The sequence below is a fragment of the Alnus glutinosa genome, chromosome 8, assembly GCF_958979055.1.
Source record: "Alnus glutinosa chromosome 8, dhAlnGlut1.1, whole genome shotgun sequence".
NCBI lineage: Eukaryota > Viridiplantae > Streptophyta > Magnoliopsida > Fagales > Betulaceae > Alnus > Alnus glutinosa.
The window spans coordinates 13479874-13551962 of NC_084893.1; the positions used below are offsets into that span (position 1 = coordinate 13479874).

Below are 72089 nucleotides of genomic sequence, written 5' to 3' on the forward strand. Positions count from 1 at the left end.
GTTAAACCTCTCACAAACTACTAATCAAACACAAATCTAGAATTAAAACAAAAAACTAAGTTCAGACACCAAAATCATAAGCTAGGTCATAAAAACTAACTAAGCAGCATAAGAATAACTTAAGAAATGAGTTAGGTTAAGGATGTTACCTCTCTTGAAGATCAAAAACTAAGAGAGCCCCTTCTCTCTCTCCAAAACACTCTCCCACACTCCCTCTAGAATTATACTTGTTAGAATTTTATGTTGGCTACATTCTGGATGACAAAAACACTTTATATAATGGTTGCAAATTAACAAGATGTTCGGTTCTTATTTAGAGTCTTCATATATTCGGACAGTGTTCATTTCAAAACATGTGACTGATCACCAGTTTCTAGAAGATGTCCATGAAGATTCCTTGCAAATACCAAAACAGAAAAACCGGTCCCTGTGCAACCATCCGAACGCCTCGCAGTGTCTAGCAGATTGAGTTGAAGACGTCCGGACGTCAGAGCAACACCGTCCGGATGATAGGTCAAGCTTTTCCAATTTCTACATGGAGTTGGATTTCAGAAGTCGACACTGTTTGGGAAGTTTATGCAAGATGTCTGGACGACGTGGCAACACGTTCGGACGCTGTCCAGCATTTCAGAATATTCCAGTGTTCCGTTTGAATACGGAAAGGAGTTATAGCGAAGACCGTCCGGACGCTCGGCCAAGCTGTCCAGACGTATACCTGTTAAGGAAAGATTTGCGCTATTCTGGAAGGCGATCGCAGAAGACCGTCCGGACGGGGCAAACTTCCGTTCGGATGCTCGACAGCCATAGTCCGAATTTGTCCAAATTTAGGATTTCTGTAAGTTTATAAATAGAGGGCTCTTGGCTTGTAAATTGTATGAATTCTATAACGAATTCCACAGTGCTTAGAGATGGTGTTTAGGAAGAATCGAAGATCCGCTAGCTCTCAAGCCGTTGCCGGTGTGTGCTCCTTGTTCGTGTGAAGTCTATCTTAGGGGTCGGCCCTAAGGTAAAGGAATCCATCAAAGACCCCTTCAAGTAGGAGACTTGGTTGGGAAGCTTTCACGATAGGCTTCGTGTTATAGTTAAAGGTATGACTACTACAATAGGTTTTGTGAGTACGAGTGCTTTGTAACTTGCTTTGTTTTTGGATAGTGGAGTTCCTGGGTTTGGCTGCCTCGGAGTGGTTTTTCTCTTCACAGAGTTTACACTTCGTCAACAAATATCTTGTCTCTTTTAAATTCCGCATTTAAGATATTTTGTTGCACACAAATACACACTTGGTTATTTAGAAGTCAATATTTATTTTTAATACTGACGAAATGGGCGGAAACGGGGTGAAAGAGTGAGGGTTGGGAGGTATTTATAGGAGAAGAAATTGGAGTGGATAAGAATCAATTGATCTGGTCTTTGGCGAACGTTTACCAAGCGAATTGCAAACGTTCATGTAATTTTTATGGTTAAGCGATCATTTGGGGTATGACCGCAATCATTTGGGGTATGGTCTGACACACATGTTGAAGGCGTGGGGTGTACCTTCCAACACACAGTACAACACGTCAACGATTGTTTGTGGTGGGGACAACGAACGTTCCTCGTTCGGTCAACTCTTAAAGTCAAAAAATCCTAAATTCCTAATTAAGGCCTAATTAACCCTTGACAATAATTTGGGGCAATACATTATGGTTATGTTAAATCATAAAGCATATGATATTTTACATGCTTAATAATGATTATGAATATTTTGCTTGTGAAAGTCCATTGGATTACATTGAATATGGTCTATGGTGCGAGTAACAGGGTTATCACACAAGGTCTTAGTCCATAATCCTTGTAGTCTTAAACTTTGTGTAGTTCACAGTCGGTAATGGAATTAGGCATTTCATTTACAAAGACTATTACACATCAAATCTTTGTGATTTATCTTGATCAGACGAAGTTGGAGGTTTCAGGTTGATGTATAGGTGTTATGCACTGAACGGATCACGAGAGTTATTTTTCCATTAAAATACTGTCAATGAGAAAAACTCATACTCCCAAGGCTTCTTATGATATTGATTCTAAATCCTGAGAGGATTTTGTACTCAGATATAAAGTGTAGATCACTTTAACGCATTTATGGATGAGACCAAAATTATGGTCAACATTCTCGGCGCACTGGGTGATTGCAATTAACATTGTGAGAAAACTTTTCTCAAGAAGGAATCAAAGTCCTTTATTAAAAGGATATGACATTTCCCCTTGAGATAGATTTTATGGATTGGATTATTCTCACTCTTTGGTCGGAGCATTTTCGTATTAGATACCAAAATATAACATACATATGATAAGACCTTCACGAGTACGAGAATAATGGATAAAATCAGTGAATCAGGGATAAAGAGGTAGAGAATTAAATAGCAGTATCTTGGCTTTAATTCTACTACGTAAGATTTCATGTAGAAATCAAAGTCAATATTAAGTAAGTTTAAATGATTAATTGTTTTAATAAAAAATATAAACTAGAGTGCAATTACAATTGTTTAATAAAATCAATTGTAATTAAATAGTTGACTTGATGAGTCCAAACTATCTTGGCTAGTTTTTATTTTTCCTTTAGGTCTCTCACCAAGCTGATTTAATTTAACCAGATCATGATTTTTATTTCTTGGGCTGCTTGTTTTTATTTATTAAAAGCATGGCCTAGAGATAAACTATGCATAAGATGCAAGAGGGAGTTTAGTGTAATGTAGGTAGACGATCCGTGCTAACCGAAGATGAGTTATACTTCTTTTTTGATGATGGTATTTTCTTGACGACATTGTTGGGTGTTTGACAAACACACACAAGTCATATCATGTATAAAATGAGTTTCCCTTGTTAAAATGCGATAGCCATTGTTACAAAGTTAGTGGTGAAATCAATTCTCTATCATCTACTCTCATTTATTTGCATTCCCATTTATGTTTCAGTACTTAGTTTCAAAACAAAAACAACAAATCATTTTTCTGTGGAGCTAAGTTAGAGTAAATTTTTTTAAGACTTCATAATAAAACCAACTTGATCCTTGAGGATTGACACCCTTTCTATAGTCGTATTCTACAATGATTCATACTATTGTGAGTGGTATTTATTATTGACGTTACACAAACGACCACATGATGCATGTGCGTGGGTTTACGAAACCTAAAAGAAAAGAATGATCTCTTTAAAAAAGGAGCAGGTCTTGGAGTGCAAAAGGGGTGAAAAGAATATTCTGGACAGTGAGCGCAAAAGAGATTAGTAAGATAGAGAGTTCAGAATTTTTTAGAGCATCACGTACTACAGAGAAGATAGCAACTGTTTGGGATTTCTATTATTTCTTTTGGTGCAATATTTTTGTAAGCTTCTCAAACTCAATGGATTTAATTATGTCATTATAATGATCCGTTTTGCAAAAAAAAAAAAAAAAAAGGGTTGTCACAACCTCATATTAAAATGGTGGAATGCAGCTAGCAGCCTTTAAGATTAAGGATGTCAATTCGTGTCGGGTTCGTGGGTCATGTTAAAAATTGTCTGTCATTTTATCGTATGTCGGGTTCGGCTTGTGTCAAGCATGGCTATAAGACTATATAGATCAACCCTAGCCCGATTCATTTAATTAAACGGGTCAAACTCTTCAACTCTAACTCTTTAATTTCGTATTAGGTTCGGGTCGAGTTCGTGAGTCGTATAAAAAATTACCAGCCCTAATTAAGATGGGCGTGCATTTTTTGTGCTAAGCTTCTGTGTTTTGATGTTAGTTTGTTAGATGAATTAGTTAAATGGGTCAAGTTTTATTTTTTATTTTTAATTGATTTAAATGGGTCAAGTTTTAAGGGCTTTCTGTTGAAGTAGTTAGTGATCCATAATGCTTTAAAAGGAAGCCATATGTATCAAAAAGGCAAGTACTGAGTTGGTATTTAGTTTGTAAGAAATGATTATTGTACAATTCTTACATTTTTTTTTAATTTTTTTTTTTGTTTTTATTTTTATGATCAACTACTGAATCTGTTTTTCTACATGTAGGTCATACATATTGTTGGTACAGTTTCCGGTACGGTGACGTGATGCCTTGTGATTCGTTGCCTTCCTTGATCTTCGCTCTCCTCGTAATCTGCAAAATAATAAACGGCTCGTCGGTTCGTGGGGGTGCCGACCATACCCCCACTATGATGCCTAAATCAGTTCAAACTATTTATTTTCTGGAGAGTATCAATAATCTCAGAGCTTAGAGAATCTGCTTGTAAAAAATACCTGTCGTAGTAATCTTATTTATAGACTCACAGTTCACAGTTATGAAACTAATGGAGTGCTTGGAACATAATCTAATTAGGAGTCTGAGTCCTAGATCACATAGTCTTTAATCTTATCTTTATAGAATTCAAATTGGGTAGTAGAGTCCAAACTGGATATGACACTCTCTTTAGCTAATGTCATTCTATTAGGTACCTTATCCCATATTTGATGGGATAGAAGTCTATCTTGATATATTTGGGATATGCGGCTTTTTGGAGATAATGGATGGTCTTGTACTTAAGTCTAATCTGGCCGGGTCAACCCGATGGGCTCAGCCCCCGATACTACCTTAGGCCCACGTGTCTTTGGAGCTGATTATTTCTCCAACAGTTACCCCCCTAATTCTCTTATTTGAATTTAGAATGTAAGAGAATTAAATGCCTCAATTTCTGAATTTGGATCTTCCATAATCTGTATCTGACAATTGCCGCCTCTTTCAAAGTAATTACGACGAATAATGCCTCGAATCTCTGGATTGGAGTGGCGTCTGACCTGATGGATGTCAATTCAATTCTTGGACATTTGTGATCTGTCAGAGTACTAATAGCAACTTCCCATAGATATCTTCTACATAAGTGCCTCTACATAATATTGTCGGTCGGGCCAAAGTTGTGAAGATGATCCTCCACTCTTGATAGGAGATGGATCGGATTAATGTAGTTGATTTCACCAAGATTGTGGTGAAATGCCACTCTGAGAGAACACTTTGCGTACAACTTTCCTGAGATCAAGGTTCTGTCTGATAAAAAAGGGTAAACCGTTGAAGAAAAAGGCTTAACATACCCGAAGCTTCTTCATCGGTAGTGCTTTGTAGACCGCTTCCACAAAAATCTCTCTTGGCGGCTTTAGGGGCTTAGACTAGCGCTGAGGCTTTGGTTGTCTGAGACTTACAACGACTAGGGGCTTCCGGTGGCCCGAGGTTTTGTGCTTGGCATACCGAATCTTCTAATCTAAACACCATCTAGCTTGGTCTCACTTGGTTATTTTTTTTTTTTTTTTGTAGAGGTGGTATCCCCTTATGGTTTGTTATAGGGGTTGTCTCCCCGTATCTTTGTCCGAGTTGCTCTTGAGAGAACTTAATTTAAGAGCTTGGTGCAGCTTCAGTGATTTTCCCTTTGCAGAAGCTTTAACTTTGTTGAGCTACCCCCCATAACTTTAGTCTGCGACTGCGGGCTAAGTCGTTCGAGGCGGATAGTCAAGTCCTCTTGGTATCCTGGACAATGTTGTAAAAGAGATCTTGGAGTTTGGAGTGAGTCTCGGGGCTTCAACCTATAAATACTTGAACTTTCCTTTTCAAATGTATCTTTTCTTTTTCATGTACAAATTTTTTTTTGTAATGAACAAAATTTCAATGTTAATGAATGGAAGTCTCGGTTTCTTATAAATCTTACTTTTTATACTAGAGTTACCCCCAAAACTTGAACAAACAATCGGTTTGTGTCAGTTTTTCCGAGGGAAGAATTGGTCTAATTTTTTGAAATTTAAGCTACCCCAAAAATTTTTGAACAAACAATCGATTTGTTGAAAAAATTTACAGAGGAGAATAGAAAAAACTATTTGCATCAAAGTGTTGAGTCTTACTTGATGATTTTTAAAGAGGTTTTATCATCATACCTTCCTGAAGCTTTACTTTCCTGAAGCTTTATCTTCTTGAAGCTTTATCATTCTGAAGCTTTGTCATACTGAAGCTTTTTCTCCTTGAAACTTTGTCTTCCTGGATCTTTCCTAAAGCTTTTCATCCTGAAGCCTTATCTCCCTAAACCTTTACCTTCATAGAGATCTGTCTTCCTGAATCTTTATCTTCCTGGATCTTTCCTGAAGCTTTATCTTCCTGAAGCTTTGTCATCCTAAAGCTTTGTCATCTTGAAGCTTTATCATCCTGAAGCTTTATCATTCTGAAGTTTTATCTTCTTGAAACTTTGTCATCCTAAAGCTTTGTCATCCTGAAGCTCTGTCATCCTGAAGCTCTACCTTCCTGTTTACTTTCCTGAAGCTTTATCATCCTGAAGCCTTATCTCCCTAAACCTTTATCTTTGTAGAGATCTGTCTTCCTGAATCTTTATCTTCCTAGATCTTTCCTGAAGCTTTATCTTCCTGAAGCTTTGTCATACTAAAGCTTTACCTTGTGAGCTACCCCCCATAACTTTAGTCTGCAACCGCAGGCTAAGTTGTTCGAGGTGGGTAGTCAGGTCGTTGAGCTTTACCTTCCTTTGCAGGAGCTTTATCTTCCTGAAGCTTTGTCATCCTGAAGCTTTGTCATCCTAAAGCTTTATCATCCTGAAGCTTTGTCTTCCTAAATCTTTGCCTTCTTGAATCTTTATCTCCCTGAAGCTTTGTCATCCAGAAGCTTTGTCATCCTAAATCTTTATCTTGCTGGATCTTTCCTGAAGCTCTGTCATACTGAAGCCTTTTCTTCCTGTTTACCTTAATGAGCTACCCCCCATAACTTTAGTCTGCGACCGCAAGTTAAGTCGTTCGAGGTGGGTAGTCAGGTCCTCTTGGCTTTTCCTTCCTTTCTGAAATCTTTGTAACCTGTAAAAGACTTTATATGTTACTGAAATGAAATTACTGAATTGAAGTCTTAACCTTTCAATTTCCTCATTTCTAAATTTAAATGATCCATGTTCATAGCATTTGGAGACCTCCAACCGAGAGGTTTCTTGTCATGGGCTGAACTATCCTGAAGGTTCTTGTCCTTCCGGAAACTTTCAATCTTGCCGTGGTTTCCTAACCATAACCCTTTCGGGTCGTCCGAGGAAAGGATTTGGGCCAATTCTTAATCTTATATCCCTTCGAAAACCCCCAACCGAGGGGTTTCTTCCCATCGAATCCTTTCCATGACCCTTTTGGGTTGTTTGAGGAAAGGATTCGGGCGGATTCTAATCGGGATATCCATAACCTTATCCTTCGAAAATCCCCAACCGGGAGGCTTCAACCCTTTGTATCCTTTCCATGACCCTTTCGGGTTATCCGAGGAAAGGATTCGGGCGGATTCTTTTCTGGATATCCTTAGTCTTATCCTTTGGAAACCCCCAACCGAGGGGTTTCAACCCTTTGTATCCTTTCCATGACCCTTTCGGGTTGTTCGAGGAAAGGAATCGGGCAGATTCTAGTCCTCATCCTTCGGAAACCCCCAATCGAGGGGTTTCAACCCTTTGTATCCTTTCCATGACCCTTTCGGGTTGCTCGAGGAAAGGATTCGAGCGGATTCTTTCCTGAGCATCTCCACCATAACTCTTTCGAGTCGTTCGAGGGGAGGAGTCAGATGGACGTTGATGTAGCTTGATCATCTTTGGAGAAGTTTGATGAAGAAGTGCTTCCATTCTACCTCGGATTGTTGCTTTATTCTTAGCAGAGATCAATCGATACCAGAGGACTGTCTGCTCTTCTTTCCTCTCAGTGTTGGACTAACTGAGAAGTTTCCCTTGTTTTCTCTGCAGGGTTGTCTCCCTGGCTCTCGGTGTTGGACTAACCGAGAGGCTTTCCTTGTTTTCTCTGCAGGGTTGTCTCCCTGGCTCTCAGTGTTGGACTAACCGAGAGACTTTCCTTGTATAATTTGTTGTAGGGATTGTCTCCCCGTATCTTTTCTGCAAAAGGGGTTAACGAAGCACTGCATATACTAAAACAAAATAGCTGAATGCACAGTAGCACCATATATTCTTTTAATCCGTCGGGATGATTTTGTGGTCCTTTCACTCACGACAGGAGTGAAGCCTCAACACATGAGTCTATTTTATCAAAATATATATACATTTCGGCAAAGCGTACAAGTGCATGCATATATATATTTTTTCCTGGTTGATAAAAACCAACATTTATCCTTACTTTAACATGAATCATGTTTGTAAAAGAAGAGTATGAACTTATCTGGTGAATTCGATGAAGATGAACTGTCTTACTTGGAATTCCTTATCTTGCACGCCCCTCGATATGGGGCTCTTTGGGAGAGTTCTTTAAGCTAGACCCTCGGTTTGGATTGGTCCCTCGGCATGTGACTATGCACTTCGGAGGATGGCAAATCTGGAGGGGTCTTCGGACTATGCTATTTGGAACTAGAAGCTCGGGCATAGGGTCTTCGGGATAGTACCCTCGGAATAATACTTTCGGTATGTGTCGTCTCGGTACGTACTTTTCGTCTCGGTAGAACACCCTTGCGTCTGGCTTTTCTCCTTGGTAGAATGCCCTCGGATCAAACTTCTCGGAATATACTTTCTTCTCGGTATGACACCCTCGGGTCTAACTTTTGTTCTCGGTAAAACACCCTCGGATCTATCTTTTCACCTTGGTAGAACACCTCTGATCTAACTTTCCTCCTTGGTAGAACACCTCGGATCTATCTTTTCACTTCGGTAGAACACCCTCGGATCTATCTTTTCACCTCGGTATCACCCTCGGATCTATCTCTTCTCCTCGGTAGAACACTCTTGGATCTAACTTTCTTCATTGGTAAAACACCTCGGATCTAACTTTCCTCCTTGGTAAAACACCTCGGACTTTTACTTTCTTGCTTTTATCCCCTGGACCGAAAATATTGTGCTCTTCTTATTAGCTAATCAATAATATAACATATGAAAGATATCCCACCAGCATAGGCCCACTTCACGTAGCTAGGACAAAATCCTTTGTACAGACCCTGGAGCCCTTCGGATTTAGATATGCTCACAAAAGCACGAAGCATTATTGCTTTCCAGTAATATCTCCCACGTGCTTTGTCTCTTTCTTCTTTTCAGGACTTTTTTTTCTTTTCTTTTTTTTTTTTTTTTAAAAAAAACCAAAATTCTGAGGATCTTGTTTTGGGCTTCGGTGGAAAGCTTCTCTGTTCTGCCAGCTACTAGATTCATGGAAAATCTTCCAAAGTCTGCCCTCCAACTGATTTTTCAAGAATTTCCCTTTATACAATTCCTTCTACACATTAACTCTAAGCACATCAATTTTTCTCGCAGGACCAATTTATAGACGATACATGAGTAGGCACTTCTCGGGCGGAGCTCTGGAACGGTATGGACGAGCCGGCCTCTCATCATGTGAATGTAAGGGTTGTCACCGAGGGAAGACCCACAGACACTGGGTGAGTCTCAAGGGTTCACAGTTTCTGAGCCGTAAAAACTAGACCACGGGGGTCCTGACTGCGTCCCACTCTCTGTTCCGGGCGGTGGTCGAACCACCGAGATGAAGCTTGGGCGATGGACTAGCCCCTTTCAATTCCTCTGATGTTCACCTATGGAAACCACAACTCAGTAATTGGTGGTCACTGGGTCGGAGGAGAGGATCTGAATTCACTGGGTTGGGCCTCTTTACTTTTAGCTTTTCTGCACACCGGTCTTCCTTTCTCCGACGTCTTTTTATCCTTGAAGTGTCTCGGGCCTAAGGTCTATCGGCTCTACTCGGTGGATTCTAGGTGGAGTCTCTTTGTTGCCGCTGCTTCAGAAGCCCAGAATCTTCTAGCCAGCACTGTTCTGTGGATCACGGTCGGGATTGGGCTCTCCGTGACAACGCGCCAATTCTTCATCCGCCCCACTGGAATTCATTAGAAAGGGTTCTAATTCATAACCCCGTGGATGGAGGATCTGAACGTGACCCGAGATGAGCCAGCGTGAATCTTCCTCTGGAGCTCGGACTGAAACGAACAACATGCTTTAGACAACCATCTGGGCGGCTGGGGAGACCAAATCTCCGAGACAACAACCCGATTCGCACCCAATCGGAAGGCTGATCCGAGGTGGAGACATTTTGGGTTTTGTCAAACTCAGACCTCTGGGTTCAGCGCCGCGTCAAAGACTTCGAGATCGAGCAGATTCTGGTTTCGCTCTCCTCCAATTTTGACTCCTGTTGGATCTCCTATTGATGAGGGTCTCTTCTGAACTTTGGTGGAAATCTAGATACTCTTTGGAGAAGAAGTCAGGAACCGGACCGGGTTGGCTTATCCTTCTTTTTGGGCCAACTCCTCTTTTCCTCTCTTTGTATTTTTTGTTTGTCTGGGCCAACTCATTGGAATGAATTGGACTAGGCCCAATTCCCCAAGCCTAAGCCAATCGACCTGAAGCTTTCTTTTTTCACTGAGGTGTTTCAGCCGGATTTATATGCGTTAAAACACGCCCGATATAGATGGATGCGGATCAATTCTATGTGAATATAGATCTGACTAGACTCGTGAAGATCTTGAAGAAAGAAACCATCGGCTGGAAACTGAAGATCTTGTTGTACATCCGTTTAGCCAGTAAAGGCCATCGTCAATCCTGCGTGGTGGCAGACCCTCTGTCGACTGACTCAGAATCACCGGTAGTAAAGCCAGATCGGGATGTTCTCCAGCGTCAAAAGAGGAAAATCCTATGGGTTCTTCGAAGAAAAAACCGAGAACCAGATCGGGTTAGGATTTAGGCATACCTGTGGTTTTTTCTTTTTTGGACTGACCCGTTTGGGCCTTCTGAACCAGGCCTGCTAGACCCCAAAATCTCCTTTCTTTTTGATTTGTTTTTTAGAAACAAATTGACCCATCATCACCGAACAAATTGTTGAGTTTGTAGGAACATGAATTTGAGACTGTACACCCTTGTAAAATTGTTACCTATGAGCTTTTGGGCGTAGATCTGGATGATACCACGTCTGTATATTGCCAGCACCGATTTGGTGCGATTAGATTCCGATTTGAGATTTCAAACTTGATTTGATCGTGCAGTCACCGTTTCGGATTTTTTTTTTAAGGAACAATGTCGTTCCCACAGACGGCGCCAAACTGTTGGTACAGTTTCCGGTAAGGTGACGTGTTGCCTTGTGATTCGTTGCCTTCCTCGATCTTCGCTCTCCTCGTAATCTGCAAAATAATAAACGGCTCGTCGGCTCGTGGGGGTGCTGACCATACCCCCACTCCGATGCCTAAATCAGTTCAAACTATTTATTTTCTGGAGAGTATCAATAATCTCAGAGCTTAGAGAATCTGCCTGTAAAAAATACTTGTCGTAGTAGTTTTATTTATAGACTCACAGTTCACAGTTATAAAACTACTGGAGTGCTTGGAGCATAATCTAATTAGGAGTCTGAGTCTTAGATCACATAGTCTTTAATCTTATCTTTATAGAATTCAAATTGGGTAGTAGAGTCCAAACTGGATATGACACTCTCTTTAGCTAATGTCTATTAGGTACCTTATCCCATATTTGATGGGATAGAAGTCTATTTTGATATATTTGGGATATGCGGCTTTTTGGAGATAATTGATGGTCTTATACTTAAGTCTAATCTGGCCGGGTCAACCCGATGGGCTCAGCTCTCGATACTACCTTAGGCCCACGTGTCTTTGGAGCTGATTATTTCTCCAACACATATTAAATGGTTAATTTTAAAAAAAGTTATTAAAATTGTACAAAAAAAAATTTATGTAAGAGATACTACTAAGTAGTTTGTAAAGAAAGCCTGAGCAATCCTCGAAATTGCTTATCTTTCAATATAGTCCAATTAGCCACATTTTCAATCCATCTAAAACAACCCAATTACTCCATTTGTCTTTTATATAATATCTATACCGAATCCATATAATACAATCATCCGATTACACGGTCAATAACTCGAGGGCTGGGTTGGTAGGGTTGGTGGTCAAAGTCATACCCTATTGCTTAGACGCCCTCATAAATACATGTATCTGTAACCAATAACTGCGAAGCAACTCAAATTCCAAAGACTTCTGCTATTTCATTACAGGAAAAATATTTTTTTGAATGGATAATTCATGTATAATATCGATATGTGTTATTTAACATGTGAAAATCACAAATTATTTTAACAATATAAACTTTTCATATACTTTTTTAATAGTATTAATAAAAAATATTAACTTCTCACATATTCAAAAAATATATATTATTTTTATGTGAAATATTATTTTTATATGTGTATTATATGAAATTTTCGGATATGTACTTCTATTAATAAGTAAAGAAAATGTTGTATAGTCAAGAAGAAGAAAATAACGGTTCAAGGAAGCTGTACGAATCTCCCTCTATTCTCTATTGCTCAAAAATAAAATAAAAATCTGTGGACACCCATGGGGTGGTTCTTGTTGGGATTAGGGTCCACCTGAAAAAACTAAGCAAAGATTGTACAAACTTAAACCAAATATGGAGATTTTTCTTTTTAGGCGGCGCCGGACCTTCAGGTCACCGTCACTGTGGGGTTCATATATAATTTGTGCGTCTCTATTGGCTGGATATAAGCTACAGGCAATGTCAGGCAGTATGGCTTTGCAGTTTCTACCTGTGGATTTCTGAGTGAAACGTCACATCCTTATAGCTTTCTTCTGTTTCATTTTGTATCTGGATTCTATGCTCTCTCTATCACTGGCCTTGTTAATATTGCTCAAGCCCAAAATCAAACACAAGCTGCCACGGATCCTAATGAAGGTGCGCCTCCTCTCTCTCTCTCGTGTCAATAACTCTTATGCATAACAAATATAGGCAATTTCTCTCAGAACAGTCATACATTCATCAACCAACACTTTCTTCTCTTCAATTTTGAACCAACTCTGTTCTCTCCGATTAATACCGAGAGTCTCTGATTTTTGAAAGTTAAATGGAATGTTCACATGGGGAAGCCAAAATTGAACAAACTGTTCATGAAACTTCAAAGGAGTGATCCCTATTTTTTTTTTTTTTTTTTAAAAAGTTCGAAAGTGAGAACCTAATGAAAATTAAAGAAGGGTGTGGTGCTTTGACTTTTATAGCCAAGCTGTGAATAGTGTAAATAGTTTTAAAAACGAGGAACTGGTTGTTGATTTGTTTTTACAGTATAAATTAAACTAGAGTCAAATTAAGCTAATTTTTTTTATTTGTTTAAAGAACCTAAGTGGTTTTCATTCTAGTTTCACGAAAATGTATAAACATCCAATCTAGTTCAAAGATGAGTTTATTACTTTTCACAATTGACTTAAAAACCAAACAAAACTATATCCTTCATTTACATTAACATCATAATTTTATATGTGACTCTGGGTTACAGAAATTTTTTACAAATCGGTTTGTAGGAAATTTCCTACAACTTACATATAAAAATGACACGTGTCCCTTAAGCATGTGAGAAGTACATGTTTTTTTTTATTAATGCTATTAAAAAAGCTTGTAAGAAACACATGCTATTAAAATAACATGTGCTTCTCACATGCCAATGGACACATGTCAATCTTAGTTATGGGTTGTAGGAAATTTCTTACAAACCGGTTTGTAGGAAATTTCTGTCCATTATTTAATATTTTCTAGGCTTTGTGGAGTGAATGCATTGATTAACCATTAAAAAGTTAAAAAAAAAAAATATAGCTTTTTCATAGAGATCATAGCTTTATCCCATTTCTCAACTTTATCCATAACTTTCAAATTATTTTTTGCAGTGAGAGCTTTAAATTCGATATTTCAACGGTGGAAGATATCAGCACAACCCAATCAATGGAATATAAGCGAGGAGCCATGTAGTGGTGCTGCTATTGACAACACCAGCTTTACTAATGGGGAGTACAACCCCTTTATTAAATGTAAATGTTCGTACAAGAGTGGTACCATTTGCCATATCACCGAGCTGTAAGTTTTTGCTCAACATGAATTTCTCATGTTTACACTTGGGTTATTTCCTATAATGCTCATAATAGCTATAATAAATCGCTCTCCCTCTACCTTTTTCATGTTAACTTTGAGTAGTCATTACAAAAGTAGCCTTAAAAGTTCTCTTGTTGTGCAAATTGTTTGCAACCATTAAGTGAGTCTTCTTTTGGGCTGTTAGACTGTTACCATGGTGGATTGGTCTCTTTTTAGATATGGAAGGCAACCAACATTACTTAGTTAGTTCCCCATCCCAGCCTTTATCATAACATATACATAAATATAATATATGTTATATAATAAATTATGACTGGGCACCCTCCCATCAATATTGAAAGAATAGATGATGCGATGGATTTGGCAAGTTACCAAACCCATATGCAGACTATTGTATTTATAAGACAATTGGTTATAAGTGTTATCCCTACTAGAGAGTTTAAACTAAGATAAATACATTTGAATTTCAAACTATTAATCTATACTAATTGAATACGAACATAAGAGATATCATCTATCTTTATCTAGAGTTTGTATATTTGAATGTGTATCCTTGTCAATCTTGCAAACCATAAGATCTCTTGATAATCTTTGAACCTTTGAATTCAAATCCGTTGTTACGTTTGGATATGGTAGAGTTGCAACTGCATTGATGTATGTAGTCGCGCCTTATCTGGAGGATCGTGATCTCCAGTTGGTGATGACACGACTGGTGTGTCACTTAGGTTAATGGCCCCCCTCATGGTGATAGGTGGTGCAACAACCATCAACTTGGACTTGAGAGTGAGGAATCTAGCAGAAGACAAGCCTTTGGTGAAAATACCAGAGATCTGATCGTGGGTAGAAATGAACCGAATTGTAATGTCTCGATTGCGGACTTTTTCTCGGGCAAAATGATAGTCAACCTCAATATGTTTGGTACGCGCATGGTTCATGGGATTACTCCAAGGAAAGTGCACCAACATTGTCACACCATAGAACTGGTTCTAGGGGAAGAGGAACATGAATATCTTTGAAGAGCATTCGTAGCCAGTATAATTAAGTAGTTGCAATGGTTAAGGAGCGGTATTCACCTCAGTGTTGGACCGTGAGACAACCAGTTTCTTCTTCGTGCTCCAAGAGATCAAGTAGGAACGTAAGATCATAGCAAATCCAGAAGTAGAGCGACGATCATCTAGGTCACCAGTCCAGTCGAAATCACAAAAAGCATTCAGTTGTAGAGAGCTCTTAGTATACCAGATACCGTGATTAATAGATCCCTTCAAATAACGTAATACACATTTAGCTGTTGATAGATGAACATCTGTGGGAGAATGTAGGTGTTGGTAGAGTAGGTTCACAGAGAACGCAATTTCTGGGCGAGTTAAAGTGCAGTACTGCAGAGCGCCTACAACATGTTGATAAATGGAAGGATCATCTAAAGCTGTTCCATCAAAGCAGGAGACTTGGCTGGTTTTGCTCCATCCATATGAGTACGTTTGAGTATATTAGTTATATACTTCATTTGACAGAGATGGGGACCATAGGAGCTACGACTGACTTGAATCCCCATGAAGAAACTAAGAGGACCCAAGTCTTTAAGAGGGAATTCTTGCTGCCTTTGACAAATCAGGGAGCCAAGTACCGATGAATGAGTACTTGTTAGGATAATGTCATCCACATAAACTAGCATATAAATTTGAACTGCACCAGAAATTAAAACAAACAGAGAGTTGTCAATGAATGAGGCTTTAAAACCAATATCAAGAAGAAAGGTAGATAACCGTGTGAACCAAGCTCGGGGAGCCTGTTTCAAACCATAAATTGCTTTGTGAAGATGACAAACAGAATCAGATTGGCTCTTGTCATTAAAACCTTGAGGTTGTTACATATAGACTTCTTCAGCTAGGTAGCCATGGCGAAAGGCATTCGACACATCTAACTGTCGAATGCTCTAGGAAAAATGAACTGCCAGGGATAAGATAATGCGGATGGTGGAAGGTTTGATCACGGGACTAAAAGTTTCCGTATAATCCACACCACATTGTTGATCAAAGCTTTTAGTAACCAATCGGGCCTTAAATCTTTAAACATTGCCACTAGGTACCATTGGAAATCAACGGATCAAACTCAAGTTTCATAGCCTCTTTCCATCAAGGATCACATACAACTTTGCTATAGCATGTTGGTTCAATCTCCTGCAGGATGCTATGATGGCTAATGAGAGGATACTTGGTGGAGTGAAATAGTTGATAGTCAAGAAAGGTTTTGTGGCGGACAGAATCTGTTCTAGATCTTGTGATCATAGGGTGATAGGAAGAGTTGGATATAGAAGTTTGCTCAGTGGAAGCAGGAGTAGGCACTAGAAGGACAAGGTCTAAAGAAGAAGTAGTAGTGGTTGGAGAAGGAATTGGAGGAATAGCATCAAGAGGACTATCTATGGTATCAGTAGACACAGAGGCAGTAGGGGCACGAATAGGTGCTGAGCTAGAATTATTAGGTGGAGAAGTAGCAGTAATAGGTGGAATAGGAAGAGATATAGAGAAAGGAGAATCACCTGAAGCATTGAGCTTGGATGGAAGTTGAGAAGTGGCTGTATCCTTTGCGGGAAAAGAAGTTTCATCAAAGATGACATACCTTGAAAAATATACCTTGTTAGTAATAGGGTCCAAGCATTTGTAGCCTGCAAAATTGTAACCAAGAAACACACATGGTTTGAAACGATACTCAAGTTTGTGAGCATTATAGGGATGAAGTAGAGGAAAACATTGGCAACCAAAGACTCTTAAAGATTGGTAATTAGGTTCAGTAGAATGAAGTTTGAAGAATGGGGACTTATGAGCAAGGATGGGTGTTGGCAATCGGTTAATGATGTGCACGACAGTGACAAAGGCATCAGCCCAATACCTATTGGAAAGAGATTAATGTGCTAAGAGAGTTAAGCTTGTTTCTAGGACAACATCTAAAAGATGATGATTCTTACGCTCTGCGACGCCATTCTATTGAGGAGTGTAAGGACACGAACGCTGAGAGAGAATACCCTTCTGTTGAAGAAAAGATTGAAAAGCATACGACTTGTATTCTCCCCCAGAATCGGAGTGTAAGATCTTAAGACAGGTAGAAAATTGGGTTTCTACATAGGCAACAAAAGTTTGGAAGATTGAGAAGGCATCGGCTTTAGAACGAAGAAAATAGGCCCACGTGAAACGACTGTAATCATCAATAAATGTCACAAAATACCTGTAGTGAGCATCAGAAATAACAGGACTTATACCCTAAACATCAGAATGAATAATTTCAAAACAGGTAGAAGCACGACTACCCTGCAGAGGAAAATGTAAAGATTTTCTTTTGCCAAGTTTACAAGGAGCACAATCAAATGACAATGAAGAAAACTCATTTGTACTATTCAAATAACCATGTTTCATAAGATGTGTCAAGATTACAGAGTTGGGATGACCCAATTTCTTATGCAACAATTGGCTATTATTATTAACAATAGTAGAATAACCAACAGAAAGTGAAGAGGAATAGAGAATGACTGAAGAGGAAAAAGACGCCCCACTTTAGGCCCCTTCACTATCTCTTGTCCCAACACCTGATCCTGCACACAACAACCAGAATGATCAAAATGAATAGAACAATTTTCTTCGACTCATTGTCCAACCGAAATGATATTAGCAGATAAATCAGAAGACACAAAAACATTAGTAACGGAAGATCCAAGACTTCCAACTGCTGTAATAGGAAGAGTGCTACCATTGGCGATCTGAATATGCTGCTTATCATCATACTTACAAACATCATGTAAAGCTGTCGGACTGCCAGTCATGTGATTGGAAGCCGCAGAGTCAATTAACCACGGAGAAGTAAGAAGATGTGTCTTACCTTGGAGACCAAGAGCAGAAAGGGCTGAAATAATCATCTGTTCAACGTACTCGGGAGTAATGTTGGAAGAAGAACCCTGAACAACGTTCTGTGCGGAAGATGGAGGCATAAAAGTGGCTTGAACAGCAGTATGAAAAGCAGGAGCGGATCAATTATGAGGACGGACAGGACAATCCCTGATGATATGACCCATCTTTTTGCAATAATTGCTGAATTTCTTCATACTATGTTTTGAAATATGCCCAAATTCCTTTTATAACATTGTGGCAAAGATTTGGATCGTCCTCTGCCTTGAGCCGCGTAGGCCATATTAACCATCTTAGAATCACCAGCATCTTGAGCAAACCAAGCTGTGAGGCAAGACGTTCTTCTTCACGCAAGAGTTCACCCAAACAAACCTCCAAAGATGGGACAGGTGTGGGATTAATTAACCCAGTACGTGTACTTTCAAACTTAGGTTGGAGCTTCATCAAGAATTGATTCCACTAGCTCTCAGAGTGAACCGCTTGTAGGGCTGCTAAGGCTGCTTTGGGAACTTGAGAATGCACCAATCCAGAATAATCATTCCATCAATTAATAAAGCCGGAATAAAATTGCTCAATAGAAAGATTCCCCTGGCGATAGTTGCCGATTTCGAGCTCCAATTGAAACTTTCAGGCATAATTATTTTGATAATAAATGCGCCGAAGGTAATCCCACATCGCCTTAGCAATAGTGAACCCATGAAGATTGTTGATCATATGAGGTTCAACAGAACTGAGTAGCTAGGAAGTAATTTTGGCATCCCAACCTTCCCAAGAACTAAGTTCCTTGGAATCAGTTGGAGCCGTAGAAGACCCATCCAAATGACCCCATAATTTCTTCCCTTTCACAAACATCCGGAACTGGAATTCTCAACTGGCATAACTCTTGCCAGTAAGGCAAACAATAGAATTTTCTCCTGACATAATAATAACCACAAAAAAGGAAATGGACAGAAGAAACACTGACCCAAGTCACCACAGCCCAAATCACTTATAGGTGCAAAATAAAACCCAGCAGCAATAAACCCAATAGCCAATAAAACCCAGTAGCAATAAAATCCAATAAACAGCACCCACTCTAGAGCAAATAGCCAATAAAACCCAGCAACAATAAAACCCAATAAACATAGCCCAACAGCACCCACGCAAGACCAAATTGCCAAAGTCAACATGACCCAAAAAAATATTACAGCACCAAAAGTATAAGCTGGAAAAATAGAACCTGAGACCGAAAAAAAACTCCAAGATTGCACAAGACCGAAAGTGTACCAATATGACAATCAAACAGAGAAAACTTGATTCACCCCTACCACATTTCTGCTGAGAATCAGACCGTGAAGTGAATACCACGGTCAGATGCTTGCAGACCATACCCACGCACAAGACTTCATGCCGACCAGAACGCACCATACCACCGAACGTCGACAGCCAAATCAAACCAGAAACGGTTGAGTAACCAAGAGAATCACTAGAAACAGTCGACCAAACACCACCGGAAAAAAATTCCAAGAAACACTTTGGCCAATACCCAGAAAAAAAAAACAGAAAAAAAATCATCCAAGCCGAGAAAATTAGGGCTCCGATACCATGTCAAAATAGTGATTTGGTTTGAATCCTCTCCTTGTGAGAGTAACTTTCATTATATAGAGACTGTCGACCATTACAAGGCTGGAAATCAGCCATTGCAAAGGAAAGAATAAATATATACAAGGTAAGAATAAGCCCTACCAAATTATACAATATATACTTCTAAATATAGTTTGGACTAAATATGGTAGCACAAATCTAGCACATATCAAGCCATCAAATCTACTAACACGAATAACATGGGATGGAGAGAGTATAATATTACATCTATTGGGGACAGGGGCGTAGCTAGGTGAAGGCTTGGGGGGTCCATGGCCCCCCCAAGTCCCAAGCTTTTCCTCCAAAAAAAAGAAAAATAAAAAAAAAGAAAAAAGTTTTACCCTTTATTTTTTAGTTTTAGCTCCCTCAAATTTTTTCTTTTCAATTTGGCCCCCCCAAAGTCTAAAAATTGGCTCCGTCCTAATTGGGGATACTACAAGCTATGATGCCTTCTTGACACTATGATTCATCTCTGCTGTGCTTTTTTGTTGAAAAGTCATGGGTACCAAATGCTAGAAATCACATATGCTAGTTTTTGAAGATTTAATAGTCGTAGTTAGCTACAAAAACACCTGGGACAAAAGAAGATAATTTTGCACTAGGAGAGATGAGTTACAAATGTAGACGTGCACCAAAATATTGGCATCTGATCATATTTCTCTCTTTTGCCCTATTTTGCTTTTTGGTTAATGATTCTTCTAAAAATAAAAAGCAAATTAAAATGCAACAGAATGAGGCTGTAGTTTTCAACATAAAAATTGCAAGGTGAAATTGAAGGTTAATTCAAGTGAATACTTTGACCTCTAAGTGGCTTATCTCAGTTTATTTTAAAACCTTGGGTTATACATCTATGTGGAAGTTGAACTTCATTGAATTTCTTTGGTACACCCTTACTCTTATAGCTTATTCAATTGGTCTGTTTGAAACTTTTTTCCTTGCAAAAAATTGGATAGTTGTGTCATTCTAGCTATGCTTTATCTGGAAACATGGAGAAATAGGGGTTTTGGATTTGAATTAGTGCAGTGCCTATATAATCAAAAGTTTAGATGGGTTGACTAGACTTTAAATGATTCTGACCATGGTGTTTATGTTTACTGGAACATGTACTTATCATTTTCACAATGATATGCTTGCAGAGATTTGTCATACAATAATTTAGGTGGGAGCTTTCCTTCTTGGGTCAACGAACAAAGTTTACAACTCTATGTTTTTTTTGCCAGTTATATTTAGTTATCTTCTAGTTTTCACTTGCCTACTTTAGTATTCTATGTACGTACTTTTCTGAAATGGTATGATCTGCTAGCTCTACATTAACTTGTTTCTTTTTAAAATCATACAAAAACTTTCATTTTATACATGGTCTCATATTAGGTGTACATTTAATAAAAAAACTAACGTTGAGCTTTCATGGGGTACATTATGCAGTAATTTAGTTGCCAACAACTTCACATTAGGAAGTTCAAACAGCAGGTAATTCTCTTGATATTATTTTGTACTTGTATTGCACGAGCCAGCCGTAGTGATAATCACTTGAATTTGAGTTACAATCTTATGTCTTATTGTACTCTTGCTCTTGAGGCCTTGCCAATATTTTGAATTTAAAGTCATTGTATTCCTTTGAGAATATAATGTTTTAATAGATTTAACTATTAGATATAGCTGCTGTATAATATGATTATGGCATATTTAAATAAATGCTACTCATATTCCTTCCATCCCAAAAATGATTATCTTGCTTTCCTTTTTGGGATATTCCAAAATGAATGTCCACTTTTGAAAAGTCAAAGCATCTTCACCTTTCCATACTTACCTATTCATTAATATTCTATAGGAGAGAGATGGGCCTTTCCCGCTGTTTTCAACAAAATGGCATAGGTTCTTCCATCTTGACTCTCATATTTTGAGAAGGCAGTGGTGTCCTTATATGATATGTCGAAAGGCCCTAAACCTCAACTCCTTTGGGTTGATTCAATATCATTGGAACCAATGCCAACCACTCTCCCTTAATGACACTGATTGCATCTAGATGTTGCATGGAAATAACCTTCTTTTGCTTCATGAACTCTATATCACCTACACCAAGTCATTATCGTCTACATTGGCTATCGTGAAGTTATACTTATGCTTCAAATCTCCAAAGTGCAAGTCAAGGTATTTCATAGGTTGTGGTTGGTTAGCCTTTCAAGTTCACAACCTTAATCTAATATCCTTGAGCTTACAACCATGGCGCTTTGCTTCTGCGAGACTTCGCCAAAACTTGGCCACTTTTTCCATTCATGTTGCCTTGTATATCTAGAAAAGGCTTCCATATCTTACTTTGTTTCCATGAGATTCCACCAAATCTTGGCCATTTTCGTCATTTACACCTCCTTCCATCTAGGAAAGGCTTCCATATTCTTTGATTGTAGACAACTGACTTGTTAGTCACCCTGCCTTATCCGGTTTCTTTTGATATAGATAGAAGTAATCACCTGCATAGCCTCTACTCATTTCTTTGTACGACAAAAGAGGTTTGGGATACTGCTGCTTAGACATATTCCAAAGTGGGGAACTCTACACTGAATTATGACTTGAAGCGATGGATCCATGGACTAACCCAAGGTGATTGGCTAGTAGCCACTTATTTTCATAAGCTCTATAGTTTGTGGCAGGAGTTAGATCATTATCAGAATTTGCAACTTGAGTGTGTTGCTGATGCTGCTAAAATTAAGAAGATGATTGAAGAGGAACGCATTTATGAGTTCCTGAGAGGATTGAATTCAGAGTATGATCCTGTGCGGGTTCAGATTTTTGGGAAGGAACCTCTTCCATCACTACAAGATGTTTTTTCATACATTCAAAATGAGGAGAGTCGTCGTAGCACCGTGCTTCATCCCAGTTCACAGACCCAATATGCTCTTGTGGGTACATTTGAACGCACTTCGAGAGATAATTTTAGAGTTCGAGATAGTGGCAAAATAGCAGATGCGACCTCAGATGACAGAGACATTATTCTATGACCATTGTAATAGGTCGCGACATACTTGGGAGACTTGTTGGAGATTTCATGGCCATCCTACCCAAGGTCATCAGGGCCGCATAGGTGGAGGAACTATGCCTTGAGCCCATCATACTTCCACAGTTGCGATGGTCACTTGTGGAAGAGTTAAGAGTTTATTCCAGATGCTAGAAAAATAAGTCCATTCCTGATGCTACATGCCAAACATTTGATCTTGGCTTAGGTAATACTACTACTTCTTATATGAATTATGTAATACCTGTTGTCAATGATACGAGTCTACCCATTGCACAATGCAAAGGAGTTGGGTCATGTACACACCATCTAGTTTCTGATTTTGTTCCTTATCAACACCTTTCTTCATCATATCGTTTCTTTGTATCCAAATTGTCTTTTGTGTCTGTCCCTAGAAATCTACAGAAGGCACTTAGTGATCCAAAATGGAGGACAGCGATACAAGAAGAGATGGAAGCTCTTCACAAAAACAAGACTTGGGATTTGGTTAAATTACCTAATGAAAAGAAGGTTGTTGGCTGCAAGTGTGTGTTCATTATCAAGGATAAGGCCGATGGTTCTGTGGAACGATTCAAAGCCAGACTTGTTGCAAAAAGCTTTACCTATGAGATTGATTATGAGGAAACATTTGCTCCAATAGCAAAGATGAATTCAGTTAGGGTTCTACTGTCTATAGCTGCAAACTTGGATTGGCCTCTACATTAATTTAATGTGAAAAATGCGTTTCTTCATGGAGACCTAGAAGAAGAAGTATGAATGGAAATTCCCCCTGGATTGGAAGATTCATCCTCAATGGGAAAAGTGTGCAAACTAAAGAAGGCTTTGTATGGCCTATAACAATCTCCAAGAGCATGGTTCGAGCGGTTTTTCTGAACTATGCAGAGATTTGGTTACAAGCAGAGTTAGGCTGATCATACACTCTTCATTAAGCATTCATCTCAAGGAAAGGTAACTGCTTTAATTGTGTATGTTGATGATATTGTCTTAACAGAAAATGATGATGATGCTAAATAGAACTTAAAACACCGTCTTACTAACGAGCTTGAAATAAAGGACGTGGGGAGTCTAAAGTATTTTCTTGGCATTGAGGTAGCAAGGTCAAAGCATGGTATATTTATCTCCCAACGAAAGTACATACTTGATCTTCTTAAGGAAGCAGGAATGCTCAGATGTAAAGCCACTGATAATCCAGTAGAGGTAAATGTTAAATTGAGAGAAGGTAGTGAGAGCCCTTTGGTGGATAAGGGCAGATATCAGCGATTGGTTGGACGGTTGATTTATTTATCTCATACCCGTCCAAACATTGCATATGCGGTTAGTGTGGTAAGTCAATTTATGCATTCTCCAAGAGAGCCTCATATGGAAGCAGTTTATCGCATTCATCGCTACTTAAAATCCTCACCAGGTAAGGGGCTATTGTTTTCTCAACATGATCATTTGAAAATAGAAACCTATACAGATGCAGATTGGGCTGACTTGTTTATGGATTGACCGTCCACGTCAGGTTATTGCACATTTGTGGGAGGTAATTTGGTTACATGGCGGAGCAAGAAACAGTTTGTGGTTGTCAGATCTAGTGCAGAGGCAAAATTTAGAGTTATGGCTCAAGGAGTGTGTGAAACATTATGGTTGAAAGTACTCTTGATTGAGCTTGGGTTTGACTCTAAGAACTTAATACTATTGTATTGTGACAATAAAGCAGCAATTAGTATTGCTCATAATCCAGTCCAACATGATCGAATTAAGCATGATGAAATTGATCGACACTTTATTAAAGAAAAACTCTGAGAAGGTATTATCTGCTCACCATATGTGAAGACGAGAACAACTGGCAGATATGTTGACAAAGGGTGTGTCTAGTAGTATTCTTCATTCAGCCTTATCCAAGCTGGGCATGCGAGACATCTATGCCTCAACTTGAGAGACAGTGTTGAAGATGGAAACTACCGACATACTATGATTCTTCTTTATTTATTCTGATTGTAATATTGTCTTTATTTCTTTCCATATTAGTCTATAGGTTTCTTCTATCTAAACCTATACAATTGTATGAAGCTATTACAAGCAATAAGAATTTCTCTCCCTTTCCGTTCTTTATTTTCTACATTTCTTTCCTTGAGGAAGTGAGCCCTTGTCACCATGCCTTTAGGCCTTCTGATACTCTATCCGTCCGTCAATGCTTGAATCTGCTTGAATGACTTAGGAGATTAAATCTGTGCTTTTTGTGATTGGGGTGACCATTATTATGATCTTCATGAGACCAGGTCGCACACACTGCCCTTCCTTAACTATTGGGCAGCCAATCTTTACAAACCCAATTGTGATCCTTGTTGGCATGCGTGGATGAATTCAAGGAAATTTGTCTGAGTACTTATTTGCATAGTCCCATGAGAATGCATGTTCTCAACTGGATTCCCCCTTCTTCATCTTCACTTTTGAAAGTTTTAAAGTAGCACCCCATTTTAACCAAATAAGTATCCACCAAATGTGCTTCCTGTGCAACAGTTCCTGGAGTTGCCCTCAGGAACCTTGACCTACGGTTGTGTTTGGTGCTGGTATGCCACCAACCCTTGCCATTCACAGCTGCCTTCTTACAGATCACCAACCTTGCTTCAAGTTGTTCACCAAATCTTCGAGGGTCTTCCCTTTACTTCCTCTCCTCTTCCAACCCATTCATAGATAGCATTAATGATGTTATTTATCAGCTTGAATCACAACTTATTGCTAGAAATTTAATGTTGGGAGTTCTTTATTTGACGACATAATATAATATATTTAGACCCCAGTTAATCCAAAAGCTTAATATGGTGAGTTTAATCTAGAACTCAACCACTTACAAATGAATTACCCAACATCTACAACAGCCATCAAAATTCTCAAGAGTTCCTAAATATAGAGTCGACCATTTTCAACATATAAGCATAATCTAAAAGATCCCAAGAAAATGTTACCAAGTGTTTGTTGAGTCTTTCCAACAAATAATGAGAGAAATCTAAAACATAACATTACTTAATATTGTTGTTAACTGAATTTGTGGCAAAAATGAAATAATTCAGTATAACAAATCTATATACCATCTATTATGCCTAAGAACTAGAAAAAGAAAATTTAATGAGTCCCTGCTTGTTTACCTTTTACCATGGCACTATTGCTCATTACTCATTATAGGAATGATTACTTAATCCAATGGCGACATATAGGTCAATTTGAAATAGCTGCTTAATTAACTTGTCAATTAATGTGCAACAATATTGTCATATTCCTTGTCTTTAATTCTTTTATGTTTTCAGTGGTTTCCCTTCAAGTTTGAACTGTCTTCAGCGGAACTTCCCTTGCAACCGAGGTTCTGGAATCTGTAAGTATATATATATTTTTTTGATAAGTAATTGTAATTCAATTCATTAAAAGTGCAGAGGGGCACAACCCTTATACACGATAAGTATATAAGAGAGCCCCTAAATAGGATGAGAAGAGAATAAATTTAAAATGTCTACAAAGGTAAAATTATTCAAGCAGTGATGGGATGCTATCCAAATATATAACATATTAAGCAAACGCTTTTGTAGCTCCACCATTGATGTCTTTACATCTTCAAAGAGCCGAGCATTCTGTTCTTGTCATATACACCACAATAAACACAATGGAGCTAATCGCCAAGCTTCTTTAGCACGACCATACCCAACCGACACGCCCCAACTAATCAACAACTCCAACACCGTTCATGACATCACCCACTCTACCCCAAATAAGATAAGAATGTAACTCCAAAGATCATGGGCGACTTCGCAGTGAAGCAACAGATTATCAATAGACTCCCCATTCTTCTTACATGTACAACACCACTCAATCACTACGACATTCCTCTTACGCAAGTTATCATGCGTCAAAATTTTACCCAAAGCTGCTGACCATACAAAAAAACCCACCCTAGTTGGAGCCTTAACGCGCCAAATACTCTTCCACGGAAATGATAGGCCATTTTTTTTAATAAGCACTTCAAAATAGGATCTCACCTCAAAAAAACCCCTTTTATAGGGGTTCCAAACTAACCTGTCGCCCTCTCCATGTTGAACTGAAGTAGAGTAAATCCGCTCGAAGGAAGAAAGAACCATCTCTATCTCCCAATCCTAGATTTGCCTTGTAAAAAGAACATTCCATTGCATCTATGTTCCTCACAATACTAAACAATACTGGAAAGCACTGCTTCAAAGATCTATCCCCACACCACCAATCATGCCAGAAACTAATATGTGACCCATCCCCCACCTCAAAACAAACAAAATTACAAAATTTCTCCCATCCCCTCCTAATATGTTTCCACACACCCACTCCAAAGGATTCCGACATCTCTTTTGAACACCACCCACCCTTTAGGCTCTCAAATTTTGCGTCAATCACCAATCACCATAAAGCCTCTCTCTCCCTACCATATCTCCACAACCATTTACCCATAAGAGCTTGACTAAACTGGATGAAGTTGTGAACTCCCAACCCACCTAAATGCAAAGGAGTACAAATCCTGTTTCATTTCACTAAATGAAATTTGGCCTCATCTCCAATATCAGCCCAAAGAAAAGCCTTTTTTGAATATTATCAAAACGATTAGCCACCCTCACTGGAATAGGAAACAACGCCCACCCTTTGACAAATACATACACTTCCATCCAGCCAACCTCTTTTCCATTTTCTCAATGACACCATTCCAAATAGATACGGATTTGTAAGACGCACTGAATGGCAAACCCAAGTATGTCAAAGGCAAAGACGCGACCCGACATCCAAGTAGGTGAGCCAACCTATTGACATCCTCTTCCGCATCAATAGGAACAACTTCTGATTTTCCTAAGTTAATCCTTAAGCTCGAAGCTGCCTCAAAGCATAGAAAGATACACCTCAGATGTCGAATCTGTTCTTCTTGCGCACCACAAAAAATGGAGACAAAATGGAGTTTGGGTCTTCTTTTAATGGCGTGGTGGCTGAGGAGGGAGCTCATCTGGAATGTTCTTTGAATTTGCTAGATCATATTCCTGAAGGCCTTTTGCTTCAAGACAAAGTAAGGGATGGTAATGGGGAGTTAGAGAGAAGTGAGCCGATGGTCATTACTCCACTGGTAGTGGAAGGTGAAGACGGGCACAGGGTGTCACCTAGATGGGTGGTGGAAAGAATCAAGAGATTTTATCCATTTATAAGGCTATCTTGTGGTGGTTTCGAGGATAGATTGTTGGCTTTGTTTGAGGAGATTGAAGCTGGGTGGTGGAAAGAATCAAGAGATTTTATCCATTTATAGGGCTATCTTGTGGTGGTTTTGAGGACAAATTGTTGGCTTTGTTTGAGGAGATTGAAGCTGCCAGAGACCGATCTTTGGCAGAACCTAAGACTAATTATCTGTTTGCACAAGGGGTGAAAGGGCAGAGGGAATTAAATAGGTTGGCTTGGTCCATTAACTATGAGAAGAAAGGGGTTCATTCTGATAGAGGCAGACATAAGGGTAGGGGTTCATCTCGCTTATATGACGCCTAAAATATTAATGTGGAACGTTAGAGGGCTTAATGCGATTGAGAAAAGATTGGAGATTAGAGGGCTTCTAAGGGATTGGAAGGCTGATATTGTATGCTTGGTGGAGACAAAGATGGCAGTTATCTCAAGGGAGGTGGTGCAAAGTTTATGGGGTTGCTATCATGTTGATTGGTGCTATTTGGGTGCCAATGGAGCGTCAGGTGGGATTTCGTTAATGTGGGATAGAAGGGTGGTGGAGAAAGTGGAGGAATGTGTAGGTAGATACACCGTTGCTTGTTCTTCGCGCAACACTGGAGATAATGTAGTTTGGGCTTTTGGGCGGGTTTATGGTCCAAATGATGACAGGGATAGGAGGGATTTGTGGGTTGAATTAGCTGGATTGATGAGTTGGTGGGAGATGCCTTGGTGTATTTGGAGGGGATTTTAATGTGGTTTGTTTTCCTAGTGAGAGGTCTAGTGGTGCCGGCTATTCTACAGCTATGGAAGAGTTTTTAGACTTCATTTTCATGCATAATTTGGTGGATCTACCCCTTGAAGATGGCCAATTTACTTGGTCAAATAATCAAGAAGATGAAATAAGGTCTAGAATCAATAGGTTTTTAGTTTCTCCAGTGTGGGAGGAGCGCTTTCCTGAAGAGTCACAGAGGAGATTGCCAAGACTCCTCTCCGATCACTTTCCTTTGTTATTGGATTGTGGGGAACCAAGAGGGGGAAATAGGTATTTTAAATTTGAGAACATGTGGTTGAAATATGAGGGTTTTGTTGAGCAGGTTAAAAAGTGGTGGATGTCTTATGAGTTTTATGGTTTGCCAAGTTTCATTTTGGCTAATAAATTGAAGGCTTTGAAGGCATATTTGAAGAAATGGATTGAAGAAGTGTTTGGTGATATAGGGAAGAAGAAGAAAGAATTATTGGAGGATATTCGAGAGCTGGATTTAGTTGAAGAATGCCGTTGCCTAGAGGAGGACGAAAAGGTTCGAAAGGTAGATATGTCGAGAGAGCTGGAGAAGAGTCTTCTTTTTGAGGAAATGAATTGGAGGCAAAAATCTAGAGCTTTGTGGTTGAAGGAGGGGGACAAGAACACAATTTTTTCACAGGGTGGCCAACTCACATCGTAAATTCAATCAAGTGGATTCTTTGAGTATTAATGGTACAATTTCCCGGAATCTTGCGGAGATTAAAGAGCATATAGTCCAATATTACAACAACCTGTACTTTGACTATTGTTCTTGGCAGCCTAGGGTAGAGGACCTATCTTTCTTATCCATTGATGAAAGCATTTGGCTAGAAAGAGCATTTAAGGAGAAGGAGGTGCGGGTTGTGATCAGGGATTTGAATGGAGATAAGGCGCCAGGTCTTGACGGCTTCACTTTGGTTTTCTTTCAGGAGTGTTTGGATTTTTTAAAAACTGACATTGTGGCTGTTTTTGTAGAATTTCATGCTCTAGGCAAGTTTGAAAAGAGCTTTAATGCTACTTTTGTCTTTCTGATTCCTAAGAAGATTGGTGCCATGGATGTGAGAGATTTTCGCCCTATTAGTTTGGTAGGGGGGATTTACAAGATTATTTCAAAGGTCCTCACGAATAGGTTTAAATCAGTTTTGGGTAAGATTATGTTTTAGATTGCAATGCATGAGTAGAACTGGCCGACCGGCTCGCCCAAATCTGACAGCCCACTGTCAGATTTCCATTAACTGCAGTTTGCTGTTGGTAGGCTTTTTGGAGACCCAACCAAAGTCCGGTCGATCTTTGGTTTGAGGGGGTTGATTTTCCGAGCCTGAACCGACTCAAGAGTATTATATATACTAAATGTATTGTGATGTGACTTGACTTCAATCAAGTCATAATATTAACACAGGGGCCAGCTGCTTTTGTTTCAAGTGATTCTGGAGGGCTAGAACTTTAGTTTGTGTTTGGTAACCCTTTTTAAGAGGGATTTTTTATGTTTTGGTTGAAAAGGTGTTTTGATGTGACATAAATGTAAAATGGAGTTTTGAGTTTTTTTTTGTGTTTTGTGAGGAAAGTTGTTTGTTCATGTTTTGACTTTTTTGGGCGAAAGACAAAAGGAAAGGGATAATGAGTTACCAAACAGGCCCCTAATTGTTGACAAGCCTATTTCCATGGATTATATATATATATATATATATATATATATATATATATATATATATATATATGTAGTCTATTGGGACTTGTGTCTTCTATACTACATGAGTACTGCAAAATAAAATTCATAGTAGAAAAGTTTGATAGCTAGAATAGTTTGTCTTTGTGATGCAATTGAATAATAAAAAGAACAAAGAAAAAGGATATGGGCTACTTCGAGAGAGTCGTGATCTCCAATGACTACTTCAAGGGAGTCGTGACTTCCAAGATACCAACAAAGATTCTAGGTTTTCATAATATTCAGCATGCTATTTTATTGATTAGGGTTACATTTATGTAGGAGACGGTTAGATCATATGACATAACCATTACGTCTAGCTGTCATAACATAATGCCGGAAAATAAACTAAGAAAGGAATAAACTAATGGAAAATACATTCCTTATTAGGTAAAACACTTAGGGAAATAATATATGGAGATTCTACTCCTTATTCACTGCTGTCTTGGGGATTCGGTATTGCCACGTGTGCTGCCACGTAAGCCCTAAAATTCTGAACGTATCATCCCTCTCCCCTAACATCTTCCTTGTCCCCAAGGAAGAATTCTAGTTTTGCAAAACTCACTCCATTGCCAACTTGCAACCTATCTGGATCATTCCGTCCACTAGGACCCGCATAGGCTGCCCATTTGCCATTTAGATTGGCAATAGTAATCATGCTTGCCCATGTATCATTGATGTCATCAATAGTACGCCAGCTATTTCCAACCTTGTCTGCCCATAAGGCTGGGTCATCCACCCCCCATTCGCAAAGGGAATAGAAAATTGTGCATCCAGTTGCATTTAGAGCATTACGTATTGGTGGGTATCTTTCTTTTGGATCGATGCCCAGATTGAAACAGTTGTCATATTTCAAATAATCTACACCCCAAGAAGCAAACTGTTCTGCATCATTATTTTCATGAAAAAGCGATCCTGGTTGCCCTTGACATGTAGAAATCCTAGCATCAGAATAAATTCCAAGCTTGGGGCCCTTCACGTGTACATAATCAGCAGGAGCTTTAATTCCATATGGAAAAGTCAATCCAACGATAAAATCCCAACTTCTTTAACCAACTTCTTCTTTTTTGTTTTTCTTTCTCTTGCTGAACCAAGCAAAAATCACGCCATGCTCTCCCTTCTCCTTCTACTTCTCATTCTATTTCAGTTCTGGTTTTGTAAAAATTACTCCATTCTCTTCCGACCCTTGCTTCCTCTCTTCTTCTTTCTTCTTCACAATCTGCTACAGCTCCCTAGATATTTTCAGCCCCTTCCTGATAGAGAGACAGGGACTCTCTTGGCCTGCCGGACCCATTCTTCAGCTTCTTTGGTTTCAACTCAAGCTGGTTGTTAGGTAGAACCCTGCTGTTGACGCCAAACTGCACTGGACTAGCTCCTACAAGAATTCCAGCAACTCCTACCCCGACAACACGTCCATCAGGGCTTAAAATACCCCCAGAAAAATCAGGCTACATCGTGACGTCCTTGCCAGCCTTGACATCGATTATATGGGGCATAAAATTCTACCAACAGAACCTGCGTTGAGCTCTTCTATTATGGGCAAGGATTGGCTTACCAGAGAGGTCAATTCTTTTCCTGATCTCCTCCATCCGTTTGCTCAATTCTTCTTTCCACGCGAGGAATTCTGATCGTAGCTTTTCCCACCTTGCTCGTTCTTTTTCTTTCCGGAAAAATCGGGAAGACATGGTGATGGTGTGGATCAGAGATTATTGTAGAAAACAATCAACCTCAACGAAGATTTTGGATGGCGTGGTGCCATCAACATCATCAGAGAAAGAAATTGTGGAACTTGAAGAAAATGCCCTTAGTGCAATTTTGTTGTCCATTTCAAACAGAGTTTTGAGAGAAGTCGCGAATGAAGAAACTGACAAAACAACCTTCTTCTCCGAAAGCCACTGGAATTTTGCTAGCGACAGTCGGACCGTGTCAGTGACCACTACGATGGCGACAACAGAGAACACCGGTTATCGAACCCACGCAATATCCACCTAAACCCACTCATCAAAAGAACCAAACCACCACTAAACTTGTCTCCAGCCATCGAAGACGGCACCAACCACCACAGATATCATCAACTACACCAACCGACCACCCTGATGTGCTCTTTTAAAACAAAGAAATGCTTAAAACTCAGCAGTCACAATCGCGGTTTTGCCAGCTACACTAAACCCACCGACGACGAAACCAGCCATGGCGATGACGGTGATCTCGACGCCATCACTCTCCTAACCATTAAGCCCAAATCCTCAGTCTCCTTCAATCAGCAGCAAGACCAGATTTTGGGTGAAAGAAAAGAAAAACAAAGGAAAGAAAGAAGGAAAAGGAAGGAAAGCAGGAAGAGACGATCAATATCAGGAAAAGGATTAAAATCTCTAGGCTCTAATACCAGCATGTTGTGAGGTTTGCATGAAAACCATTAGTGAGAAAGGGTTGTGATGTAGGACAGATTAATCGGAAGAAATAGATCAAGAACTTGAGAGGTAGAAGAAGTAGAAATAGAGGGAGAAGAAGCAGAAATCAAGAGAGAAAGGAAGAAGAAAGCCGAGAGAGATAGAAAATAGGGAGAAGACAATAGCAGCGCACGCTCAAATTTTCATTCATTATCAACTTCATCGTCCTTCATTGGGCTACAAAACATGTTTAAATAGATCTCCACTAAAAAACCCAAGGGCAACGCCCATTTATTACTTACCTAACATAGTCTTATTTTCTTGCCTAACATAGCCTAGCCCATTTTTTTGTTGATAGGTAATAAACAAAATAGCATTAAAAAGCGTAAAAGGCGCCCCTAAGCATATAGGAAGTATACAAAAAGGACACCACAAAAAAAAAAAAAACAAAAACAAAGGAAGAACACCCGAAAAACCCAAAAGAAGAATTCTACATCAAACCCCCAACTTCTTGCCCCTAACCCGGCTTGAACCCACTCCCCTAGCATCGAAATTAATAGAACATTCTAGATTCTTGACCTCTCTTTTCTCCTTTTTACTTTTTATCTCCTTAACCTTCTTAGAAGGGGAATTAGAGTCATAGCACTCATCCTCAGTCAAAGTCAAAAAAATTCAGAAATCCCTTCTGATCAAATCCCACAAACAAAACCCCCATCGTGTGAAAACACGATCTACTATCTTTCACTACCCTGGGGTAAACAACAACACTTTCCTTCGGATCAATCCCCTTTGAAGATTCCCCCACCTCAAAGACCCCAGATGACAAACTAGGTAACTGGGGGCACCCAAACACAGAGGAGAACGGCCTTGGCCACTGAGGAAACAAGACCCACTGAAAAGGGGGAATGGAAGCCGAAACCCCGGGAGGACCTCCGAACTTCCCAAAAAGAGGAACCCCACCAAAACTCTTCACCAAGGCAGGGGCATCTGAATGCACCACTGCTTGCCGAAGGAGAGATCCCGAAGGAGCACCAGAAGCAACGCCGACGGAAGCTAGCCCAACACCGCTTGACGAGGCACCAGGCTCACCAAACTGAAATTCCTCAACACCCGACCTCACCAAGACAGAGCCAGCCGACGGAAGAACCACTGTCTGCCAATGGATGAGCCCTAAACCGGAAAAACTTGAAACCATAGAAGACCGCACCCCAGAAGGAAGATCACTCAGAAGCACCGAAGGACGCAACACCAGCGTCGGAAGGGGAGGAAGAACGGTAGCCTGATTGACGGACTCGACCACTGGAACGAGCTGTCGATCCCTAGAATCAACCCCGGAATGTGACAGACCTAGATCCACCCCAGGATCTGCCGCTGACGTCATGTCCGGTCGAAGAGCGCTCCCATGGACTTCCGCCGAACGCTGAAGACACCTCGGACCCCATCGCCGCCCCAAAATCGCACTAGAAACCGAAGATAGCTTATGGCCCGAAACAGCGTCCAACTTGGCATTGGGCTTAATCACTTTAGCCCCAGCCTGAAACCCTTTAAAAACAGACTTAACCCTTTTAAGCACCCGGCCCGCCACAAAACCCACCCTACGTTTAAACCCAAACAAAGACTTAGAGCCCAACTTTTTCGAAAAGCCACAGGCCCAAACCAGCGCCTTGGAGAAGCGGCCCAGAATTTCAAAAACCTTCTCGAACACTCCAAACACGCCATCCCCTTGCAGAGAAACGTCACCCTCAACGGCTGAATCCCTGGACACGCCAGCCGGTCTATAGACACAACCTCGAGACCTGAAATGATCATCTACACGATGGTCCATACCTGAGGGGCCAACCGCTTGCTCCTCCAGAACGGAGCAATCTCTCACCTAACGGACCGCCCCCATCTCCATTCCGCGCAGCTGCGTCTTCTCCACGTCGCACCTGACCGGCAAAGGCCAATCTCCAACAATCTTTGCCGCAACCCTATTTCTTGAGACGGTTGTTGCTGAACTCACCACCTCCGCAAACGACGGACGCCCTGTTCCATTCCCCAGCTTAACACCCGACGGAAAACCACCAGAGGAAGGTAGACCGCTAGAAGTCGGAGACCCAACCGTGGTTCCCAGAGAATCCAGAATTTTGCTCAGCTCCCCCGGAAACACGGCTCCACCCTCTCCCGTCCCGACCTTCAGGAAAGAAAATACGTCCTCTCCGGCCTCCGTCGAAAACAGCTACCTCCAAGAACCGCCCAGACCTGTTTCCACCTCTCTGAGTGATGGTCGCCTTAGACCCCTCCCTAAAGGATTTAACGAAATCCTCGATCCCAGGATTACCCAAAACTTCTTCCACCCTCGACAGCATCCACGCAATGCAGCTCAACCCGAAAACAGCAGAGCCTGAAAACCCTTTCCTCCTTTCCTCCACCCGAAGCTCGGTAGACCCTGTTTCCACCGAGAATCGGAAGGACTTCACCTCCACAAAGAACTAGCTCTCCATCAGGCTGAAACCGACACCCCTACAGGCAAAGCATCCCTTCCAACAGAACGAAAAAATTAAACCCACTACCCAGGAAACTCCAAGAAAAGGCAAGAGAGAACGACGGAGAGACAGATAGCTAAGAGAGATAGAGCCCCAGGCGGGACGCGCCTGTGCAAGTGGAGGTTCCTTAGTACATGTAATCGCCAATATCCATTCTAGGAGTTCAAGAAAAGAAAGAATGTGGATAGTCTCATCTCCCTCCTAGCCCATTTATTGAATTACCAAAATAAATAAATCATAAAATAAGACATATTAATACACCGAATTAAAAATTTAAATAAAACTAAAGGCTGAGGTATTCCACGTCAAGTTGGCACGTTCGTGTTAGGTAGCCTACTTCACACATCTTATTATATAGGTATTGAGAAATATAACAATGACCAAAATGCCCACAAACCCTAATAACTCTTACAACTGTAACAATCACCTTTCTAGCACTTCTTAAGTGATGAACAATCATGATGTACTGCAGACAAAAATGCAAGGCCACAAAATCTGTGGTGAGATGCATTTAATACTTATAATTGATGCTCCTCTTTATGTTTATTGCTTCTTTATTTATCTGTTTTAGAATAAAGGAAAAAAAAACAAAGTGGAAGACTAGCTCTGTAAAAGAGGCTCCTGGATTTGAGTAGGGTTAAAAGTCAGGCACAAAAATGTCATCACAAAATGTGTAATATGCATACAAGTAAAGCAGGACAGGGACATAGATGATGCCAGTTTTGTAAATCAAGAGACCTTTTTGAACATATGTTGATAGATGCCACTTTTTTATTGCCATGCAGATTATAATTTTTCTATCAAGTGTGGTGGTCCACAGATCACTTCTTCTGCCATTGTGTACGAGAGTGATAATGAAACGCTTGGTCCAGCCACGTATTATGTGGCAGACACAGAGAGGTGGGCAGTTAGCAATGTTGGATATTTTGTTGAGAGCGACAATCCTCAGTATAAAGGTTCTACGTCTTCTCACATTACAAATGCGTCAGACATAAGGCTGTTCCAGACAGCACGGATCTCTGCTTCTTCATTAAGATACTATGGCTTGGGGCTAGAAAACGGTAATTACACTGTCAGCCTCCAGTTTGCAGAAACAGCTTTCCAAGGTTCTTTTAGGTGGAATACTCTGGGGACACGCCTTTTTGATATTTATATCCAGGTCTATATTATATCTTTGAATTGCATTAGAAACTGTGTCTTGGGTGTCTTTTGAACTTACAAAATGCTTGTTACCCTACTAAGTGATTAAATAATATGTTTGATTTGTAGTAGTCCCCATTTCACAATAGATGAAAGTTTACAAATGACATGTATTCTAGAGAAACAAATCCTCTTCTAGAATATCCTGAGACGAACTAAGAAATGTGGGCTTACACTTGAAGGTAATATGAGAGAAGTTAAATGGACAAATTCTTTCATTTTTGTAAACTTTCTACTATTTTATGACAGACCTAGAAGGAAAACATATCATCTATTAAGGGACGGAGTGAGGAGTAGTAAAGTATAATGACACTTAAAATGCCTTGACTTGGAATCATGATGATTTCAAAAAGTTGTGATCATCTGCAGTCTATTGATTTTTTTAACAAATTTATTGATTATCTAATTTGTTGTTTGAAGAGGAACTTTAGAATATGAATAACTCCAAAATTATGTTAGTAATTTTATAAATCTATTACTATCACTAGGTCAAAATTTCGGTCCAGTATGGCATAGCCTTTGCAATTTCTTCACAACAATTTCCCAATTCATTTTCTTAACCCATATAATTTCTAGATGCAAATATTTCCATATCAGGAATGTGTCTATAGTCAGGATAAAGCATAATTACTGGGAGTTTGATGAAATAGAGCTCCTATGTTTCTTAAAATTTATTATTATCATCATTTGTTATTGTTGTTGTTGTTGTTATTATTATTTATTATTTATTATGATCATCATCATCGTCATCATCATCATCTTAAGTTCTGCATTTCTTTATTTTCCAGGGGAATCTTGTTTTGAAGGATTTTAACATACAAAGGGAGGCAGGTGGGCTCACATTTCGAGCTGTCCAAGAGATATTTAAGGCTCAGGTATCAGAAAACTATCTTGAAATCCTTCTTTTTTGGGCTGGAAAAGGGACTTGCTGCATACCTTCGCGAGGTACTTATGGACCTTCTATTTCAGCCATCAGTGTTACCCCAGGTTAGAATGTGAAATTATTTAAGCACAATTTAGGAGTTTAAGCACTAATTTCGAGATTCAGGTTTCCCCAAATCTGTATGGAGAACTGGATATCCAGTTCTGTCTATGAGATGCTGCAATTTCAAAAAGGAATGGAATGTTGGACATTGCTGCATCCACACAATCAATGGAACAGTTGTAGCACAAGACAATGTCATTTGAGGTTCTGGTGGTAAAGACAACTATTTTGGTAGCGTTTAAGATCATTCTCAGTAAAAAGGTGGAATTTCACATTCAAATCTGGGAATTAGAATCTCCATGTTTTCAAACATTTTACTGAATAAAGATAGTAGACCAATTTTGTAAAAAATATTGCATTCAAATTGGGAAGCTTAAGGTTATCTTCTTGCTATTCTTTTTTGCTTGGATTTTTTAATTCTTCCACTTATAGTTTGTCAAATTACATTTGCGCATGGAATTGAAGGCATGACCTCATCCTCCATCCCTTAAGGGGATGGAGATGCCATTAATTCTAAGGATAATTGGCAGTTTGATAGGTGAGCCCAACTCACATACCCGCTTGTTCTATCCTTTTGGACTCTGTTGACTTACCTTTCTTTTTTTTTTTTTTTTGCTTGAGGTGTATCTCTCTCGTATGGTCTTGCCCTTGACATCATTTTAGTGTCACATCATAAAAGAAACCTTGCCCATTCATCTAGGGACTGCAGACAAAGCCCAAGAGGTTCGTAGGGTAAGGTTGATTCTGGAAGATCCGAACAACTTATTCACCTTGTGAAAAAATATAAGGATGTTTTTGCCTTGTCCTATGATGATATTCCTGGGGTCAGCATAGACATAGTTCAGCAAAAAGCCCTTTTTAAACCCAATTCCAATCCAATAAAGCAGATACTGTCGATACTGAGGCCTGAATGGACATTAAAAATCAAGTAGGAACTAGAGAAGCCTCTAAAGGCAAGATTTGTTGCAGTTGAGAATACCCGATGTGAATTTACAAATAAACTAAGTCCTTAAAAACATGTGGTATGATTTCTTATTGTTAGGAAAATTACAAAATTAAATGAAAATAGGAGCACAAAAGTGAAAATATTCAATCACTTGGTTCTTTTCTGTGATAGCCTTCAATAGACAATTTTAATGTAAAACAAAAAAACTAGCCTTTTATTATAGGTCATTAGAACAGATGCAACTGTCTTTTGTGAGAGCCCCAGCACTTCACCTCTTGTGATGATGACATGATGCTTTCCTGACCATCTGTTTCCAAAAGATATTCCATGGTATGGTGTGGCGAAGAGAGCTGCATATCCAGTTCTCGTGCAAAATTTGAGAAGAGTCTAATCCCTCAATTTCCTATTTTACTGGTTCCATTTATTGAGTAAATTTTGTACAGATTTCAGACCTACTGTCAGTGACAGCCCTCCAACCAGGAAGAAGAACAGGACTGGTCTGATTGTGGGGATAATTGCTGGTGGACTTGTAAGCTTTCTTACAGTTTTTGTGGTTTTGTGCTTTTTTTGAAGAAGAAAAAGACGTCGCACCAGTGAAGATGAAGGTAAACCAGAATCTGTTGCATATCTATAATAGTTGTCTAGCTTCTCGATCGTTTGGTGGTTTATACATAACAAGAATGAGATATGAAGGCATTTCAAGTGAGACCAATTTTGTGTGTATGTGTCTAACCATATATATACGTATATATGTATTCAAGTATTGTATATGTGTTCAGGCATGTGAATAAATATATACTTGGAGAATATGTTTGCATGTGTGTATATATACGCCAAAAAGTATAGTATAAATTCATTTTCATTCCCTATTAAAGCCCATGTGTATCTGTGACTACAACATGGTTTTGCTACCCTTATTGCCATTTTCAGCTAAACAAAATCCAGGCAAAACACTTTTGGTGGTGTTTTACAGTAGCGGATTTCTTGGTAGTAGATTTTAAAAACTAAGAGGCATTGGGACATTTCTGCAAGAACTTACAGTCTTCCTATTTAATATTTAATGTCGAAAGAAGTTTTTGTTGTACAAACTAAATAAGAAAGTTGATGACCAGACAAATAGTTGACGACCATAACCTAGGTTCATGTTGAATTTGCAGAGTTCCTAGGGATTGACGCTAGACCATACACTTACAGTTACGTCGAACTAAAGACTGCTACAGACAACTTCAGTCCTTCTAAAAAACTTGGAGAGGGAGGTTTTGGACTTGTTTATAAGGTAAGTCATTCTTCTCCAGATCATCTGAGTGCTGCAAACTTGACTATCTAATAAGAAGATGGTGTTCATAAACATTTTGAAATTCCCTGCAAATAACCAATTAGAGCTTGCAATATTACCTTTTCTTTTGTTAGTCAAATTGGAAGCAGTGACCTTGTTACCACAATATTGTGTGCTTCTGATTGGTGGGACGCTGGCTATTGCAATATGTGTTGATTATCATAGTATATCAGATACCATTAAAAAGTAAAGTGACATGCAAACTGGTGAGCAATAGTCATTGCTGTGTGGGGTTGGGATCCTGAGATTCTGTAGAACCTCCAAAGCAGTGGTCGCAGCTTTCTGGCAGACCAGTTCACATAGGATGATCTACTACCCTGGATTGCAACTGCACATGCAAAGTCTCGTTTCTGCCTTCCAGGTTTCGATCTTCCTTAGCATCTTTGTGAACAATTTCAAGCAACACAGAAAATATCTCAATGACATCACAATATACTCAGAAACTTCCAAAGAAATATAAGATCCACATCAAGCAAAATACCTCTCAGAACCAATCAATTCTTTCTTGTCATCTGGTGGATCTTCCAAAAGAACATAGCGTATAATTTTGGACATCATATTGGAATTTTTAGAGACAGATGAATCATTATTGGTGAAAGCTTCCAACTAGTCACATATCTATCAAGAAATTTCTCCAACAGTTGGTGTACTTCTTACTACCTCCTGCCTTTTGAATACAAACCCATCAGAAAATTGTAGAAAGACCTATGGACCTCAAATCCAGATTTCAAAATCCGACTGTGAACCTCGTTTCTTTGTCAAAAAGCGAAGACACTAGACTTCAGCCACCCAATGGAACACCCCCAACGGTGGGGATGGTGGTGGGTGACTTCATTTTTTTCCCTTCTCTTTTTGATATTTTTCTTTTTCAGTTTTTATTTTTTATATTTTAATTTATAATATAATAAAAAAATTATTTGAAGGTGATGTGGCAAAAATAGTGATGTGGCACTAACAGATGTCAAAAAATTGGACGGAAATCTGACGGAGGGACCTCTTTCAAATTCGCGAAAAAGTTAAGGACCAAAAGTTTATTTTTAAAAAGTGAGAGATTAATTTCAAATCGTACGTTGACTTAGGGATTTATGATACATTTACCCTTCAATTTTTTACCAACAATAAATCTCTCCATTGAATTTTGATTCTGAAACAAAATTTGGTAAATCAATTCTATGCTCAAAATCTTTATTTCGCTTTCTCAAAACTAAAAGCACTTCTTCAGGTGTAGTTTTCAAGAGTAATGTTATTTATATGACTATCATACAATTATATGATGAGGCAGTCAAATTTTTTTTTTAAAAAAAGGCTGTTTTCACTACCATGTTACCTAAGTTGTATGTTAGTGGAGTCACAGCTATTATTCAAAGTGACTAAACTAACATGCCATTTTAAAATTACTTTTCTCCCTCTCTCTCTCTCTCTCCCCCCTCTGCCCTTGCGTCGGCGCATGAGAGCGCGTCTAGTTAGGGATTCGTTTCTTCTCGTCGCCTACCGCTTCTTCTATCTTTCTTAGTCTTTTCGTTTGGTTCTCTGGTTTTCGAGTTTCCATTTTGCTGTTCTGTTGGAGTGATTCTCACAGGGGAGTCTGTCAGAGTGCTCTTTGGTTTGGGTGGTACTTTTTCCGGCGATGTAATTTTTGGCTTGCCTTGGTCGCCGGTGCTCCGGGGGTGTTGTGAGATGGATAAGAAATTTTTAGTGGAGTCGAAGTTTTTTGCTTTCTCTGTTTTGGATGGGGCATCAGCGCTGAGGGTTGAGGAGAAGAGGAAAAAATTTCTGGGAGTAGTCATTTTGAATTCTAAGAGCTCCAAATGGCTTGCGTCGATGTTGGAAGTGTTGTTGGGTTAACCGGAAGAGCAAGAAATTGTAAAGTCGTTCAGAGAGGGATCGAAACTTCTGATTGCTCGAAGAGGTGGGAACAAAGATGGGCGCTTTTTAGAGGTTTCTTCATTCGAGTTGGGTGGTCGGAAAGGGTTCATTGTTATCCCCGAGGGTCGTGGAGGGTGGGGTTGGATCAAATTCTCTGATGAGCTGAGAAAGGTTGTTGATTTTTTCTCTGGCCCGGTGGGTAGTGGGAGTGGTTCCTCTCCTTCGGAGAAGAAGGAAGTGAAGGCTGTTCAGCCGAGTTTGGGTTTTGCTCTAAAGTGGACGGGACCCTCTTTTGCGGAGGCGTTGAGGTCGGTTCCGGCCATTGCTGCGAAGGAGTTTTCCATCGTGGGTGGCGGTCGTTCTAGGTCAAGGGCTTCGTTGCCGGAGCCTTGTGAGCTTGATCTTCTTCCGACAGTGTGGCATGCAGAGTCTATATAGAGAACAGCAGTGGATTGCTTCTCGCTGGAGTCGCATCAGCTCAACCTGTTGGACAAAGACCGTTTTCTTTGTCTGCAGGGTAAGAAGCGTCCCTCTTGTTCAAATTTGAAAATCGAACGTTCGAGGCTGCGAACGTGGCATAAGTTGGGTTCTGGGTTTTTCATGGCTTTGGGCCGGGCCATAAGGAATCTTCTGGACCATTTTGCTGGGTCGGTGCTAAGTCGTAAATCTTCTGGCTTCCGCGTGGGTCGTCAAATGTCGAAAGCTAAAGTCTTCCGTCCGTCGAGTTCGCCACCGAAGACGACGTCGAAGGTGTCATCTGGGCTGATTCTGGTTCAACCTCCTCCTGGGGGTTTGGAGGTTGCTGCGTCGGTAGCCACAGAGGGCGCGGGTCCGGCGATCTCGGTTTCTGTTGGGGGTTCCATTAGGTCGGAGCCCTCGTCGTCGGCAGTTACAGGGACGACGTCGTTTATGCCTTCCATCGGGGGTGAGTCGAGCAACGTCCATATGGTGCTTTCAAGCCAGACTCCAGCCTTTAAAGAATCTTCTGAGGGTATGGGTATGGTATCATTGGGTTATTTGGGGTTCTGTCATCCTCCTCTGCCGGCACCGGAGTTGTTACTTCCGGTGGCTCCGGCAGCTTCTCTGGGTTCTGTCTCCTTGTTGGTCGGTTCTGAGTTGAACTCTTCTCCGGTGTCCTCCTCTCTAGTCCCTGCGGTTCCTTCTATTCAAGCCCACACAGCTTCTTCTTTGTGCGAACACGAGTTTCCCCATTATCTGCCGCTCGTTTCCATTAGAAGAAGGAAGGCCAAGGCATTGCCATTAAGATAAATGCAGGAACGGAACTTCCATTCCACTGCACTGAACCTTCAACCAAGCTGGTCGGACTGAAGCAAGGGATCAATCACCTAGCCGGGCACTGCTTCTTGCTTAGTCCTATTCTGATTCTGGACCTATGACAGCTCAACCAGGGCTTCCGTTTCCCGTTCCTCCTAAAAGTCTCTGCAGATCCAGTAGAAGGGAAGAAGTCTGCTGAAGATCCTCATCGGATTTCAGAGTTATCCACTGATTCGACTTTGGGAGAGAAAGTCCGAGATGCAGTCTATTGGTGAAAGGAGGAGGTATCAAAGCTTCAAGCGAAGAAGGATCAGCCTATTGTTTGCGATCAGAATTGGGAGAAGGATTGTTGGAGTATTGAGGAAGAGCTCTGGGGGAAGATCTCCGAGGTGTATCCATTGGTGACTAAAGAACAGAGAAAGAAGCATCGGGAGATTTGGGGTGAGATGATTGAGAACAAGAAACGCGAGAGTAAGAGGGAGCTTCGGAATCTACAAAGTTCCGTAAATTAAGGAGAAATCAAAGCTTCTTTGAGGTGCAGGAGAGACAAGGCCAATAGGTCGTAGGGTTGGTTGCTTTGAGGGTTTTTTGGTGGGTTGTTCTCAGGTTTTCTTGGTGTTTTGGGTGCTGTTTGGTTTCTTTTGCGGGTAGTATTTTAGTTGGTTCTTTGTTTTCTAGGTTTTGACTTGGGGGCTGTTTCCTGGTTTTTTTCGGGTTAGCTGTAGTTCTCCTGTGTATACTTCCTGTGTACGTAGGGGCGCCTTACGCTTTCTTTTCAATGAAATCTACTTACTTATCAAAAAAAAGTTGTATGTTAGTCGTATAGCGGTCTAATAAATAGTATTACTCTAATTTCAATGTTGTCATCCTTCATAGCATCTTGCTCATAAACAACTTTGTTGTCATCAACAAATTTATCGAATTCTAGATTACATGCCTAATAGCATTTGGAGGATTAAAAGGCACATGTAATCTAGACAATTTTGCTTCATCTTTAGGAATAGACTTAATTGTTAACCAAAAATCATATGAGGGCATATATTCTTTCAATTCGTGGAAAAACCCCAACCCCATAATGGAAATGCTCCTTACCGGAAAACATAATGCTTTTTCTTCTTTTTTCCCAAGTTCATTCAAAGACTTTCCTCTAATATGAAGAATAAGTATTTTTTTTTCTTAATTTTGATCAGTGTTCACTTGTATAGTCCTGTTATATTCAACTCATTTTGTCCTTCTTTCCAATGAATTCCATTATCTTCATGAGCCTTTTGATGGATCCACCATCTTTTGCAAAATTATATTAGGCAGAGTGCCCCTCAATCTTCTTTTATTTATTTATTTATTTTTTTTTCCTTTCTCTTTTTTTTTTAGCTAATACTGAATAGACCTCAAATTGAGGGGAAACCACCCTTCTTTTTTTTTTTCTTTTTTTTTTTAGAACACCCTAAGAACAATCCAAAAAGCCTGATACCACTAGTTAGAAATTGAATTTTGAAAATTGTTTGTGTGAAGACTTGATACGACATGTGGACACCATTTAACCTCCAAAGCTTAAAGAGAAATGCTATATGTACTTAAACTTTTACAAATGGAGTCTTACTAAGATGATGTGAAGCTTATTCATTGGTACCCTTAGTATTTCCTTTTATTAATTATTTTGATCATCTCCAATGAATAAGCTTTACATCAGTTAGTAAGGCTCCATTTGTAAAAGTTTAAGTTCATGTAGCATTTCTCAAGCTTAAACTAATGAGTTGGGTCCAACAATGTCATTACTCGAGACTAAATTTTGGTGGTACTACATAATATCAGACTTAGCTACTCAACAATTTAGCCACTCACATGTGAATTACATACTAATTGTTGAAATTAAGAATGACTCTGATACCAATTGTAGAATCACTAACATCTGGTGATTCTTAACAAATAAAGCAAAAACAAATTTTTATGAACTCAATAAAACCACTGTGGAGGAGAGTCGCATACAAAACTGAATGTAACTAAAAAAAAATACTAAATAATTGCTATTAAGTATACATGTGCAAGTGGAAAAAGATTGAGTCCTACATTGGAAAGATGTTACAAGTGTGAGTGGTTATTTGGGCCGAAACCAGTCGGCTTAAGCTAATGGATTGAGTGGTGTCTCAACATGCTATATTATAGTCTCACTAAAAGACTTTCCAAGGTGTCAATCTCTCTAACAAGTGGTATCAACGCTGATGATGGTGTGCGGTATGATGGAGTGGCGCAAGCACAGACAAGGGTCCCTGAAATAAGGATAAAGATATAAGGTGTAGGCATGAACAAAAGTCCATTGAGTAAGGGGCAAAAGTTCATGACACGGGCATAAACGACTCCATGGAGTAGGGGCAAAAGGGGATGAAACAAGCAAACTCACATAAAACACAAGTGATCCTAGAGACTACCCATAAGATTGATAAAATGTTTTCGTTTGAGGGGGAGTGTAGCCATGTGATGGTGAACTCACATGTCAGGAGATTGTTGAGTATACATGTGTGTTGAGTGTAAGAAGATTGAGTCCCACATTGTGAACATGCCACAATTATGACTGGTTAATATAGCAACATTTGGGCTCAAAACCATAGGTATAAGCTTTCAGGTTCATTGGTGTCCTAACATGCTATATTATGGTATCACTGAAAGATTCTCCAAGGAGTCAATCTTCCTAACAAATGGTATCAGAGCTGATGGTAGTGTGTGGTATGGTTGAGTAACGAAAATATGGACAAAGGTCCATGGAGTAGGGACAAAATTGCAAGGTGCGAGGATGTGAGCATGAACTGTAATTATGCCCATAGAGTAAGTGGCAAAGATTCATGGCATAGGCACAAACAAGTTCATAGAGTAGGGACAAAGTTGCACGGTAAGGACAAAGTCACATAGCACACTAATGATACTAGAGACGACCCATAAGATAAATAAAAAGCTACCATTTGAGGGGAAGTGTAGCAATGTGGTGAACTCACACGTGAAGGGGAGATTATTGAGCATACATGTGAGAGTGTAAAAAGATTGAGTCTCACATTGGAAACACGTCACAAGTGTGAGTGGTTAATATAGCAAATTTAAGTCTAAACCCATAGACGTAAGCTATTAGGTTGAGTGGTGTCCCAACATGCTATATTCTAGTATCACTGAAAGACTCCCCAAGGTGTCAATATCCCTAACAACAATAGATCAAACTTGACTCTGACATGAGGATAGGATTTTTTTGAAGAATTTATTGTTTGCCTCAGATTCTATTTTTGAATTTGTACTGTATAGGGATCTTCATGCAGAGCTTAGGGGGATCTTCTGATTGAAGGTGGTTAGTTTACTTGGTCGAATAATCAAGATCAAACATGGTCTATAATTAATAAGTTCTTAATTTCTCCGGAGTGGGAAGAACATTTTCCACAGGTAACACAAAGGAGAATGCCAAGACTTTTGTCAGATCACTTTCTTTTGCTGTTGGATTGTGGGGCGCCTAGAGGAGGGAGCATGTATTTTAAATTTGAAAATATGTGATTGAAATCTGATGGTTTTGTTGATCAGGTTTGAAAAATAATGACTTCTAATTTATCGTGTGTGTGATCAAATGTGCAACAAAATATTAAATGTGGAATTTAAAAGAGACAAATATTTTATTGATGAGGTGTAAACTCAATTAAGAGAAAAATCACTTCGGGGCAGCCAAATCTAGGGTATCCACTATTCAAAAAACAAAGCTAATAGCAAAGCAGTAACACTCATACTCCTGATGCAGCGATCGTACCTTGCACTCTAACATGTAATCCAAAGTGAACGCTTCGTAACCAAGTCTCCTACCTGAAGGGGTTTTCAATGGAATCCTTTAACTTAAGGCTCCTACCTAAGCTAGACTTCACATGTTCAAATCACACGACAGACAACTCTTAGAGAGCTAGCAGATCTTCATAGTTTCTACGCAAACACCCTCTCTAAGCTCAAAGGAATTCAATACCGAATTCTGTAAATAATACAAGCCTAGAGAACTCTATTTATAGGCTTTTGAAGACCTAATTCAACACGGATTCTGAGTTCTCTACGCGTTGCCTTATTAAGGACCGCGTCCGAACGGTGTTAAGCTATCTTCACCAAATGTGTCTACTGCGTAGTTCAAAATCTTCTCGAACACTGAATAGCGTCTGGACTGTGTTGCCCTATTGTCCAGACGAGTTCATGCTGTCTATGCTGAGCTGTTCAGAATCTTCTCGAACTGATAGGCATCTGGACGTTACACCGGGCCATTCGAACGGCCAACTAGGGATCTCACTTTTGCTGAGTTGTAAAATGCGCAGAATCTTCCTGGAGTCCGAAAATTGCCTTCTTGATGCTTGTGACACTAATACTTGTCATATTAAGGCCCTTTCCATTTCAGAGAAATAATCTCTTGAATATTCTGATAAACTCTGGAATAATACGACATCCCTGTTATAGCAGCATACTTACATGGTAGTGATTTTGTCAACAGAATGTAGCCAATAAAACTAATAAGGTTAAAACTTGGTGGATGTCCTTTGAGTTTTATGGATTACCAAGTTACGTTTTGGCTAATAAGTTGAAAGCTTTGAAGGCTGATTTGAATAAATGGAATGAGGAAGTGTTCGGTGATGTAGGGAAGAAAAAGAATGAATCATTGGAGGGTATTCGAGAGTTGGATTTAATTGAAGAGTGTCATTGCTTAGAGGAGGAAAGGGTTAGAAAGAGAGATATGAGAGAGCTGGAGAAAACTCTCATTTTTGAGGAAATGAACTGGAGACAGAAATCACGAGCTTTGTGGCTAAAGGAGGGGGACAAAAACACAACTTTTTCATAGGGTGGCCATTTCACATCGTAAATTCAATCATGTGGACTCTTTGAATATAAATGGTGCAATGTCCAAGATTATTCCCAAGGTTCTCGCAAACAAGTTTAAGTCAATATTGATCCACATTAGCTCTCTCTCTCGCTCTCTCTCTCTATGAGAGGTAGCGCATGAGTGCGGGGGTGGTGCGTGAGGGTCTTTGCAGAGGAGAAGAACCAGAATTTAGTTTCAACTAGGAGTGAGTTTTTACGGGCAGCATCTCGGGGACGGTATGGGCTATCTTAGCTATTGCTATGTGAACTCGAAGTCCTTTGAATTCCAGTTTGAGGTTAGTGGCGGGGTTCGGCTGGCCGAAAGGAGTAGACACTTGTTCCGGGCGGTTATCTTAGGATGGTCCAGCCTGGTTTGGCTGATGCAAGCAGTGGAAAGGCTATCCAAGGGAGAAGAAGATAACGATAAGTGGAGAACTTTCTGGCTGGGTGGCACTGTTTATGTGGTGCTGCGTAGAAAGAATAAGCATGGCCATTTCATTGAGCTGTCAGAATATGGTGGAGGAGGACGACATAGTTACGCGGTGATTTTGGAAGGGAGTGATGGGAAAGGGTGGCTAGATGTTTGAGTGCAACTTCAAAAGTTGACCACCTATCATGCAAAGCAACAGGTCGGCGGGACAGCTGCTGGAAGGAAAACTGATGCAGCACCGAAAGCTATAGGTAGGTTGGGAAGGTCAGTCCTATGCGGCGGTGCTAGGAGGAAAGATGTCGTTCGGAGTAGGGGTTCCAGCTGAAGGCAGAGGTAGTAGGGACATTCGGTCGGAGCCAAAAAAAGGAAGTCCTTTTACTTGAGGCCGGCGATCATGCAGAAGAAAGGGGAGTTACATTTTCAAATCGGCCAGCCGTTTCTATTTTGGGAAACGGTTTGAAGCACAATATTGACAAGGCGAAAAATATGGAGGAATTGAAGTCTTTCCTTCGTCATTTTAAGGCAGAAGCTGAGAGGTGGTTGGGCCTTTTGGAGTTAGGCTGTGTGAATGCAAATACAGATTCAGGTGGGCTAGAAGATGGGGGGCAGGGGAATAAGGCCCATGTTGAATGATTAAAATTCAAGGACCCTATGACCACAGACAAGCGTGAACATGAGCCCACGTGTGTCTACTCTAGGCACTCTCCACGCAAGGTGACAACACAGTGGCAGCAAGTGACCCGGCCACCGCTGGCGCCAACTCTTCTTCAGCTGGACAGGGTGGTGCTGACAGAATAGGCTGTTCTTTCACCTAGAGGTGGGAAGGTCAAGCTTGCTGACAGGGTGTTATCGGCAGGGTTGTGTTCCACGGGTTTGCCGGAAATGTGCATTGAAATAGAGAACGTGACCCGGCAACCTCTGGCGCTAACTCTCTAGCCGGACAAGGTGGTGCTGACAGATCAGGATGTTTCTTCACCTGGCGGTGGGAAGGTCAGGCTTGCTGGCAAGGTGCAAGTGACAGGGTCAAGTTCTCCGGTTTTGCCGGAAGGATGCACTGATACAGGGATTGAGCAAACCGAGGAGAGGAAAGAGGAAGATTGTGTGGTGGAGGAGCTTGAAGTGGAGGAACCTAGCTGTGAGGGGGGATCCGTGTACTAGTCTTGAGGTTGAAAACGGCGGGCTTGGACTACTCAGTCTAGGCACAGGGGAAGAACTAAGCCGCGTGGTTGTGGAAAAAGATATAGGAGAGCTGGGGATCACTAGAGGTGTTACCAAAGAACCCGTGGGGAAGAAGGAAGGTATTTATCCGAAAATCTCAGACCCGGTGTTCCAGCTTGAGCCCAGTCAGGGGGTTGAACTCAAGTTGGGAGGAAGGAAGGGAGTTGGATGTATTGGGGTGGATGAATTTTCTTATGCATGCAATCCTAGAGAGCCGGAGGGCTTAAAGGAGCTGTCCTCTGTCGTTGTCCGATCTGAATTCAGTTCTGAAATTGTGGAGGGTGGAGTAGGTGATGAATTGGAGGGTATTGGCCCGATTTCGGTTATGCCTTTGGCAGTGGAGATGGACAAGGACGCAAGTTCGAGTGTGTCTCCTAGATGGGTGATAGAGAGGGTGAAAGGTTACTACAAACTAGTAAGAGTGTCATGTGACCAATATGAAGATAAATTGTTGGCATTGTTTGAATTAGTAGAAGCCAGGTAGGTCCAATCCTTGGCTATGGTTACCACAGTTTCAGGAGTGAAAGGACATAGGGAGATTAAGCGGCTGAATTGCTCCAGAAGGGGGAGCAATCTAATAGAAGGAGAAGAAAGGGTAGGGGTGTGACGTATGTTAATGAAGCTTAAAATACTATCTTGGAATGTAAGGGGGATAAATGAGCTGGATAGAAGATTGCATATTAAAGGGCTCATTAGAGATTGGAAGGTTGATTTGGTGTGTTTGATGGAGACAAAAATGGAAGTCATTACTAGAGCGGTGGTTCGCAGTTTATGGGTACCAACACATGGATTGGTGTTATATGGGGGCTAGTGGGGCGTCAGGTGGAATTCTGATTATGTGGGATAGGAGGGCTATAGAGAAGGTGGATGAATGCGTGGGATGGTATACCTTAGCTGTTTCATTACGTAACGCTGATGACAATTTTATGTGGGTGTTTGGGGCTGTGTATGGGCCCAATGATGATGGGGAGAGGAGGGTGTTGTGGGATGAGACTGCTGGTTTGATGAGTTTGTGGGATAGGCCGTGGTGCTTTGGGGGAGACTTCAATGTGGTGCTGTTTTCGAGTGAGCAATCGGGAGCAGGTGGTTTTTCGGCGGCTATGGAAGACTTTTCGGAGTTCATACATGGGCAAAGTTTGGTAGATATTCCTTTTCATGGAGGGCAGTTTACTTGGTCCAATAACCAGGTATGGTCTAAAATTGATAGGTTTTTGCTTTCTCTGGTGTTGGAAGAACATTACCCTGATGTATCACAACGACGATTGCCTAGACTTTTATCGGACCATTTCCCTTTGCTATTGGATTGTGGACCGCAAAGAGAAGGGAAAAGACATTTTAAATTCGAAAACATGTGACTCAAATCGGATGGTTTTGTGGAACAAGTGCAACGTTGGTGGGAGTTTTATGATTTCCAAGGTCTGCCGAGTTATGTGCTGGCGAATAAGTTGAAAGCTTTAAAGGCGGACTTGAAGAAATGGAATGCGGAGGTCTTCAGTGATGTGGGCAAGAAGAAGGAATTATTGGAAGTTATTAAAGAGTTGGAGTGTTTTGAGTCTTAGCTAGTGGAGGAGGAGCGGGTACGAAAGTCAGACATGATCAGGGAGCTGGAAAAAACACTCTTATTTGAGGAGGTTAATTGGAGGCAAAAATCTCGGGTTCTGTGACTGAAGGAAGGGGATAATAATACTAAATTCTTTCATAGGGTGGCAAATTCGCATCGGAGGTACACAATCATGTTGGAGCTCTGAGGATTAATGGGGCTATGTCTACTGATCTGGTGGAGATTAAGGATCACTTTGTAAATTATTATGGCACTTTGTACACCGAGCAGAGTTCGTGGCAGCCTAGGGTGGATGGGATTTCTCTCTCTACCATTGATGCGGATGAGTGTCTCTGGTTGGAACGTGTCTTTGAGGAGCAGGAGGTATGGGAGGTGGTGTGGGAGATGAACGGGAATAAGGCTTCGGGTCTAGATGGCTTTTCTATGGCTTTCTTTCAGAAATGTTGGGGGGTTCCCAAACAAGATATTATGGAAGTTTTTTTAGAATTTCATAATAGCTGCCAATTTAAGGGGAGTTTGAATGCAACTTTTGTTTCCCTAATTCCTAAGAAGGCAGACGCGGTGGAGGTTAAGGACTTTAGGCCTATCAATTTGGTGGGAGGGGTCTACAAAATGATTTCTAAGGTGCTTGCTAACAGGCTCAAATCTGTGTTGGGGAAAATAATTTGGAGCTCTCAGAAAGCCTTCATTGATGGTCGGTAAATCTTGGATTTAGTTCTTATAGCCAATGAATGCCTAGATAGCCAAATGCGGTCGGGAGAGGCTGGGTTATTATGCAAGCTGGATTTGGAGAAAGCTTATGGTCACATGAACTGAGATTTCTTACTCTACATGCTTCAGAGGTGTAGGTTTGGGGAGAGGTGGAGGAAATGAATTAAATTTTGCGCTTCTACTGTAAAATTTTCCATTTTGGTTAATGGTGCGCCAACAGGTTTCTTTCAGAGCTCGCGAGGGATTAGGCAAGGTGATCCTCTTTCTCCTTTGCTGTTTGTGGTGGTTATGGAAGTGCTTAGTAGGATGTTGAATGAGTCTATGCTCCAAGGCTTGGTGTCAGGTTTCTCGGTGGGCATCAGCGATAATGAAACTTTAGTGGTGAATCATTTGCTGTTTGCTGATGATACCTTAATTTTTTGTGGAGCACAAGTCGAGCATGTTTGAAATTTGAGGTGTACCTTCTTATGTTTTGAAGCGGTGTCAGGGTTGAGGATCAATTTAGGCAAATCCGAATTGGTCCCCATTGGCGAGGTGGATGATGTGGAGTCTGGCACATATTATGGGTTGTAGAATTGGGTCTCTACCGATGACCTATTTGGGTATGCCGTTGGGGGAGTCGTTTAAATCTCTTTCTATTTGGAATGGGGTTATTGAGAAGGTGGAGTGAAGGTTGGCTAGTTGGAAGAAGCTTTATTTATCCAAGGGTGGTAGGGTGACGTTGATTCATAGTACACTGTCTAGCATTCCTACTTATCATTTATCTATGTTCCCCATTCCTGTGAGTGTAGCCAAGAAACTGGAGCGGCTTCAAAGGGAGTTTCTGTGGAGTGGTATGGGGGATGAGACTAAATTTCATTTAGTCAATTGGCATTGGGTTTGTTCTCCAATCAAGGTTGGTGGACTGGGAGTTCGTAATGTTATTAAGTTTAATCAAGCCTTATTAGGGAAGTGGATGTGGAGGTTTTCTCATGAACGCGATGCTTTGTAGAGATCGGTGATTGAGGTGAAGTATGGGAGTGAGGGGAGGTTGGAGTTCATTACCGGTGATGGGGTCTTATGGTGTGAGTGTTTGGAAGTTTATTCAAAAGGGGTGGGATGATATGTGTTGAATGTTATACATTCAAGCCCCTTAATTTACATATGTTAAGCTCTTAGTTTTGTTATAATTTGATGTTTTGTGTTGTTTTTGTGTTTTCTTGTAACAGGTTTTAGATGAAAAACCGATTAAATTCCAAGATTATAATGAAGTCAGCAAACTCACTTTTGGATAGATTCAAACTGCAAATCAATTTTGAATTTAAGGAAAGAGAAGTTGGCAAAAATTCGTTATCTTTGGAAAGAATCAAGAATGAGCATGTCTCAGTAATTTAATCATAACTTTCGGCTCAAGTATCAGATTGCAACAAAATTGGTGGCGTTGGAAAGCTAATAATAAAGGAAACAAATATGTCAGAAATAGGTTTTTCCTCATTCGGATGTTTTCCATGCCAAAATCGCCCCGCAATAAAAGACCGCAAATCTGTACGAATTTTGGAATCCTTTTCCTACTTGGATAGAAGTTTCAGAAAAGGAAAAAACTTGAAATTACTCTATTTGGACTAGAAGACCTACTTAGAATTGTAATAGGAATTCTAGAGCTTCTAGAGCTTATAATCCCTATAAATAGGCCTCTAGCCTCTGAAGAAAAGACATACAAGCTTCGAGGAAGAATTAAAAGCTACATCAAGAAGGAGGTTCTTTTTAATTTTTATTTTCTTTATTTATTTATTTTCTGTATGTATATAACTTTATTTTATATTAGTTGTAGCTAATACTTTAGTTAGGGCTCAATTGAAGCCCTAATCATGTCTCTTTAAGTTTTTCAATTTACTTTGCTACAATTTATATATTGATGTTTAACTTGATTAATTCTAGTTTCTTGAATTCCTTGCATGTTTATGTTTGGCCATCATATGCATGTGGTATGGATTTGTTATTTATGTCAATTTGGATGACCGAGTCCTAGGCATAATAGAGTAACAAAAGAACCCCGACACAGGTTCTTGGATTAATCAACATAAAGACAACTGGAATAGATACCATATTCCAATCTGAGTGTGTTTACCGATTTCCATAGATTTATGCTTCCTTGAAGAACAACTTAGTAGATACCATGCTAAATCCTTCAAGGAAGAAAAGAGTTAGAGTAGATACCATGCCTAACTCGTTGTTTAGGGAAATCAATAGCTTTAGGAGAAGATACCATTCCCTTGTGGCTGGTAAGCATTAAGCATCATGTTATGATTGTAGTATTGTGCATATTGTGAATCTTATTTGAGTATGATTAGCGGTGGATATCGAAGCCCTACCTTTTCTTCATAGTATTTTTAATTCAATCTTTTATCTCATCTTATTCAACATATCGCTTTTAAGAATTTCTCTTTAAATACAATTTATACCAATCCTCGTGGGAATGATCTCGTATTTGCCTGCTATACTATTGTTTTGATCTTGTACACTTGCGAGTAAAACGTACAAGTATTTGCCTATTTATTTAGGTAGATATTTGCACAACATGGGATAATGTATCCAAGTACTTACGTTTTGAGGTCGGTGAGGGGTCTCATATTCGCTTTTGGCATGATTTATGGTGTGGGGACAGGCCTCTCAAGCTATGCTATCCAGCTTTGTACTCTATTACTCGTTCTCCGGATGCTTGGGTGGTGGATAATTTGTCTGTGGTAGGAGGCATGGCTCAATGGAATGTTCTCTTTACGCGCTATGCTCAAGATTGGGAGGTGAAGATGATGTCCTTTGAATAGTTATACTCTATTCGGATTCGGCATGGGGAGGTTGATAGGGTGGTGTAGAATCTTTCTAAGAGGAGGAATTTTGAAGTGAAGACTTTCTATAAAGCTTTAGTTTGTCACGAGGCGGCTTCTTTTTCTTGGAAGGATATTTGGCGTGTTAAAGCTCCGAAGCGGGTGGGGTTTTTTGTGTGGACAGCGGCTTTAGGAAAGATTTTAACACATGACAATTTACGTAAGCGTGGTATTGTGATGGTAGAGTGGTGTGTTATGCGTAAGAAGCATGGGGAATCCATTGATCACCTTCTTCTTCATTGTGACGTGGCTCGGATTGTTTGGAGTTCTTTTTATAGCTTGTCTGAGGTGGAGTGGGTTATGCCTCGTAGTGTTTTGGATTTATTGACTGGTTGGGGCACTTTGCTGGGTCGTGGTCCTGTTAACTGTATTTGGAAGCAGGTTCCTTTATGTGTTTTGTGGGGCTTGTGGCGTGAGAGAAATTCTAGGCTTTTTGAGGATATGGAGGCACCGGTTGGGGTTCTTTGTAGAAATGTGCTTAATATGTTATATTTGAGGGTGTCGGCGCATAGCCCGGGTAGTATGTCATTCACTGATTTTTTACTTTCCTGTTCGTTTATTTCCTCTAATTATGGGCACTTTTGTATACTTCCTGTGTACTAAGGTTGCGCCCCTCTGCGCTTTTTATTGAATTTTTACTTATCAAACAACAAGTTTAAGTCAGTATTGGGCAAGATTATCTCCAACACACATAATGCTTTTATTGGTGGTCGACAAATTTTGGATTCAGTGCTTATTGTTAATGAATGCTTGGATAGTCCACTTTGATCCGGGGAATCTGGGATGCTGTGCAACTTGGATATGGAAAAGGCATATGATCATGTTAATTGGGAATTCTTGCTCTATTTGCTGCAGCGTTGTGGTTTTGGGGAGAAATGGAGGTCTTGGATAGAATTTTGTATTTCTATGGTGAGATTTTCTATTCTTGTGAATGGAACCCCGTCTGGCTTTTTTAATAGCTCTCGTGGGTTGCGACAAGGGGATCCACTTTCACCTTTTATTGTTTGTGGTGGTTATGGAGGCGTTGAGCCGGATGATGATTGCAGCAATGGATCAGGGTTACTTGACAGGGTTTTCAGTGGGGTCTATGGATAATGATGCCTTAGTTGTGAATTATTTATTGTTTGTCGATGACACGCTGATTTTTTGTGGTGCGGAAGCATAACAAATTCGACATTTGTGTTGTATCTTCTTATACTTTGAGGCAGCTTTGAGGTTGAGGATCAACTTAGGAAATCAAAAATTGTTCCTATCAGTGAGGTGGAGGCTGTCGAAGGTTTGGCTCAACTCCTTTGATGTCGGGTCGCTTCTTTGCCTATGACATACTTGGGTTTACCATTGGGTGCTTCTTATAAGGCCACTTCTATTTGGAATGGAATTATTGAGAAAATGGAACGGCGGTTGGCTGGATGGAAGCGGATGTATTTGTCGAAGGATGGTCGGCTGACTCTTCTTAAAAATACTCTTTCCAACCTTCCTACGTATTACTTGTCTTTGTTCCCTAATCTAGTGGGCATGGCTAATCGACTTGATAAAACTTCAAAGGGATTTTTTATGGGGTGGCCTTGGAGATGAGGCAAAATTCCTTTTAGTGAATTAGAACATCTGTACTCCATTAAAATCAGGTGGGTTGGGAGTTTATAACCTCATCCAGTTTAATCGAGCTCTTCTGGGAAAATGGTTGTGGAGGTATGGTTAGGAGAGAGAGGCATTATGGAGATTGGTGATTGAAGTCAAATTTGAGAATCTAAGGGGTGGTTGGTGTTCTAAAGAGGTGGGTACTTTTGGAGTGGGTGTGTGGAAACATATTAGAAGGGGGTGGGATAAGTTTCACAATTTTGTTCGATTTGAGGTATGGGTAGGGTCGCATGTAAGTTTATGGCATGACATGTGGTGTGGGTGTAATGACCCACCCTCATCGACACAATATTATCCGCTTTTGGCTCCCCCGAACCAGACTTCCCAGGAGGTCACCCATCTTGGTACTACTCCTGCAAAAGCACACTTGCAGAATTCTGATAGGTTAATGGTCATCACGGCTTTAAAACATGTTGTGTCAAGAAGGGTGAGAATATACATATAAGCACATACTTATTCCCATACCCAGGCGATGTGAGGCGTCACAATCACCTCCCTTCTTGGGACCCAACGTCTCCACTGGCGACCCTCATGGGCTTGTGCACGCTCCCCTTAACTCTGGTTGGGCAATGGCTCTGATACCATTTGTAACGACCCACCCCCAACGACACAATATTGTCTGCTTTTAGTTCCTTGAACTAGACTTCCTAGGAGGTTACCCATCCTGGTACTACTCTCATAGAAGCACGCTTAATTGCGGAGTTTTGATAGGTTCATGGCCATCACGGCTTTAAAACGCGTTGTGTTAAGAAGGGTGCGAATATACATATAAGCATATACCCATTCCCATACCCAGGCAATGTGGGACGTCACAGTGGGGATAGATCATTGAAGCTATGTTTTCTAGTATTGTTTAGTATTGCTAGGAATAAAGATGCGAGGGTGGCAGATAATTGGGTTGTTCAAAATGGAGTTACTCAATGGAATGTCATCTTTATGCGACCAATCCAAGATTGGGAGGTGGAGATTACCTCTCTTTCTTCGCGCAGCTTTATTCTATTCTAGTTCGACACAGAGAGGATGATAGGTTAGTTTAGAGCCTCTCCAAATGGGGTCTATTTGAAGTTCAGTCATTTTATGAAGTGTTAAATAGACAAGATGGCCCTTCATTTCCTTGGAAGAGTATTTGGAGTGTAAAGGCTCCGGTGAGGGTGGCATTCTTTGTATGGATAGTACCGTTAGGTAAAACTTTGACGCATGACAATCTGCAATTGAGTGGTGCTCTATGTGTAAAAGGAGTGTGGAGTCCATTGAACATCTATTACTTCATTGCGAAGTTGCTAGCGATCTATGGAGTTACATTCTTTCTTTATTTGGGGTAGAGTGGGTTATGCCGTGAAGGGTGCTGGAATTGTTGATTAGCTGGGGCGCTTCGTTTGGGTGTGGTCCAACTAAGGAAGTTTGGCGGTTAGTTCCATTGTGTTTAATGTTGTGTCTTTGGCAATTTGAAGATGTAGAGACATCGATGTTGGAGCTACGGAAACGTTTGCTTAACACGATATATATTTTGATAGCGGCTCATCATAGCTTGAGTGTTTTTACTTTTGCAGATTTTTTATTTTTATTTTGTATTCTTTTCCTATAAGAGGTTCTCTTGTATACTCCCAATATATAAGAGTTGTGTCCCTCTGCGCTTTATTATTGAATTAACATTACTTATCAAAAAAAAAATTGTTCTGTAATATAGGGAACACTTAATGATGGCAGAGTAGTTGCTGTGAAGCAACTTTCTTTGGCATCTCAACAAGGAAAGAACCAATTTGTAGCAGAGATTGCTACTATATCTGCCGTACAACACCGGAACCTTGTGAAATTGTATGGATGCTGCATTGAGGGCGAGAAACGACTTCTTGTTTATGAGTATCTGGAAAACAGGAGTCTTGATCAAGCATTATTTGGTAAGAGAATAACATTTTATTGAACTTATATCTATTTCTCTAACAAGTAGAACACTGGATGTTTTATTACGTATGGTTTGCATGATGAGACAGGAGAAAGGAGTTTGATTCTTGATTGGGCAACGCGTTTTGATATATGCATGGGCATAGCAAGAGGTCTAGCTTATCTTCATGAGGAGTCAATGGTTCGAATCGTACATAGAGATGTGAAGGCCAGTAATATTCTGCTCAGCTCTAGTTTCGTCCCCAAAATTTCAGATTTTGGTTTAGCCAAACTTTACGATGATAAAAAGACCCACATAAGCACCCGTGTTGCAGGGACAATGTAAGATCCCTTGTAATATTTTTATTTTTTGTTTGTTTTGGTTTTCAGATATATTAAGTAATAACTTTGGCATTAATTGATATTGACTTAGTGGCTATCTTGCACCGGAGTATGCGATGCGTGGACATCTCACAGAGAAGGCTGACGTGTTTTCCTTTGGTGTTGTGGCTCTAGAGATGGTTAGTGGCAGGCCTAACTCTGACTCAAGCTTAGAGGAAGAGAAGATCTATCTTCTTGAATGGGTAAGAAGAATATTATTTGTAATCCACAATAGATTCTCATTTCTAGACTCAATAAACATCGATCCTTTTAAAACTTACATATATACTGACTCTACCAACAATCTCAGCAGACTCACTATATATACCTCCTATGTTTATTTTTGAAGTAAAGAAAAATGAAGCATCATTAATTAGAGCAAATAAAAGGGGACGATGATATCAATCTCCTTTTTTTCTTCCTCAGTTTTTAAGTCTTGATGTCACTCCAAAATTCATCTGTCATGTTGATGCATATTGACTAGTTTATCTAGATGTTATGCAAAAGTAGAGCTGTTTATACTCTGGAACAGTTCATTTCTTCCGTGAGGTTTTAAAGCTCAAGTTGAGACATATCCCAGTCTCCCAGTGCCTTCCTTTTTAGTATCAGCAAATTTTGGTTGCAGTGCTTCCTTTTTATAGTTTAGAAAATCTTACAAAGTTGGTGCATTTTATAGCAACTCTAGAGTCATGAAAGTCAGAAATATTAACTCTTCTAACAGACACATGATCCTAAATATTATACGGAAAGGGCGACTACATTCCAAGAGTTGTCTTTAACAAAGTGCCTTAAGTGGCCATATATAATTTGGAGTAATACAAGAATTTGATACTTCACCAATGGATGTTGTCATTTTTGTGCTTGTTAGGCTTGGAATCTACATGAAAGCAAGTGTGATATTGAACTGGTGGACTCAAAATTATCAACATACAGCGAGGAAGAAGTAAAACGAGTGATTGGAGTGGCTCTATTGTACAGTCAAGCCTCACCAATGCTAAGGCCGGCAATGTCACGCGTTGTAGCAATGCTTTCAGGAGACGCTGAAGTGAACACTGTAACTTCAAGACCAGGATACTTGCCTGATTGGAAATTTGATGACAGAAGCTTTATGAGTGATATTGAAACTGAAGGAATTGATGATACCCCATACAACTTTACAGCAAGCACAAGCATGTTTGTCGATGCCCAGCATTCGCCGGTGGGTGCAACTAAACCTATGCTTCAAGATTCAAATAGAGATGAGAATTGATCTTTGCTGCTGCTTTTTTTTTTTTAATTTTTTTCCTTAATAAAGAACATCATGAACACATTTTGTTTTATGTACTTCAATTCCTGATCTTGTATGTTATTGTGTCACGAGATTTGGAACCTTTGTTTTGTTTTGAAGTAGAGGTGGACTTTTCAGACTGTGTTGTGATATAAGGAACTATGTACTCAAGAAGCACCTACAATATATTTCAGATGGTGTTTAGCGTTGTTAAAAGGGAATTTAAGGCTTCTTCTTTTTGGATGAATGGAATTTAAGGTATTGGTTTGAACTATTTGCGAATATAATCGGTTTGTTTGGACGTAAAATATATTTTGGAAAATATTTTCCGTATTTTTTGGTGTTTAGTGCAACTAAAAATTATGGTCAACGTAAATCATTTTCAGTTTGACCATAAAAGCCTTTTTAATTTTTGAAAAACGATTTACGATTTTGGAAAATGATAAATCGTTTTCTGGATTTAAACTCTTCATTCTTGCATACACATTTGTTGGAATATGTCACCGCCGGCATCGGAGTTAGTTGATAGTCTAAATCTACTGTCAAAGGTCTCCAAATTTTGGTATCCAATTGTCGGAATCCGGTCGGTGCTGGAATCTTGCAACATTCGGTTGCCGTCGCCGAATTTCAGCAGACTAGATTCCGGCCAAACTAGCCGAAATTTGGTTGTACTGTGACAGATTTTGATCAATTTGGCCAGAATTAGGCCATTTTTGCCGGATTCTGAGTTCTTGAGCTACGGTGACAGTGAACGACATGAAACAATCTGAGACAATGCAAGTGAGTGGAGGGTTGTTTCCTGTGTTGAGCTTCGTGAGGAAGTCGGAAAAAGGAGCCAAGAAGTTTTTGATAAAGGAATCGCAAAGGGAATTGAGGTCCTGGGTGGCGTCAGGATCCGATGGCCTTTATGTGGCTTTGAAACGAGGCTGGAACATAAACCGTATGAGGCTAATGATCAGCTACTTCCATTTCCTTCTCTCTTTTCTGTACGTGTGCGCTGATAAATATGCATATTCATGGTATCTTACAAAATGAGCCAATCTGTACAGTTAAATTTATGCCGGATTTCGGCCGTACTAAGCTAGATTCCAGCAAAATTGGCTAGAATCTGGCCATTGCAGCCAGATTTCGGCCACTTTCCCCAGAATTCGGCAATAGTAGCTAGAATCCGGTGAAGTGGCTGAAATCCTGTCGACCAAGGACAAAATCTCGTTGCCGGTGGTTTTTCGCCGTTAGTGATTTTTTCGTAAGAGCCAAACACTGAAAAATATTTTCAATAAAATCATTTTTGCTGAAAAATTATTTCGTTGAAAATATTTTACGACGGAAAACATTTTACGTCGAAATAAACGGAGCATAAATCAAAATCCAGGATACTAAAAATAGTATGCCAAGTTAAGCCTACATTTTGATTATTTATCGAAGTAGAAAGAAAAAAGAAATTCTTCTCCCCTAGGCTTTCCTTGGTTATGCCCTTGAAACGAAATATATCACTCGGTCTGTTTTTTTTTAAAAAAAAAAAATAATAATAATAATAAAATGAAAAAAATAATAATAATAAAATGAAAAAAATATAAAAATATTTGTCGCTCAGACTAACAATTAGTTGTCAATTTTGTTTGATCAATTTCGTTGTTATGTTGTCGATGTATTTTTTTTTAGGGTAAATATAAAATAAATCCCTGGGTTTTTGCGAAAATCCTAAAAAATTTCTTGTTTTTTTTTTTCGACATTGAATCCTTTAGTTTTTCGCGAATTTGAAACAGGTCATTCCGTGAGTATTTCGTCCATATTTCTAAGCACCGTTAATGCCACGTCAGCATTTTCGCAACCTTATCTTATAAGATTAATTTTTTATTATATTATATTATTTTTTAATTAAAATTTTATTTTTTTCCTTTCTATTTTATTTTATTTTTTTAAAAAAAAAGGAAGGAAAAGGGGGGTTTGGGGGTGGCTCGCAGCCACTCCCTAGGGCTGGGGGTGGCTGCGCGGCTAACCCTGGCACCTGGGGGTGGCCGCGCGGCTAACCCTGGCACCTGGGGGTGGCCGCACGGCCACCCCCAAATGGGTACTGGGGTGGCCCAAAAGCCACCCCCAATGCCAAGGCTACTCCTATACCGATTTGCGGGTGGCTCGAAAGCCACCCTAAAGCCCTGGGGGTGGCCCGAACGCCACCCCTAATGGTCGAGGGTGGCCGCGTGGACACCCCCAAATAGGTATAGGGGTGGCCCAAAAGCCATCCCCAAGCCCTGGGGGTGGCTGTGCGGCCACCCCAGAGGCGGTGGAGACCACTTGTGGGGGTGGTTTGCAGGCCACACTGCCCTCCCTAAAGGGGTGGTTGACAGTCCCCTCTTTCTTTCTTTTTTTTTTTAAAAAAAAAATAATAATAATTTTTTAATTAAAAAATAATATAATATAATAAAAAAATAATTTTTTAAGATGATGTGGCGAAAATGCTGATGTGGCACTAACGGAGCTTAGAAATATGGATAGAATACTCACGGAATGACCTGTTTCAAATTCGCAAAAAACTAAAGGATTTAATGTTGATAAAAAAATAATAATTTTTTAAAAAAAAAAGTGAGGGGTTTTTCAGGATTTTTCCAAAAGCCTAGGGATTTATTTTATATTTACCATTTTTTTTAATACCTTCTATAAGGATGGGTTGTAAATCCTTCATTTTATAGCAACCAATTATAAATGGACAAGTCATAAAAAAAAAATAATAATAAAAAAAAAGAGCAAAAAATATAAGAAATATGAAAACACCTAATCCTTTGAAACAAATTAAAGAATGACGATTTCTAGACAGTAGAGCCCTCATTTCAAGACTCTTACTTTGCCGATCTTAGAGCTCGCCGTTGAGTTCTCGCTCATACTGTCTTCTCTGCTCTCTAAACTGGCAAATACTGAGAAATATCCTACTGGGCACAAAATTAGTGTACTTCAGCATACAAATTTCAGCAAAGCAAACAATAGGTGCACCTTTTCACCACCAACACAATTAATAAAGAGTATCCAATCAATTATTAAGAAGTAAAAACAATTTACAATACCCATTATTGTATTAAATTCAAATCCACACATATATATATATATATATATATATATATATATATATATATATATTAAATTCTTAAGCATAAACAACACAAGCAACACCACATGCCCTCCATACATTTGTGGACATGTAGGACCTGAAACCTTAAAAGAACGAGTAATGAAAGAAGTACAAAAAGAGATGGCTTCGATTTCTCACTATTAATTAGAAAATCGAAATATATAACCTGGTAAGAAAAACAACCCAAATGAAACGCAAAGACAGACAAAGAGAGAGAAGGGGGCAAGAAACTTCAACAGAATATGGTGGCTTTGGGTGGTGGTTTTTGGCAGATTCCGACAATGGCTTTCAGCCAATTCTGGTGACTAGGTGGTTGTCTTTTCCCCTTGATTTTATCTTTCCTCAGTTTTCTTCGACAAATACAGTAGGGGTGGTGGGGTCTTTGCAAGGAAGAAAACTAAAAAAGTACTCATTTGTCCATTGGTTTTGTTTTTTTATATACAATTTGGTGTGTTCATGTCTAATGTTTAGTGTGTATTTAGATGATGTGTCAATATCTCATTGAAGGCTGTAATAGTTGAGTTTTACAACCCATCCTTATCAAAGGAGCTCTCTTTAAAAAAAAAAACTTTAAAATTTAAAATAAAAAAATAAAAATAAGAAAAACTTTTAAAATTTGTTTTTTTTTTAAAAAAAAAGAGAGAGTGAGAGAAAGTAGCCACCCCCATGACCGGTCTGGGGGTGGTCAAACCACCCCAAAGAGTAAAATGGGGGTGATCCAAACCACCCCCAAGAGCCTTGGAGTGGCTCGACCACCCCTGTTTGGCTTGAGGGTGGGTTCAGCCACCCTACAACCCAAAAAAATAAAATAAAAAAAATAAAAAAAGAAACTCGAGTTAGGGTTTGGCCCTTTAGGTATGGGGGTGGTTTGGCCACCCCCAATTAAGGCTCTTGGAGTGGTTTACGCCACCCCCATTTTGTTCTTTTGGGGTGGCCTAACCAACCCCAAAGGCTATAGGGGTTAGTTCGACCACCCCTAGACCGGTCATAGAATGGCTCCAGCCGAGTTCTTTCTTTTCTTTTCTTTTACCCTGTATTTTTTTAATGTTTTTATTGTTTTTAGTTTTTTAATCTCTTTATTTTTAATTATACATAGGGACACATGCTGTTTTTTAAGGCATGTGACGTAGACTTCCATCAATTTTTGGACGGAAGTATGATGGAAGTACTATTTCCAACTTCAGACATAATCGAGGTACCATCTACAATAAGAAATAGATCATAAAAAGCAAAAAATAAAAACATTAAACCACATTAGGTCAAACGTATTTAACCCTAAATTAAATAGATAATATCTGTTTCATTGTCTAACCGTTGCATGACAATACGAGGGTTTCTCCATTTCAAACATGAGTGACAAAAAGTCAACATCTAGGCCTAGTATCAAGATGTGTTCTTTTGTAACAGTTCTGGTATGGTAGCTAGGCTCAAGTAGTTTGGATTTACTACCTTGTAATTGGCCTGTTATAACTAGAGTCGAGAAAGTGAGTAGAGGTATCAAAATAATAGACAAGTGTTTCTTTGTAAACAATCAGCATTTCAATACAGTTTAGTAAATGTCCATTATCCATACATCTATTCATTCATTCTAGATTACATTCCAGCAATATAATTCCATAAAGGCAGTGAATCCTTTACATCTTTCAATGGCGGACCTTTGTCGAATTAATATTCTTCTGGGTAAAACTCCTCAAAGTCCTGTGTGAAATTCCAATGGACTACAACTCAAATTTTCTACTTTTCTTACTACACCAAAATATCTTCCAAACGGCGATGTCCTCGGCCTTGAAAAGCTAGAATTGATCAAGAGTAGGTTCAAAACGAAAGGATTTGAGTGTAATGACCCGTTTTTACAAAAAGGCGTGAGTAATTATATCTAATAATTACGTGTCATTACTACTTCAGAGACGATAAATCTTGTAGAAAATACGTATATTGTTTTTTTCTTTACAAACATCAGGAACAATTCCCTTACAATACATATAGAGCTTTGACTGAAATTCCTCTAGTCATACAATAAAAATCCTTTACACTAATTACAATGAAACATGTGTCACATATGACATGAAAGCATACATGGAAACGTACTAAATACAAGTAAATTCCTAAACATGTTACATACAAAATAGTACAAACATCAATAAATACAAAGCACTAAAATCTAACTACAATGGCTTTAGAACTCTTAAGCTAGCAGTTAATCCAATCCATAATCTTCAAAACCCGTGCAAACATTTATGAGACGGTGGTTATAACCACAACCCCATAGTTCCATAAGTGAGCTAACTGTCATTCAACAACATCATGATTTATGCGTTATTTAAGGACATAAACAACATGATGATGAGATGACAATTTTCTATGCAAAGTTTAACAGTTCAATATAGTCATTGCACTCCACTCGTTTAGAGCCGACAGTCGATTAACATCTTTCTCGAAGCCGTTCCCTCTACATCACATTTTGATTAGCTTATTTTTCGTACTAGCAGAGTACGTTCCACGTCACTCTACTAGCACTTTAAAAGACATTCCAATCAATATGAATTATTGGGTTTTCGGTTTCAGGCACTATTCCCATCCTGAACCTTTGGGAGACGCTAACTCCCAATATTAATAGGTTGATTATTAACAGTATGCAATAATCAGTCACACGCATCCAATTAAAATAAAACATAAAGACAACACTATTAAAATCCAGTACTACCCTCAATAAGTAATTTATACTTAAAGCCATTTTGTGCAGTCGCAATTCATCATCTGCATCAAATACATATATATATATATGCATAGAAGGTTAATATCATTACTTTTAGAAATTCATGCCTAAACATGAATCTTAATCACACACACACACACATATATATATATATATATATACATAGGAACAATCATCTTTGGAACATCATCTACATTAATTATTACTTAACATGACATGGTTAAGTTCCAATAGTATTTTTCAACCATAACACCTAAACCTATTTTATGTTAAAATACCAACACCTCTAACATAACCTAATTGTTAGTATTTTGGCATCATTCTGTGTTTGGACAAAATCACTTATGTGTAAAGATGTTGTAAACAGGGATTCCACTTCTCAGAGCATTTTAAGAAGACTCTGCACTGCAAAAAAGATAGAAGATTTCAGATTCCCGGTCAGCCATCCGGATGACATGTTATCCCGTCCGGACGCCCATCTGTCCACTGTTCCATCCGTCCGGACGATGTGTCATCCCGTCCGAATGCCAGACAGACCAGCATCCTTCGTCCGGATGACGTATCTTTCCGTCCGGACCCTCCACTGTATCGAGAAGCTTCTGTTCCAGCTAGCATCCGTCCGGACGTTTCAGCAGCACGTCCAGACGCCCAATAGTGATCGACCAGCTTCAAATTCTTTCCAAGTTCAGAATAAGGGAAGATTGATACAGACGTCCGGACGACGTGGTTTCCTGTCTGGACGCGCTCATACATAAGGCAAGAATCGCAATTCAAATATCACCGTCCGAATGTCAGTCAGCATTGGTCCAGACGAGCGCTCATCAGTTATGGAAATTGCTGATTGGACTTCAACCGTCCGGACGTCTGCCTCTCATCGTCCGGACACACGCATAGCAGATATGGAAATTGCGTGTTGAAGAATTGTCGTCCGGACGTTCATCCCCCTTGGTCCAGACGCGTGACGCCTTATATGGAAATTACTTGCAGCGGACGTGCGACCGTTCAGACGTCAGTGTCTCAGCGTCCGGATGCGGCTCTTAAACAGGAAAGATTTTCAGCGAAATTTTTGGAAAATCCTGTCATACAGTTGTCCATCTGGATGGCCCAGGTTCACCGTTCGGATGGCGTCCGTACACCGTTCGGATGGCGTCCGTACAGCAGTCGCCCATTCTGCACATCAGCCTATAAATAGAAGCCCCTGGGTATTGAGAACTGCAAGAATTCGGTATTGAATTCCACAAGAGCTCAGAGAAGTTCAAGATCCCTTTGAAGCCGTTACAAGTGTGTTGTGCTACATCTGAAGTCTATCTTAGAGGTCGGCTCTAAGGTAAGGAATTCCATTGAAGACCCCTTCAGGTAAGAGACCTGGTTGGGAAGCGTTCGTGTTTGGTTACACGTCAGAGAGCAAGGTACGACCACTACATCGGTACATGTGAGTGTTACTATCTTGTATCTAGCTTTGTCTTCTGAATAGTGGAATTCCTGGGTTTGGCTGCCCCGGAGTGGTTTTTCTCTTGATTGAGTTTCCACTTCGTCAACAAAAACTGTCTTTTATTTTCAGCTATGCTTAATTTTTGTTGACACTTTACACACTTTATTTTTAGAAGTCAATTTCAATTTTCAATTGGTATCAGACCTTGGTACACTCCGAGAAGATTAAATTCTTGAGTGTCATTTATTTTTGACTTCTATTTGCTACTATGTCTCAAACTCTTAATTATGTTCCTACCTTCGATGGTACGAACTATGGCTATTGGAAAGCTCAGATGTGGTTCTTTTTAAAATCTATTGATTGTTGGAGTATTGTTGAAACTGGTTGGACTAAACCAGAGGATACAACCCTCGAGACAGTCCCTCTGAAAAACGCCCGACTTTCCAATGATAAAGCCCTCCATGCTCTATGCCAAGCACTTTCTCCTTCTGAATTCGCCAAAATTTCAAACTGGGAATCAGCCAAAGAAGCATGGCAAATCTTGGAAACAACATATGAAGGCACGAAACTTGTTAAATTTGCCAAACTTCAAATGTTGATTTCAAGATTTGAAGAAATTAAGATGTTGGAAGAAGAGACCTTTGGAGAGTTTTACTCCAAGATGAGTGACCTGAGGAACTCCATGGTGAGTCTTGGGAAACCTATCTCCGATGTAAAACTCATCCGAAAGATTCTAAGATCTTTGCCTGAGCGTTTCAAAATCATGGTGACCACCATTGAAGAAAGCAAGGATCTTGAAGAGATGAAGATTGAAGAGCTGGTGGGATCACTTCAAACAAATGAGCTGTCTCTGCCCCCGGTCAAGAAGTTAAAGACCATTGCACTAAAGGCTTCCAAGAAGAAGGTAGAAACATCATCTGAAGATGACTCTGAGAATGAAGAAAAGGCTGTGGCTATGTTAGCCAAAAATTTCAGAAGACTGATGAAAGATGATCGGTTCAAGAAGAAGTTTTCTGAAAGAGTAAAGAAATCTCCCAGAGAAGCTGAACCTGAGGAAGAAGATAAGAAAGATCCCAAAGGACCCCGATGTTTTGAATGCTCAGGCTTTAGGCATATCCGGGCCGATTGCGGAAATCTTAAAAAGGGCAAGGAGAAAGCATACAATGTGACTCTCAGTGATGAGTCAGAAGAAGAAGCTCCAGAGTTTGAAAAATTTATGGCCTTTGTAGCCCCACATGTTGAACAAGAAGACTCATATTACTCGGAGCATAGCGATAATGAGGAAGAGCTCAAGGAGGCCTACAAGAAACTCTACATAGAGTATAAGAAGCTGAGGGAAGGCCGAAAGCAGCACCTTAATGATCTGAATAGTTTCCAGACCGAGAAGAGTTCATTGCCGCTCAAAGTACAAGAGCTCGTGGAAAAGCTACTAGAGATGCAGCTCCAGCTAGAAAGAGTTACCGATGAGAAGTTGACTCGTATGCTGTCCATCCAGAAGAGCCCAACTAACAAGACTGGTCTCGGGTATGTAGCTCCCTCTTCTGAAGTTCCCTCTACTTCACAAACTGTATTTGTGAAACCTACAATCCCAGAGCCTCCTCTCACTGCTGAAGATAAAGGAAGGACAAGGTCAATGATGATGTCCCAGGCACTCAGAAGCCTCATTCCATCAGAAGACCTCCTATATGCCATCACTACGGTCTAAGTGGGCATGTTCGACCCCAGTGCTCTCTCTTGAAAGCACGGAAAGCCAAGGCCAAGAAAGAAGTGCCTAGATAAGATAATCACGGCACCATACCTGCGGCTCAGCATCAGACTCCATGGCATCAGGCACCTTACCAAGCACCATGGGGACAAGCACCTAGGCATCAGTATCAAGCCCTTGGTCTCATGCTCCTCAGCATCAGTGGCATCAGCAGCAGTTTGTACCAGCCAATCACAGTGGCTCCTACAAGAACAAACCCAAGCAGTTTAGAAGGTCTCAGAAAATGAAAGAAGAGCAATACTACAGTGAGCCTCCTATCTAGATGCAGAGCATGATGGAGTGGATGATGCAGTCCTGCCAGCAACCATCCACTGGAAGGCAGGCTTGGGTCAAGAAGGACAGCTACCCCATGAGGGGGTACAGACGCACCTAGCAGATTCGGGTGTTCATGCCTAGGATTTGGTTCCTAATCCTATGGCATCAGGTTTGATTGCTTATTTTACTTGACATATTGTTATATGCAATCTAGGAACCAGCTGTGTTTGCCTCCTATGGTTCTTGAGAGAACTTTGCAGGTACTTTTTGGGGAAGACAGAAAAAAAACAGGTCGAGCGACTGTTTTTTCTGTATTGGCATCATTGAGCGTACACAAGTTTGATCTTACCTTTGCATATGATGTCATTTCCATATTGCTTGTTGTTTTTGTTTAAATAAATAAAAATAAAAAAATGGGGAGATTTTGCAGGATATTTTTTTTCTTGGCTTATCAGATATTGCATGTATTTTTGTCTGATATCTCAATTTTGTAAGCATTAATTTACTCTGCTTAGATATAATTGAAAGTTTATGACTATATTGGCCAAGTGTTTTTCCTGTTTATGCAAAAGTAGGATAGCTTCTTTCCTCACGCGATGGAAAAGTGCACTATCCCGGGCTCCCCTAAAGGTACATCTTTCCTTCTCTCACTTTTTGTTCCTGAAAATTCTGAATAAGAGAAGAAGTTTTTGTTAAGATAGTCAAATTGACCACAGGCTAGTTGAACCTAGCACCTAAACACTCTAGCATTTCCTCTAGATTGCAGCATCACAAGAATAAAGTAGTAAATTATATGACTTTTGAACCTTTATTGATCACTGCTCATGTGCTGCATTTGATTTATGCCTTGCCCTCTACGTGCAAGTAAAACATTTACTTTGTCCTTCATGGTACAAGTAAAACTATTAGGTGCTGCATCTTTGAGGGAGTGTATCAGATGAGGGTGGCTATGCTCTAGTAAGTTATAAGGTTTGACTTTTGACTAATCTTGCATTGATTTTCTCTCTCATCTAGAAAATCTAGTTACTCGTTGTCATCTAAAGTCATACCTTCTGGGAAAGGAGTCTTCACACACACACACACGCATTGCATGAGTTGAGTTATCTATTTGAATTTTCTGGGACTAGGGAAAATATTTGTGCTAATTGAAATCTCAACTATTTTATATCTCTGTTTAGTTTTGAGATGCTCTCTGATTGTGTTATCAGTTGATTATGCATGCGTGTTCTGACACTGACTTGAGAAAATTTGATCTCTGTAAAATTTTCCTCAATTTTTCTGGTGTTTCAGTGTGGAGCGTCCGGACGGTCTCTCTTGACATTCGGAAGGGTGGAGTTCAGCAGTTTGGATGGTGCCCTTTTTGGAGTCCGAATGGACGGTATTTTGTCATTCGGACGGTATCTGGTCCACGTCCGGACGTGAGCTGTCTCCTTCTGGCGGAAGGGTAATTTAATTCGACCGGACGCGCGTAACCGTTTTGCACATTTCCGAGGCAGCACGAGTTCGGACGTCATTAAAACACCGTCCGGACAGGTACCTGATGTGGTCTTTTGTTTACCAAAATATATCAATAATAAATAATCACTCGCAATAGGACGAATCCTTGTAGGATAAGGCTATAGAGAGGGTGTTGAACCTCAAGGACTACAGGGGTATGCTATTAAGTTTATGAAGACTAAAAATAACTAATGAAAAGATTGTTGAATTTGTAATTAACTAAAGTGCATAAAATAAACGTAAAAGAGAATTGAAATATAAGAGAGGAGAAAGAGTAGAGTATTGACTTCACCGCTATTCGCACATCAATGGTTAATCATATTTAATTAGAGAAATTCATTCTATGCATGCTATAAATAAACAAGAAATCTATATGCATAAGTATAATCCATCTTCAGTTGGCACGAACCGTCCACCTAACTACTAAGATGCGGTACGACCCGTCTTCCTTAGGCATGGATTAGCTACGTCTTTAATAGGACACATACAATCAATGAAAAAGTATAACCCATTTTCGGTTGGCACGAATCGTCTACCTAAATTACACTAAACTAAGGTGTAGTACGATTCGTCTTCCCTAGGCATGGCCTATCTAATCCTCTTGATCATATGTCAATTAAACCCGTTGTATATTCATCATTCTCATAATCACAGAAAATAAGAATGATTTGAGTTCAATAAAGGTAAAAAGCTTTCTAAGACAAGAGAAGAATTCTACCAATATTGATTATGAATTGAAGAACAATTGCATTAAAAGATGAAGAACAATATCAAATTGTAGCAATTCTCATAATTATACAACCAACATGCATAAACTAAAATTCTCTAAATTAAAATACAATTAAACCATTGTGCTTGGATAGGGCTACATCATACCCTACAAAGGTTTTTAGCCGCTCATGAAATTGCTGCAATGGCCTCTTGCCATGATTACTTCTCTTCAACTCTTCAAGCCTTCAAGAAGTTTTTCTCTGAATTTGCTCTAGGTAGCAATGTGTCTTTCTTCAATGTTTAGAGGCCTATTTATAGAGATTAGGAGAGGCCTAGAAGCTCGTGTAATTCCAGAAAAATGGTCTCTTGAGTCTTCTTGTCCAAGTAGGACATTGAAACTTCAATCCAAGTAGGAAAAGGATTCCAAATTCGGCCAGAATTGCGGTCCTTTATTGCAAGGCGATTTTGATAAAGTAAATGTCTGAATTTGGGAAAGCCTATTTCTAACATATTTGTTAAATTTTTTTATTAGCTTTCCAACGCCACCAATTTTATTACAATCCAATATCTGACGCAAAAGTTATGATCCAAAGAATGAGACATATGCAGAATCCAAATTTGAATCCAATCCGATTTTGACTCTTAATGGAGAAATTCCGATTTAATCATTCACTTGATTTGATTAAACTTAACCACATCATATAGGTCTTTTATTATGATTGGTTAAGCTTAAACATATCTTCCAAGTCTTCTCAAAGTTTGCTTTAAGCCCAAAATCAATGAAATTAATTGAATCTTTATTTAAAACCTGAAAACAATAAAACAACATAAAATCAAACAAATAACAATGCTAAGGAATTAACATATATAAGTTAAGGGGCTTGAATGTGTAACATTCAACGCTTATCACACCCCCAAACTTACATATTGCTAGTCCCTTAGCAATACAAAATAAGAAATAAAACTGAAAAACAACAGAATAAATCCTTCTTTCGTGGGATGTACGATTGCATTTAGCATATACAACATGCCTTTTAAACCTCTAGGACTCCCTAGTGGACGAGTGAAGTCTTGTGAGGGTTTGCAGAATTGATACCCACAAACAATTTTCCTACCATGTTATCCCCAAGAATGCAGCATCATAAAAATAATGGTTCTCATTCATTAGCAAGCTTAACAAAA

At 39.8% G+C, this 72089-nt stretch overlaps 1 pseudogene; it reads left to right on the top strand.

The window, feature by feature from the left end:
- Positions 1-10398: 10398 nt before the first annotated feature.
- On the top strand, positions 10399-59628 carry LOC133876137 (probable LRR receptor-like serine/threonine-protein kinase At1g56130; annotated as a pseudogene).
- The last annotated feature ends 12461 nt before the right edge of the window (positions 59629-72089 follow it).